The sequence below is a fragment of the Trachypithecus francoisi genome, unplaced genomic scaffold (genome assembly GCF_009764315.1).
Source record: "Trachypithecus francoisi isolate TF-2019V2 unplaced genomic scaffold, Tfra_2.0 Lachesis_group18, whole genome shotgun sequence".
Lineage (NCBI taxonomy): Eukaryota > Metazoa > Chordata > Mammalia > Primates > Cercopithecidae > Trachypithecus > Trachypithecus francoisi.
The window spans coordinates 12,357,830-12,408,685 of NW_022681463.1; the positions used below are offsets into that span (position 1 = coordinate 12,357,830).

General features: G+C 39.0%; 1 protein-coding gene across 1 annotated transcript; it reads right to left on the minus strand.

The window, feature by feature from the left end:
* Positions 1–31,912: 31,912 nt before the first annotated feature.
* LOC117063530 lies at positions 31,913–47,993 on the minus strand. Its single transcript, XM_033177304.1, has 5 exons — positions 47,905–47,993; positions 47,234–47,313; positions 36,927–37,093; positions 35,426–35,543; positions 31,913–32,880 (listed from the first exon to the last, which is right to left on the minus strand). Exons 2-5 carry the CDS (start codon positions 47,298–47,300, stop codon positions 32,477–32,479), a joined length of 756 nt encoding a protein of 251 aa, XP_033033195.1. The 5' UTR covers positions 47,301–47,313; positions 47,905–47,993; the 3' UTR covers positions 31,913–32,476.
* Positions 47,994–50,856: the final 2,863 nt, after the last annotated feature.

Here is a 50,856-nt window from a genome sequence, read left to right on the forward strand (position 1 = left end):
CTTCCCTAAGGTTCAATCTCAAAGGCTTACATACAAATGTCTTTACATCTCTTGTGTCCAACTAGGAAGGTATCCACAAAAATAATTTATTTCAGACTTTTAAGATCTACTACTATTTTCAGTAGATTCCAGCTTTCTGGTTAATGTGTTCTGTTAGCATATTACCCATGTGAAAAGTATTTCCTGTTTCTCTGGAAAGGGTCTCTTACCATAGACTTGTGGAATTCACTGAGAATCTTGCTGTTTAGAATTTTCTTAATGAGCCCCCCAACAAAAATTTTATTTATACTACTGTTTTTTTATTTTTTAAACACTTTCTTACTCAAACACTTATACTTCAATAGCCCATAGTACAAAATACTGTCCAGAACTTTTTGAAAAGTCTAAACATTATCCCCTAGCACCTACACTTCTTCACAATCCTCTAATAAATTACTCAGACACGAAGTTTCTTGATCAAATCCAGGAAGTATTCCTTCCACAGAGCTCACACAATACAACCAAGATGACTTTCAATTTATGGTACAGATGTTGAATCAATAGCAACTCTTTTATTGGAAGAAAACCCACATTTAAAAAAAAGCAAGATATGAGTCTATGTGGAGCATAGGCACTGTCATCCAAAAACCTTACAAATTATTACCCATATCAACACTTTTATAGAAGCCTTTCAAAAGATTCCTGAGTCTTCAGTTTAAGTTCACAGTTAATCAGGACTAGTCAAAAGCACCATTCACCCAGACGCCTCTGACCTAGCCTGTCCACCTGCTACTGGTCCCCTGCTGCCTGTCCCCTCTCTCCAGCTCACTGCAGTACTTCCTCTGTCTTCCACCATTGCTCACCCCCCATCCACTTCCAGCACAGCAGCCAGAGGAAGCCTTTGAAATAGCTGAGCCAAGTTATATTCCTCCTCTGCTCAGAACCCTCCAGTGGCTTCCTTCTTCCCTCAGAGAAAGAAGCCAAATTCCTTACAATGGCCTAAAAGACTGAATTGGTCTGTTTTCATGCTGCTAATAAAGACATACCCAAGATTGGGTAATTTGTAAAGAAAAAGAGGTGTAATGAACTGAAAGTTCCACGTGGCAAGGGAGGCCTCACAATCATGGCAGAAGGCAAAAGGTATGGCTCACACGGTGGCAGACAAGACAGAATATGAGAATCAAGAAAAAGGAGTTTCCCGTTATAAAACCATCAGATCTCATGAGACTTATTCACTACCATGAGAATAGTAGAGAGGAAACTGCCCCCATGATTCAATTATCTCCCACCTGGTCCCTCCCACAACACGTGGGAATTATAGGAGCTACAGTTCAAGATGAGATGTGGGTGAAGACACAGGCAAACTATCAAAGGCCCTCACTACCTCCTTCTAATCCCTCCCCCTTCCTCCCTCCCTCACCCTTGTCCACCCTGCTCCAGCCCCAGCAGCTGCTGTAGGGCCTGTGCCTTGACTATTCCTGTGCAGGGAATGCTGTTCTCCCAGATGTCTTCATGGACAACTCACCCCACATCTTCCCTCAAGACTCGCTTTCTCAGAGGGGCCTCTCCTGCCCACTCTATTTTAAATGAAAGCACCCCACTATCACCCAGACACCCCAAAGCCTCTGACCCAGCTCGATTTTTTTCTATAACACATCAATGTTAACATATTTCACTTCTTGTATTGATGGATAATTTTTGATCTCCTTACACTAGACTGTAAACTCAATGAGAAGACAGATGTTTCTTCTCAGTTTTGTTCTTGAATTTTAGTGCCTAAAATAGTGTCTAGAACCTAACAGGCACGCAATAAATTTTGTGGAATGAATGTGAGTGAATAGCAAGTGGAAATTCTTCATTGCTAACAAGAGTTTTCTGTGCTCAGGTCTTACCCAGAATGAAAAATGTCCAGCCAGAGGCAGAGCAGCGAGGTAGACTAGTGGGAACTGTTTTTCTGAACTGTTAATAGAGAGAACATGTTGGGATTCCCAATCAATATCTGCACAATCTGATCTCTAGCATGCCAAATCTATAGTTCATTTTTCTTTCCCTCATTCATGCATTTTTATGCGTGCATTTTCAAAAATATTTGAGAGAAAATTTTGGTCCAACTTTTCTTTTAGGTTCAGAAGGTACATGCACAGATTTGTTAAATGGGTGAATTGCGTGTTGCTGGTATTTGGTGTACAAAGGATTTCATCACTCAGGCAGTGAACATAGTACCCAATACATCGTTTTTCAATCCCCACCTACCTCCCACCCTCCACCCTCAAGTAAGTCTTGGTGTCTGTTCCCTTCTTCATGTCCACGTGTACTCAATGTTGAGCACCCATTTATAAGTGAGAATGTGTTGGATTCGGTTTCCTTTTTCTCTTTACGTGGCATTGCGAGGGGAGGGGAGGGAAGGGAAGTGCAAGCCTGTATTTGGTTTTCTGTCCCTGTGTTAATTCATTTAGGATAATGGTCTCCAGTTGCATTCATGTTGCTGCAAAGGGCATGATTTCATTCTTTTTTGTGGCTACATAGTATTCCATGGTGTATACTTACACATTTTCTTTATTCAGTTCACTGTTGATGGACATCTAGATTGATTCTATGTCTTTGCTACCTACTGTGAAAGTGCTGTGATGACCATATACCTACCTGCATGTGTCTTTATTGTAGAATGATTTCTATTCCTTTGGGTATATACCCAGTGATGGGATTGCTGGGTCAAATGGTAGTTCTAAGTTCTCCAAACTGCTTTCCACAGTGGCTGAACTATTTGCATTCCCACTAACAGTGTATAAGTGTTCCCCTTTTTCAATAACCTCACCAACATCTGCTATTTTTGAATTTTTAATAATAGTCATTCTGACTGGTGTGAGGTGGTATCTCATTGTGGTTTTGATTTGATTTTTCTAACAATTAGTGATGTTGAATATTTTCTTCATATGCTTGTTGGCTACATGTATGGCCTCAAAAAGACTTTTAAGAATTACACACTTTACTGCTAATATTTACTCACACCAAATATGAAAATATAAAATATGTATAAATTTCCTTTTATGTGAGACATTATGCTCGGTGCTAGAGAAGATTTTTTTTTTTTTGAAGACAAAAGACCCGTTCTTTTGTGCTCAAGGAGCACACAATCTAGAGAGGAAGACTAGAAAGTGATTACATCAGACTAGGGGTGAGTTAAGAGCTACCTTCCCAAAGGAGGGACATTAGCTCATTCTTGAGAATGAGAATGAGTTTGGCAAGTGAAAGATGAGGAGAGAAAATTTCAAATGAAAGAAGAGGAAGAATTAAGACCTATAGGCATAAAGAGGCTGAAAGCCAAGTCTTCTCAGCAATTCATCCATGTTAATTCCAATGAAGGCAAGTGACTTTTCCAAAGTATGCAGAAATGAACAAATGTAAGGACTAGTATAATTACTTCTGTCCTTTGGAAGCTGCATTTGTATAATATAGATTTCATTCCAGAGATATCAAAAATAGTATAGGGTATTAGGGGCATTTTCCTTTAGCTTAACCGTAGAGAAACTTAGTACCTAGGTATTGTTTGTTCCCAAATAAAAAGGTTGGAAACTTCCCCCGTCTCCTTCTGCTGTGTCATCAAGTCATATATAACTCTAACTGGACTACAATCCCTAGAGAGAAAAACGGAGAAATGCAATGGAGAGTGAAATGCAAAAGAGAAATCTAATGATTGCTTAAAGCATGTCTTCCCGTTACTATCCATTCTCTTTCTTCAGTGGTTCTGGAGTCTTCTGAGAATCGATGAAAGTTGTCGAGTTTTTCTTTAAAAAATATCACATAGGCCGGGCGCGGTGGCTCAAGCCTGTAATCCCAGCACTTTGGGAGGCTGAGACGGGCGGATCACGAGGTCAGGAGATCGAGACCATCCTGGCTAACATGGTGAAACCCCGTTTCTACTAAAAAAATACAAAAAACTAGCCGGGCGAGGTGGCGGGCGCCTATAGTCCCAGCTACGCGGGAGGCTGAGGCGGGAGAATGGGGTGAACCTGAAAGGCGGAGCTTGCAGTGAGCTGAGATCCGGCCACTGCACTCCAGTTTGGGCGACAGAGCGAGACTCCGTCTCAAAAAAAAAAAAAAAAAAAAAAAAAATATATATATATATATATCACATAGGCACTCTTGGTCAGGATTCAGTGTAGAGAACAGAATCCCCCCAGAAACTGTAGCTTTCATCTTTCCACCCATTATGGCATGGGAAGGCTCACTGGAAGGAGGAAAGGAGGTTTGAGGTATTTTTTGTTTTGTTTTGTTTTGTTTGTTTTTTTAAGGCATAAAAAAGGAATGAATAAAAACATACGCAAAAATCTCTGCACACATGTAAACTTATCCACAAGCTCCAGGATCAAAACGTCTGAGAAGAGGTCAGCCATCATGGCTCACGCCTGCAATCCCAATACTTTGGGAGGCCAAGGTGGGCAGATCACTTGAGGTCAGGAGTTTGAGACCAGCCTGGCCAAGGTGGCAAAACCTCATCTCTACTAAAAATACAAAAATCAGCCAGACATGGTGGCACATATCTGTGATCCCAGCTCCTTTGGAAACTGAGGCAGGAGAATTGCTTGAACTCGGGAGGTGGAAGTTGTAGTAAGCAGAGATCATGCCACTGCACCCCAGCCTGGGCGACAGAGCATGACTCTTTCTAAAAAAAAAAAAAAAAAAAAAAAAAAAAAAATAGCCACCTGAGAAATAAAGACCTTAAAACAGCAACCCGGGGCAAGAGATAAGATGGGGAGCAAAGCACTCCAAATTAAGCAGCAAAGAAAGACAGAAGTGGCTATTTTTTTTCATTTCAACCTCTTCAGCCTATAACCATCTTGGAAAGTCTAAATTATAAAACCAACAGGATTTGAACGTCAGAGAATACACCTGTGTGATTTTATCTTCAATTTCCTCATCTGCAAAATGGGTATAATAATATATATCCTATTCTATCTACCTCCTGGCATCGCTGTGAAAATAATAATAACATACGTGGAAGAGCTTGACAATACTTACAAATGATAGCTTATTATTATTATTATCTGTTTCATGTTATAGATCAGCTTTAAGGAATCAATAGTTACTTCTAAAACCCACTTGAAAGGAAAAGCTCTTACCTACTTAAGAGCCCTAATCAATTAATAATAAATAGTGCATAATAAAATTAGCTGTTCCAACATTAGCCCCCTAAGTATTACCTGATTGATCAAGTAGCATTTCCACTAAGAGTTATCTATTAAATATGGATGAATCAGCAATATTATTTTTGAACACGCATATATGGAAAGCCAGAGAAAACTACTCAAATGGAATAGCCTGGTGAGCTGATGTTCAGCTTTCTCCATCAAACGCACTTTCAACTCAAAAGATCACCCCTGAACTCATCCTCCCCTCTGCCCAAACTTCCTCCTCAATCCTTTTTGTTCTCACCGTTTACAGCATCACAATCCAGGTGGCTGGCCTTAATAATTTTCCATTCCACCTTTTCCCTCCTCAACTCCCATATTCAGTACATAGCCAATCCTATTACTTTTCCAGTTCTTTGCTTTTAACTCATTATGGTTGTTTTGGTCGAGGCTCACTTCATCTCTTGAAAAAATTATGGCAGAATCCTCCTAAATGTGTATTCTTTCTGTTGGGAGCAGGTTCCGTACAAGTAAACTAATTGTGTTGCTCAAATCTACTACAGCCTGACCAATTTTTATTTTGCATCATTTATTGATCACTGACAGATGTATTAAAAATCTCTCACTACAACAGGGATTTGTCCATTTTACCTTGTGATGATGACAATTTGGGCTGTTTAAATACAAACTGCATTATTAGGTGATTAAAAGTTCAGACTTCTTAATTCTTACATTTTCCTCCAGAATTATTCCTCTGGAATTATTCCTTTTAATCCAAATGTAGTAACCCTCATCAGCCTTAACAGTGCTTTTTGCCTTAAGGATGTGTTGCTATGAACATGGTTAGACTAGCTTTCTTTGGTTAGTATTTAGCTGGTATATCTTTTTCTTCCCTTTACTTTTCAATCTTTTTTAGATTTACTCCTTGCAAATTACATTCAGCTGGCTTTGTGTTTTAGTTTTTGCCTTTGACTGTAAAGAATTTCTAATCTATTCTGATAATCTCTGCATAATAAGTGGTAAGTTTAACATAATTGTTATTTATTGTGCTTATTCTGCTATTTTATTTTGCACTTTCTCTTCATTTTTTCTATGCTTTTTTCCTCCTTTTTGCTTTCTATTGATTTCACCAATTTCACCACGTTTTATTTATTCCTTTTCTTTCCTCTACTTATTTGCAAGCTACAGATCCTACCTCTATTCTTTTAGTGTTTAGTGTTTTAGTATTTGGACAAGCTGTCCCTATTTCTAGTTACACAAAAGCAGGGCAATGAGTTCGGGATGATAGGAATGGCACCTGGCAAAGGATGAGGCCACACCTGATGTCTGCACTTCTAAGCCTAGCTGCACATGTCCTCTGCAATCTTCCACTCTCTCCACTGTTAGCAGTATGCATAGCAGCTGTGGGTGCATCAAAGACAGTGGCCTTACTAAGTGGAAGGAGCCTGGATTGCTAAGTCATCCTTTAAACAAAGTCACCCTGAAATTCAGATTTTCTTGATTACCTCGGCATAGTCAAAAACATACTTAAAGTCTGAAGATTGTCAATGTCTCTAACCTTAGATGACTTTAGAGTGATTTAAGTACAGAGATCCTCTTCCCATGTGATATATTATGTTGTGCAGCGATCGAGTTCCATCTTGACTTTGCCACCCTTCATAGTCACCACCTCCATGGTTTTACATGGATGATGCTTATACACATGGAGCCGCACATTCACCTTCATTCTCACAGCTCACCCGTTCCTTCTGAGTTCAGGTTCCTTCTTCCTGAAGCACCTCTTACATGGGATGTTTTGAATCAAGAGCTTTGTTGGTGGCAAACGAACTCAGTCTTTATCTTTAAGTGTCTTTTTTTTATTTTGCCTCTTGAAATATAGTTTAACTAAGTATAGAATATTTATTAACCATGATTTTCCCTCAACACTTTGAAAATATTATTCTATTATATTCTAACATCTATTTTGGCTGATGAGGCTTCTTTTGGTTTAATGGTTATTCTTTTGCAGGAGAGCTACATCTTTTTCTCTGGTTGCTTATAAGATCTGTTTGCCTGTGGCATTCTGGAGTTCCATCAAGATGTGTTTAGGTGTGGATTCATTTATTCAGCTCAGGACACATTGCATTTTTAATCTGATTTATGAAATTTAGTCAATTTATGCAATATGATTCTACACCTAGAAAACCCTATAGTCTCTATCCAAAAGCTCCTTGACTTGATAAACAACTTCAACAAAATCTCAGGATACAAAATCAATGTAAAAATATCAGTAGGATTCCTATACACCAATAACATTCAAGCTGAGAGCCATATCAAGAGCACAATCCCATTCACAATAGCCATAAAAAAAATACCTAGGAGTACAACTAATCAGGGAAGTGAAAGGATCTTTACAATGAGAAGTACAAAACCCTGCTCAAAGAAATCAGAGATGGCACAAACAATGGAAAAACATTCCATGCTCATGGATAGGAATAATCAATATTGTTAAAAGGGCCATACTGCCGAAGCAATTTACAGATTCAATGCTATTCCTATCAAACCACCAATGGCATTCTTCACAGAAGTAGAAAAAAACTATCTTAAAATTCATATGGAACCAAAAAAGAGCTCAAATAGCCAAAGTAATCCTAAGCAAAAAGAACAAAGCTGGAGGTATCATATTACCCAACTTCAAACTATATTGCAAGGCTACACAATCAAAATAGCATGATACTTGTACAAAAACAAACACATAGACCAATGGAACAGAGTAGAAAGCCCAGAAATAATGCTGCACACCTACAACCATCTGATTTTTGACAAAGGTGACAAAAACAAGCAATGGAGAAAGGACTCCCTATTCAATAAATGGTGCTGGAATAAATGGTTAGCTATATGCAAAAGATTGAAACTAGACCCCTTCCTCATACCATATACAAAAATCAACTCCAGATGGATTAAAGACTTAAATAAAAAAATTAAAACTATAAAAACTCTGGACTTTGAGAGGCCAAGGCGGGCAGACCACAAAGTCAGGAGATTGAGACCATCCTGGCTAACATGGTGAAACCCCATCTCTACTAAAAATACAAAAAAATTAGCCAGGGTTGGTGGTGGGCGCCTGTAGTCCAGCTACTCAGGAGGAGGCTGAGGCAGGAGAATGGCATGAACCCAGGAGGCGGAGCTTGCAGCGAGCTGAGATTGCACCACTACACTCCAGCCTGGAGAACAGAGCAAGACTCTATCTAAAAAAAAAAAAAAAAAAAACTCTGGAAGATAATCTAGGAAATACTATTCTGGACATAAGCTCTGGCAAAGATTTCATGATGAAGACTCCAAAAGTAATTGCAAAACAAACACAAAAATTGAAACTGGGACTTAATTATACTAAAGAGCTTCTACACAGCAAAAGAAACTATCAGGCTAGTACACAGACAACCTACAGAATGGGAGAAATTTGTTGCAATCTACCCATCTGACAAAGGCCTGATATCCAGCATCTACAAGGAACTTAAACAAAATTACAAGAAAAGAACCCCATTAAAAAGTGGGCAAAGGACATGAACAGATACTTCTCAAAAGAAGACATACACAGCCAACAAGCATATGAAAAAATACTCAGTGTCACTATTAGAGAAATGCACATCAAAACCACAATGAGATACCATGTCACACCAGTCATAATGGCTATTATTAAAAAGTCAAAAGATAACAGATGCTAGTGGGGTTGCGGCGAAAAGGGAATGCTCTATACTGCTGGTGGGAGTGCAAATTAGTTCAGCCACTGTGCAAAGCAGTTTGATGATTTCTCAAAGAACTCAAAGCAGAATTACCACTTGACCCAGCAATCCCATTATTGATTATATACCCAAAGGAATATAAATCATTCTACCATAAAGACACATGCATGCAAATTCATCACAGCACTTATCACAATAGCAAAGGTGTGGAATCATCCTAAATGCCCATCAATGGTAGACTAGATACAGAAAATGTGGTACATATACACTATGGAAGACTATGTCGCCATAGAAAAGAATGAGATCATGTCCTTTGCAGCAACATGAATGGAGTTAGAGGTCATTATCCTAAGCAAACTATCACAGGAACAGAAAATAAAATACTGCATATTTGTTGTAAGTGGGAGCTAAACATTGAGTACATAGAGACACAAAGCAGGCAACAGCACACCCCAGGGCTTACTTGAGGGTAGAGTGTGGGAGGAAGGTGAGGATCGAAAAACTACCTATCAGGTGCTACGCTTATTACATAGGTGATGAAATATTTGTACACCAAACCCTCACAATATGCAATTTACCTATATAACAAACCTGTGCATGTACCTTGAACCTAAAATAGAATCTTTTTTAAAAGAAAGAAATTTAGTCAATTTATGGCTTTAATCAATTTTCTGAAAGTTTTAGCCATCAACTCCTTAAATATTGGCCTTTCCTTTCTTTCTCTTCTTTCACCTAGAATTTCTACTAGAAATATGTTGAGCCTTCTAATTCTGTTGTCCACATCTCTAAACTTCTCTTTAATATATTTCCATCACTTAGTCTTTCTGTGCTCTAATCTTGATAATTTCCTTAGATCAATCGTCTACTTCACGAATTCGCTCTTCATCTGTTTACTACTCTCTTTAAATCTAGCTAGACTTTATCTTATCCACTGAGATTTGTATTTCAATTACTATTTTGTTCTTCCTAGAAATTGTATGTGGTTCATTGTTAGATATATCTGGACTATTCTGGTAGTCTTGTTCACATTTTGGTAACTTGTTTTATGTCTTTAATCATGCTGTTATCTCTGCCTGATACTTCTATTGCCAGACATGCTTGGAGTCTAGTCCTATTGTTTGTTGATTCCTTCAGGATGGACTGTGTCATATGAGGTTGAGTCCCTGTTCCATAATGCAACAGTCATATTATCTTGGGTATATTACTTATCTTGAGTAAATTTGTTTATTACTCCGTAAAATGAAATTAGAGATTAAAGCACTTGTTTCAGAATATTGTTGTAAGTACTAAATGAGATAATATGTAAAAGCCTTGGTGTAGAGCCTGAGCTCTCAGAACATAACTTTTCTTGCTAGCGTTCAGTGCTGGATTATCTCTAGTGCCCCTCACAATGCCTGGCACTTAGTTACTGTTCAGTAACTGTTCGGCAAATGAAAAAATTTAACTAATTTATGATCAATTTTACCATTACAAATTATCCAAATGCTAGTAATCTGTGGATGTACCATACTTGTACTATAAATGCTTAACTTACAAATATCTCAAATATCCATTTATTCATTCTCTATACAAGAACAGCCATGGTCCTGATGATGAGATAAATAACAACGAATTTTTTTTTTAAATACTGCTCTCATGGTGTTTACATTCCGGTGGAGATAAACTGATAATACATAGATCATATATTAAATGAGTAAATAGGAAGATGGAAGAAAGGAAGGAAAGAAGGAAGGAAGGAAGGAAGGAAGGAAGGAAGGAAGGAAGGAAGGAAGGAAGGGAGGGAGGGAGGGAGGGAGGGGAGAGAAAAAAGAAAGAGAGGAAGAGAAAGGAAGGAAGGGAGGGAGGGAGGAAAGGAAAAAAGAAAAAAGGAAAAGAGAAAAGAAAGGGAAAAAAGTAAGGGAAGGAAGAAAGAAATCACTATTAAGGCTTAGTGAGAAAACTAAAGTGATAGATTGGAGAGCAGCTGAGTTAATGCTTTAGATTGGACAGCTTTACTCTACATGGATGTTGAGTTGAGGGCTGAAGGATAAGACCTGAGCCATTTGGTGATATGAATAAGAGCATCTCAGGCAAAAGAGATAATTAATGCACAAGCTCTGAAGGAGCTTTGCTCCTTCAAGAAACACAAAAAGGTTCTGCACATGTATCCCAGAACTTAAAGTAAAATAAATAAATAAATAAATAGAAATACAAAAAGGTTGTGTGGCTGGAGTAAGATTAAGGGGGGGACAGCCAGGCACAGTGGCTCACGCCTGTCATCCCAGCACTTTAGGAGGCTAAGTTAGGCGGATCACCTGAGGTCAGGAATTCCAGACCAGCCTGGTCAACATGGTGAAACCCTGTCTCCACTAAAAATACAAAAATTAGTCGGGTGCGGAGGCACATGCCTGCAGTCCCAGCTACTCGGGAGGCTGAAGCAGGAGAATCGCTTGAGCCTGGGAGGTGGAGGTTGCAGTGGGCCGAGACCGCGCCATTGCACTTCAGCCTGGTGACAGAGCGAGACTCCATCTCAAAAAAAGATTAGAGGAAGGGTGGGCCGCAATAAGGTCAGAACAATAGCTATGTACCAGATCATGTAGGGCTTTGTGAACCAGGGTAAGGAGTCTGGAGTTTATTCTACACATACTGAGAAACCATTCGAGAGTTTTGAGCAAGAAAATGTGATCATCCAAGTTCCATTTTTAAAATGTCACACTAGCTGGTTAATGTCTGAGATGGAGAACTGTTGGAGGAGATGTAGCCAACTGTGAAGACTGGGCGGTTGCTGCTTTCTGCCTGATTCCCAACCCATCCTGAAACTACGGTTGCTGCCACCACCACTGCTACTACTACCGCCAGCATCTACACGAAAAAATCTGGTCTCATAAGGCCATCTGGTGGCCATAGTAGGAACTGTTTGATCCCATAGGCTCTGGAAACACCCAAGTCTTTTCAGACTACCAGGATCTGTCTCTAATCAAATTATTTTAAGTTCCACTTTCAAAAGTATCTGTTATTCAATTTATTCATTTTCTCTTGTTTTCATGAATATGATAACAATAGGATATTTTGTTACTTTTCATTATAAGTAAAAAGAAGTCTGGACTACACTCTAATGGACTAGGTTACAACATTGTGAGTGAAATTTACTATTTGTCATAAGAGGTTTCATGGAAAACATGAGGATCAAATTCTCGCTCCCCTTAAAAACTACTTACGAACACTTCTAGAACATAACAAAGGGACAAATAAGATAATTTATGATGTTACTTTAGTGAAGAAGTTGGAAGTCAAGCTCATGTATATATTTTTAGTTCCGAACGTGGCCCTAGATGTGGAATCGTAACATCTGGAACAGCTGGCGAGTGCTGAAAGAATCTCAGGGTTTTTTTTTTTTTTTTCCTTAAGAAAGTAGCAATTTGAAAGATGAGGCTTTGTTTCAGAAAGGAAAGCTGTTTATAACTGGTAGCTGGCAATTGTTGAAGCTAGCTCTGGCTACTTTAGATATGAAATGAACTACCTTTTTCAAGAGTACGGTGGTCAAATCAGAAAACTCTCAACTTTTTCCTGGCTAATGCAAAGCGCCTCTCTTATATTAATTTAACTGTGTGACGCCAGGACCACTGATTCCCCTTGGAGAGGATTTTCCAGGTGCAATAATGTGGCTAATTGCAATAAACAGTCCTACTTTTCTCTACATGGATATTTTCTTGTCCATCACATTGAAAGATCTTAAAAGCCATGCTTACTCGCTCAACTTTATTCAGGAAACTTTGACACATTATAGCAAGTCTGTTAAAAATTTATTTCACTGGGCATAAAGATCTCTGGCTGCTTTGCTAGGCAGAAATGAAGCAGTGAATTTTCACTCCAGATATAATTAGATTGACTCTTACTTTGGGGATACTTTTGGATCCTTCCACATCAAAGTAAGATCTGGAGAAGCAATGGCAAAATTCCTCTTTCTGGAAAAAATAATTGTGGCTTTCAGTAGCTGTCAGTGGACTGTAGCAAGACAGGCCTGTGCTCTCGCCAATGATCTTTCTTCCCCGCCCATCCACACTGTTGTACTATCCCAAAGTACCTGGTCTCTTGGGCATGCTCTACATGAAATGAGTTAGGGGTCAGCCCTGTTCTCAGCAGAGACTTGTCACAGAATCTTTCACCACCATCGGCAGCAATTAGCACTAATTGGTACCCTGGGCACCCGCAGAACAGCAAGGTCAGTGATGGAGTGAACAGGCAGGACAAATTACCCTTTCGCCTCTGGGAAGTGAACTTATTGGTTCTGTGCAAAGCTGCTCTGTTCCCACTACCTCAGCTGGGCCTAGGAGGTGGATTAAGGAGGAATTTATTCTCCGCGGCTGTCAAACAAGAGGATTGAAGAAGGTCAGTTCACTGAGTGGGCAAAACAAAGCAGTTGAGTTACGACCACGAAACAGCCATAAATAGGTCTCCCCGTCCTCACTCCGTATTGCCTCACCCCTTCCTATCTCTCCCTCTTGCTTTCCATTTCTCCCAATAATATTATAAATTCAATCAAAGCAAGCGCTCTGTCAGCATTTTTCTCTCCTTAGCCTCAGAGTGCCCGCTGTTTATACTCATTACCGTGCAACCCGGGTCACCCCGTGGCTGGGAAGGGATGTGGTCGTTTGTCTTCGCTTTGCTTTGCTGTCAATTCATCCTATCCACTTCACAGAGATACGGGAGTGACGTGAAAACAAGTAAAATGGGACCTGTGCAAAACTTTGGTCTTGGCAGAATATTAATTCTACTACGTGCCCTTGGGTTTGTCATTCTAATATCTCTACCATAGCTACTTTAAGTCAAGGGGTTGAAGAATCCTTGAGAGAATTAACAGGGGACAATTAATAATCCTTTCCTCTACTACAAGTAGCCACCAGACGACTTGGCATCACTCACAAGACAACAGAAGGCAAAGGAATGTTGGCATTCTGCCACCTTAGAAAACTCGCCCCTCCCTTTCACTTAAGTCAGATGCCAGCACTCTTCTGAAGGCTGAGCAGAGAGGAATAGAAAAGGGAGTGGGCGTTTGATTAGCAAATTCACAACAAATAAACGACAGCACCGGGATATCATCAGTGCTCTTCTGTCTTCCTAAGATGAGGAATCGGTTTGAAACTAAACAAAAGCCATTCACTTTCCACCTTGCATTACTTAAAAAAATACTTCTTATGTGAGTTTTTAACCATTCATTTGGGAGGAAGGAACCTCAAAATGGTTGACCTAGAAATAATTCAGCCTTGCAGAGATGTCTGAGCCCAGACATTACCAAAGCCAGGAAGGACCTTTCAGAAGCGTTTATAACTAGATTGATATGTCAACTGGTCCTGCCCTCAGCTCACTCCAGTTTTTGCTGAAACTGAAAGATAAGCCTGGAAACGAACTGCCAGAAGGCTCACAGTTGCCACAGATTGTGTAAGGAGGTAAATCTGGTTTTTGTAGCTCCTTTCCCTTCCTAGAAGGGCTCCAAGACAAGCTGATGTGATATCTGGCCTAGATATCTTTTCATTCTCAATGGTTAGTAAAACACCTGATGGAAAATGCTCAACAACTGTGGGTTATACGAAAGAATGGATAAATGAATCATCACTGAAAGGCTAGAAGAGGTATAGACTTTATAGCAACTAATTGAGTTCATTCCATTCAGCTCAAGGGATGCTCTTTGCTGGAGGCCTAGAGCAAAATGAAAAACATATGACATTAGCCAGAAAAGTGACACACTTTCATTTATGCAATCGACAAACATCTGTTGACACCTGTGATGTGCCAGGCCCAATGCAAGGCAGTTGTATACAAAATAAAAAACATACACTGCCTCATAAAGTTCAGTTTAGTTGAACAGGCAGAGATCAGAACACATAAAGAAAGACAAAGAGATGTGAAATAGCCATCCTAGACTACATCATGGAGAGTACAGAGCATGAGGTTGCCCGCTCTGGGAATTTATAGAGGAGCTGGGTCTTTGTAAAGTAAGCAGGGAACCGAAATGGGAAAGAGATGAGTATTCCAGGCTCAGAGAGCGATGGCAAAGCAGAGAATGGCTGTGATGAAGAAGGATGGGCTTGAGGGACAGGAAGTAACTGAGCATCAAGTTGACAGGGAAATGGGATGGGGTGGAGAAGAAAGGAGGCAGAGAGGGTGGAAGGAGAAGGAAAGAAAAGGATGGAAACTCAGAGAGCTTGACCTGTCATCATTTGGCCAGGGGCCTGTGTTCTACCTAGAATACAGGTTTGGACTCTAACCTGAGGCAACAAGGTATCACAAACAAGTTTTAACCAGGACAGTGGCAAGATCAGATTGTTTAGGAAGACAATGTAATTAACCTGGTCCACAAAGCAGTGTCCCTTTCATTCCCCCATTCATTCTTTGAATGTGCTTCTGGAAGCTTTGCATAAAAGAATGTTTCCAAATGATACTAAAAGACTTTAAAAAATTAAAAAGACAGTGTATGGAAGTTGTTGGTCAAAGAATGAAAAATTTCAGTTAGATAGGAGGAATAAGTTCAAAAGATCTATTGTACAACATGGTGACTGTAGCTAATAGTGTATCATATCCTTGAAAATTGCTGAGAGAGTAGATTTTAAGTGTTCTCATCACAATAACTTGATAAGTATGTGAGGGAATACATATGTCAATATCTTGATTTAGCTATTCCACAAGTATACATATCTCAAAACATGTTATACATGATAAATATATACTTTGTCAATTAAACATATGTATATATATAATTTTTAATAACACTGTGGGAAATAGGCTGGAGCAGAAGAAAAATAAAGTCAGGAGACTATTTGATAGCTATTTTAAGGGCAAAGTTTAGGAGGTAAAATTGATAAGCCTTGATGATGAAATAATTCAAAAGCTAAAAGGAAAAGTGGACTTGATAATAATGGAGGTGTTTACAGCCAGGACAACTGAATGGCTGAAATGCTTCTTGAAAGACTAGAACCTCTACTTTTCTTGAAAGACTAGAAAAGAGACACTTGGGCGTCAAAATAGCCTAAAATTGTCATCACTACGTTGAACTATTATATGCTTAAAGACAAGAACAAATGGCATGTTTCCAATCTGTATCAGAAAATAGCAAAAAATACTTTAAGACAGAGGAGCCTCGCAGAGATCAAGGATACTATTACCTTAAAATATTATCGTTTCTCAAAGGTCTAGTTTGTGTTTTTGGTGCCTTTAGTGAATGAGAAAGCAAAGGCTACCTTGGAAGTAAGGATGAAAGATCATTTCAGTGATAAAGCTCTACATTCATTCACCCCTGACTTCCAGATTTTAAATGCAATCTTGATTTTATCTCACCTAAGAACAAGAGTGTGCATTTGGTTTTCTTATTAAAGTTTGACTCAAAAACCTGTGCAACTACTCAAGGTCCAGAGACAATGAACAATGATAGAAAGGTGAAGCACATTTCACAGGAATGTGGGACGGCAGGTCTGAGCCAGCAGCGGCCCCTCCCTCCGTCTTGGCCTTGCAGACATTTGCCTCCTCTGCCGCAGGCCTCAGGGATCCAGGCCCGTACATTATTCATTTTGCCTTTGGCATCCGGAGCACACCTTTCAACCGCATGGGCAGATGGATGGACATAGCTATGCTAGCAGTCACTTCCCCATTGCAAAATGTACCTGAAAACCACATCTTCCCAAGCTTTCCCTCAGGCCTTTTAAAAACTCAAAACCAGGTAAATTTTTCAGTTTTACACCGAAGTTAACAAGTACCCTATTGTGTAGGAGTTTTACTCAATTCCAAAAGGAGAAAGTATTTTTCAAAAGTTATAAGCAGCTTAAATATGGTTTTGCACAATAAGCTGTTCCATTTGGTTTTTAATCTGTATCAAAACTAGACAGTAAAATGTTTACTACTTCCTAACTAGATCTGGCAAAGGTTTTATTCTATGTCCTTACTTTGTATTTTCTCTCAGAAATCTCAGGAAATTAAGGATAAAATGAGTATTAACAATGTTTATGTTACAAATGTAAACACAGGAAAGTCAAGAAGCCTTTTAAACATTCCTGGATTTTTTTTTTTTTTGAGACAGGGTCCTATTCTGTTGTCCAGGCTGCTATGCAGCTGCATAATCATAGCTCACTGCTGCCTCAACCTCCTGGGCTCAAACCATCCTCCTACCTCAGGCTCCCAAGTAATTGGGACTACAGGCATGCACCACTACATGCAACTAATATTTTTAAATTTTTTGTAAAGACAGGGTCTCACTGTGTTGCCCAGGCTGGTCTTGAAGCTCCTCAGCTCAGGTGATCCTCCCACGTTGACCTCCTAGATTGCTGGGATTACAGACGTGAGCTACCATGCTGGACTAGGAAGCATTTTAATAAGGAAACATTTAATAGTCATTTTAATTCATCTATGCTGTTCTCAAGCAAAAACTGTATATTCTTGTCCTGTTTGCCAAATATTCCTCTACTGAAGAATTGATATGTCAGAATAAACCCACTTACAAAAGAATATTTTTGCTTTTGTTGACTTGAGTTTGTAACTCAAATAAACGGAATTGCTCAATTGTTTCACATGTATCATACCCACAGTGAAGCGTTTAATTTTTCTTACTGTATTTCTTGGTAATACCTGTCAAGTCAGCTAATCAAATAGATATCATGATCTACTCTGCTATGTTCTTTTTTCTCTTCTGCTTATTATCTGAAACACACCAAAGGCAATGGGAGGCATGAGCAAATTTAAATCCCTTATGGATTTTCCCTGGCAATGGTATTTTGCCTTTACCTTCAAGAAGGGCTTTTTATAATGAACTCCCTTACAGAGACTTTGAAGAAAACAGAAGAGAGGCACGAAACTGAGCACCCTGCAGAGAGCCTTTCTAAACAGAAGGCCAGGCCATCTTCCCGCTCAATTCTGCCTGGACAGCATTTGTTAGGGGTAAACACTTTTCTCTTCTTCCTGAGCCCTGCACAAAACATTTTCAGGATCTAACTCCCAACGCAACAGACTTCTTGACATCTAATCACAGCCGCCTGGTTTTATTGCTAATAATGGTCTATTAAAATTCCACATCAGCTTATTAGTATCTTTATGTATTTCTTTAGTGAATAAAACAAGAATTCCAACAGAATTCTCTTTTTAAGTCAGTAAGAAAGCTGGAAACCATCAAAGTGATAAGGCACAAAAAAACAGAGAATTCATCTTTAAATTGCTATCAAGGGAAAGGAAAACAAAAAAAAATATGGGGGTCATTCACTGTAGTAACAACCTCTCTCCTAATAAAAAATAAAATGCCATGCATGCAGATATTGGCCAAGACAAAGGAGAGAAGCTATTTCTATTAAAGATCATTCACCTAAGTGGCCATTTTCATTTGACGATATTTAGCACTGTGAGAAAATTAAGTAAATTAAAGGTTTAACATTAGCATGCACCTATTTACACAAAAGACTTGAGTTTAAAACAAGATAATACGGTAAGATGATGTAGAAAAAGAAATAATTTCTCTAAAAGGAATTAAAGTTAAAAAATAAGAATCTTAGGCCGGGCACGGTGGCTCACACCTGTATTCCCAGCACTTTGGGAGGCCGAGGTGGGCGGATCACCTGAGTGAGAAGTTTGAAACCAGCCTGGCCAATATGGCGAAACCCCGTCTCTACTAAAAATACAAAAATTAGCTGGGCATGGTGGTGAGCGCTTGTAATCCCAGATACTTGGGAGGCTGAAGCAGGAGAATTGCTTGAACCCAGGAGGCGGAAGTTGCAGTGAGCCAAGATCGCACCATTGCACTCCAGCCTGGGGGACACAGCGAGACTCCATCTCAAAGAAATAAATAAGAATCTTTTTTAAAAATAAAAAATCTTTTTCTAGAGATATGGGAGCCTATGCTCTGCTTGGAAACTACGCTGTCAGTAGAAATAAAGCTATGATCAGTAACTACAAGGGGCTAGGCACTGAACACAGGCCCTGTGAACATGGGTGAGGGCGCCTGTCGTTCCCAACCACAGTGGGTGATCTCTGTTGCCCACAGGGAGAATCAGTGCCCTACATATAGCCAAAGAGCACTGCCTGAATGAGAGTAACAGTATCAACTGCCCTGGATGAAGACTCCTCCATCATTTTTTTTTCAAGATCAAGCAAGCCTCTAAAGTTCTTGAACGATTCGAAGAGTGGAGCCCTAATAAGACCAACGTAATATTCTTCTGCTAACCAGGGAGACTGGAGCATACCAATTTTTTCTTAATCTTTTAAAAAATGTGAGAAGTGTAATATTATTACCCCAGTATTATAGTTTATGTATGTTTCAATAGCGAAATGTAAACAGACCTAGGAAATTCAACTCAAATAAAAAAGTGGACATAAATATGCCAACTCTAAAGGTCAATATGGTTGTCTTTGGCTCTGTGCTATTTTGAAATGATCAGTCTGTCGAATGGCAAGATCTTTTTAAAAGGAAAGTTCCAAAGCACATTTATTGTTATGACTTAACTTGAGCTTTCTGAAGAAAACATAATGGTTTTAACAAAATATTGAATGTGGTTTTCAAAATTCCTAAATGAATCTACATATACAGAAAAAAATGCCTAATGCCACATATGAAGGTCATATACCTTCTTGACCCCAGCTACTGGTAGATGACCACTCCCTCTTACCTGTTACTCAGACTGTGCATAGATTTGAGTAAGTTCATCAGTTACCAAAAGTGAAGCATTGGACTCTGACCTTACAAAGCAAATAACTCTTTGGGTTTACAAAGGGCAAAAATTTCCATGGGAAATCCCACATATTATAATCACCCTGGGTGGATCCACATTGGTACACCAATGTGTTCCAATACTATATTTCCTATGAACCAACTAAAGTCAGATTCCTGGAAGGAACATTTCTTGGTTCCTACCATATCTATGAAATGCCTACATTCCATTACTGAGGTATTAAGAATGTTCAGAAAGCATGCTTCCTGTCTTGGTCGGATCATGTCTACACCATTGCCTTGAACTTTGGAGACCACAATTTAAGAGGTAATATTGAGTAATTGGAGTATGTCCAAAGAGTGTAATCAAGATTGTGAAAGTAACTTCAAATGACAAATGATTGAAAAAGAACTGGCGATGTTTAGCCTGGAAAAAAAAAAAAAAACACTGTCTTAGACTGTCTTACACTCTTCTCATTGCAATTTCATAGAAAAGGTTAGTTTTGCATGGAAAAAGACTTATTTTTTGTTGGTTATAAGAAGTAAGCAGATTTCAGCTCCATAGAAGGAAGTACTTTCTCGTAATTAGAATACACTGTTTTGTCAAAGATAATGGTCACTTTCCTGAAAGAATTCCCATTCACCATCTGCTACCAATACTTTTGCACCAAATAAGAGATTAGACTCCTAAGCTTTAAGGTAGCTTTAAATTCTAGGTTCCTAATAGTCTGTATATTTGGTTAACTCATAACATATTATACTTAAACACATTTTTTTGCATGAGAATTTTGAGTCATTCTGGAACCAAGAGTTTCTTCTAAAGCAACTGGTTAAGTCAAAAAAATTTGACTTGATGCCAGTAGATATGATCCCCATTACCTTACAGATTGCTAAAACTGTGAAAGCATAAACTTCAATATTAGGCTTAGGTTCAAATCCCTCTTCTAACATGTAAAACCTGATGTGACCTAGGCAAGTCCCTTAACCTCAATAAGCTTTAATTTCTTCATCAGTAAAATGGGATAATAGTGTTTAGCTCACAAGACTGTTGTAAGGATTTTTTCTCACGTTCATACAAGCCATGTAATTAAAGTGTACAATTCAGTGGTTTTCAGTATATTCATAGCAGTGCACAACCAATACTACTAATTCCAGAACATTTCTATCATCCCCCCCTAAAACCTCTGTACCCAGCCACAGTCATTCCCCATTTCTCCCCAATCCCTATCCTCGGGATAATAAACATAAAGAACTCAGCAAAGTTCCTGGCTCAAAGAAATCCCTTAATATAGGGCAGTTGTTATCAGACATCATGCCTACCACATCCCGACAACATGAGGTTGGAATGTGCTTTCTCCCTGTACCGTTTGAATACTTTCTACATGCCCCAAGACGTACTAGACATATACACATAGAGGAAGACGGATGAGGAAAGGGAGGGACACAAAAGATTTTTTATGCACAGTCCATAAGCAAATACGTAAATACATCTGAACACACAACTCTTTTTTTAAATGTTTCATTTTGAGAGAGTCATAGATTCACGTGCTGTTATGAGAAATGATACAGAGAGACACGTGTACTCTTTACACATACCTATGTAATCTAGTTATTTTTATGTAATCTATTTTCTTATGTTGTGAGACTTTGTTGTTAGTGTTCTGTCCTCCATCCAATTTACCAATGCAGACAAAGAGGGGAAATAATTAATGTTGCTGAGTGGACCCAGCCATGAAAGTGCTGAGAACCTGGGAGTATTCTCCCTGGAGATCTGTGCAGTCACTCTCAGCTTTTCACTTTAGCTTGAGACACTGTCACTCCCTACTGAGTCTTCCTTTCTCCAGAACCCCTGACCACTTCTGGGTGAAAAGCAGAGCCTTTTTCTGTGAGGCTGAACTACTCAGGTTCTTGGAAAATGGCGGTGTTGTGGCTCATTGGGCAAAGGGTGTAGTTTGTGTTTAACATTGGAATATTCCAATTTCTATTGATTAGATCAATTAATATTCTAGTGCTGAGGTGAGGTAGTATGTTTTCTTTCTTCCAAAAACAATTACTCTGTATTGACTGAGCTCTAGGGGAAATGTTTCCTAGGATATAGCTGAGGTTGGTTTCAATGCAGTTGGAGTCTTTCATGTGGAAAATTCTCTACTTAGCAATTACATGCAATGAGAAAACTTGAATTCATAAGTGGTTCAGTAAATCACAAGCCATGAAGAGTATAGGAAGAGCCAAAGAGAGAAAGTCTGGGCATTTAGCCAAATTCACATCACCAATATTTCCCAAAAAATGGCCAATAAAATCTTGTGGAGAGCATTTTAAAAACACAGATTTCTGAACCAAAATACACCCATCCCCACTCTTGGTGGCTCTAAATCCAATGGATTAAGGCAGACCAGAGAAAAAGGATTTCCATAAAGTTTCCCACGGGGTTCCGCTCGGGAGCCAAGGTTGAGAACTACTGCTTCAGGCTGGTATATTTCACTGTGATGACTGTCTCCTCAGTGGGAAAGAGAAAATGAACACCTCCCTTTACCTCCACTGTCAAAATTCTTAAATTTCTTTTATTTTGAAATTATTTTTTACAATGATAATGATGAATTTCAGTTTTTCAAATTACTTAATGGAGATTATCTAGTTGGAGGTATTATGATACCAGTCTCATGGAAGAATATGCCCTGAATTCATCACAAATTTGAAAAGGAAAAAAATACTATACTCCACTGCTGCCAGAATATTTCACTTGTGACCAAAAAAAAAAACAAAACTCACCAAGCAAGGCTGAGCACAGTGGACCATGTCTGTAATTCCAGTACTTTGGGAGGCCAAGGTGGGTGGGTTGCTTGAACCCAGGAGTTTGAGACCAGCCTGGACAACATGGTGAAACTCCATCTCTACAAAAAAATACAAAAAATTAGCCAGGTGTAGTGCACACACCTATAGTCCCAGCTACTGGGGTGGCTGAGGTGGAAGGATCGCTTGAGTCTGGGAGGTCAAGGCTGTAGGAGCGAGACCATATCTCAAAAAAAAAAAAAAAACTCACCAATACCAACCACCTTCTAGCTTATCCAGCAAGTGGTGAAGGTGGGTGAAAACAAGGTGCATGTCCAGGTACACGCCTACACTGATGAAATCAAGAACTCTGACTGAGCTTCCCCCACTATGCTCCCCCATCCCTTACAAACCCCTCTGTACCCCACAGATCCCACGCTCAACATTGTCACTGTTCGTGTATATCAGAATCATACCTCTGAAGACTATATAAAGGTTGGGAATCCAATCTCTGGGACTAGGAGCACATTTTTAATTAAGAGCCTGTCTGAATTTGGAGCTATTACACACTGTAGCAATAAAATTAAACACTGTCACTCTCTGTTCTTTAATAGCTTACACACATCTCATATCCAAAGTCCCCAAACTAGAATTTTAAGAAATATCCCCTTAGTCTCTGGCTGTCAAATAATCTCTGCACAATTTTTCTCACTTCGTCTTCACTTCATAGACTGTAACTATGCTTAAAGTGTTAGACTCAAATGGGCATATGTGGCCCATAAACATAAAAGAATATTTAGTGCATGCAAAAACGATAGCCTGTATTGTGCAATCTTGCAAGAACCTGGAAAGGATGGAGCCTAGAGGAATTGACCCATAGGAAGGCCTCTTGGGAAGGTGTTCTTTCCAGAAAGAGGTGCCTTTAGAGATATGAATCATCAGACACAGCCAATGGAGTGAGTGGAGGATACAGTGGAGCAGGTAGGTGGAAGCATCTCCCTTTTGTACCAACATGCCCCAGCCTCAAAGGATGATCTCTGAAGATGGAGATGTAGTGTACGGCCACACAGTGGGTCTCAAAGTCTTGTTCCCAGACCAGCAGCATCAGCATCACCAGGAACTTAGAAACCCAAATCTTCGGGCCCCATTCCAAATCACTGAATCAGAAACTCTGGGGTTGGGGTTCAGCAACCTGTGTTTTGACAAAACCTCCAGGTGATTCGGATGCACCCTCAGGTTTGAGAACCACTAGGTTACAAGAAATGGAAATCTGACAAGTCCGATCAGACATTTCTTCTCAGGCTGTAAGAATCAAAATCTCCCTTCCTACCCCAGTGTCCTCTCTGGTTGCTCCCTGTCTTCATTCCCTTACACTCGCCTCCTCTTCCATCTCCTCCCTCATCACCCCTTCCGCCTCATCACACACCAGCGAACACCTGTACAGCATTCAAAGAACTAGAAACCAGCCCCCATTTCTCCTTTTCTTGCAGAATGTATTTCATAACGTGTGCAAAGTGCACAGGCAAGAGGCGGAATTTAAACAATACCTAATTAAAGAAGACAACACCACACGTTTATCACATTACACTGTTGTGTATTTACCCCTTGCCACTTTTGATGCATTTGCATATCATCTTTTATAATTCAATTCACTTGCTTAAATGATTTCTTTTATTTTTACTTATTTATTCAGAAGGAAAAGTTCATTTTGCAGATCACCGGGTCCTCCCAGTGGTGATCATCTGTAATTTCATACTCAAATTTTATTCTCGGAGCTCTAGGGTAATGGTATCTAAATCCTTAGAATATCACCTACTTGGTAGGAGCGTGAAATAGAAGCAAAGCAAGCATTTTATTTAAGAGAGACTGCATCAACATCCCAGCTGAAATTTCTTCAGATGTTGGCTTTGACTTCTTGCATTTATCAAACTCCGTATTCAGTCATCTGCTTCGTAGAGATGACAATCAGCAGGCTTCAGGCTCTGCTGGTCAGCTCAAAAATCAGCCAGGAATAAGCACAATAAAGAGACTATCAGAGAGAAACATCTTGTGATTCCTTTCCTCAATAACCTTGGGGTCTCTCCCTCGGGTTTCCATTTCTACCATGCTGCTTTTGAAGTTGTGCCTGTGCCGGGTAACCATTTCCCACAAGAAGTTTTAAATACAACGTTTTCCCTTCTCTCCATTCTGGAACATACAGTGGCTGTCTTGCCTCTGCTCTCCTGTGGCAGTCAGCACCGTCCTCTTCACCTCATGCTCACAGGACAGCCTCTGACATCGTGGCAGCTCTCCGAGCCACCCCTCTTTCCCCCCCTCACCCACCACCCTGCTCCTGCATCAGCTTACATCCTGTCACCTGTCGGAGGGCTCCAGCCAGGGCTTGCAGCTTACTCTGCAATATCGCCCTCCAGGGACAGAGGTGCCTGGTCAACCTCAGGCTAACGGGCACCAAAGGCCATTTCCACTTAGACAAGCACTTTGCTGCCAAAGATACTGGTGTCCTTCCAGTCTCCCACTCGGTCCCTTTGGCCTGGTCTTTGGCATTGGAAGGCTGTGCTGCCTGAGTCAATGCGGGCCCTCCCGTTGAAAGATTGCTGAAAGGTGGTTTCCAAGAACTGGTGTTCTCACATCACCCCATGGCTTAACTCTGCTGATTCAGGGAGAGTTCCCGCCTAGTAACAGACCTATAAACATCAGCACCGTTCACAGAATATGGCCACAAACAGATCAGATGAGGTTTTAAAGTTCATCCCCACCCCCTTGGCCTTCTCTGCTGAAAAGTCAGCAGAGGGCAGCCCCCATTTCATTCATTTCGTTCTTCCTGAGCCATTGCCCAAGCAAAAGAACAGCGTTTGCTTCCACCTCGGCACCTCCTTTATATATTAGGGTCTTTTTCGCTTCCCACATTGGTTGTTTTAAGATCAACATACACCTTTAAATTAATTGCTCTAATATGTGCTCAATATTCCTTGCAAAGAGAAACTTAGTGAAGTCTTTGCTGGGTATATATGTGGATTCATAAAATTCTACTCTTGGAGACATACTGTGAAAAGGAGTACGTTTCTGCAGGCTCATCTCAAGAGCAGCCACTTAAACTAATCTGTGCTCAGGTAGCAAATGAAGACAAGGTTTATGAAACCGGATAGCTCCAAATTAGCTAGGGAATAAAATTAAAATTTGGGATTTCCTTGCAGGGCTCAGAGTGGAAAACTTACACAAGGCCATACTCTGTAAACAGCACAAGCTTTGGTGCCATAGAGACAGAGGTGCCCATCCCAACAACTGCCACCCATGTGTAACCTGGGAGGAGGCTTATTTCTGCTGAGCCATAATATCTTCACATATAAATTGGGGTAATGCCACTAGGGTTGTCAGGATGATTCAGTGAGATGCTATACTGGAAATCTCTAAAACAGTCCTGAAAGCAGTGAGTATTCCACTAATAATGGATATTACTTCAGCAAAGGTTCGTAGAAGCTACAATCTTTCCAGCGAGTCATCGCAACAAGTCACTCCTATTTGCCCCCAAAGCTTAGCACACACACTTCCTTCTGCCTAGAGCATGTCCCATCTCTCCTCTCTGCCCTCACCTCCATCTCCTTCACCCAGCTATACCTTCCCCCAGAAGTCCTCACTATGCCCTGGTTGTGCATAAAGTTCCCACTGCCAGGACACCTAGAACTGATTGTTTTTCATGTATTTCCCCTACCAGGCCATCCCCAGTTCTGCCTCTGCCCATCTGCACTGGACTCATGGTCTCCATGAGGACTGGCCCTGACTACCTGTTCACTATTGTGTCTGCAGCCTCTGCTTGGCACATTGTGGGTTTTCAGTAAATACTGAATAAATAAATGAATGAATGACAACCATTAGAGTCTTCCAAAAGAAGAAAAACTAAAATTCAAGGAAAGTAAAAGGGAATTGCGTTAATTATTCTTTATTCAACTATTTATTATGCATTAATTAATAGTTGCATTCTTATAATTCCCTTTCATCCTCCTTGAATTACTTCTTCAAAAAAATACGAAATCTGTTCCCAAGAGTTCTAGCACTTTGTTCCCCTGACCCGTTGAATGTTGCACAAAATGTTACCTTAATTTCTTTCCAATATGTGATTACAAAATGTGTTTATTATGCTTTACATCTTCTAATTCTTAAATTGACTATCTATTAATCACAGAGATACCAAGGAATGAGGAAGTCCTTGGTAGAAAAGTGTTAATAATTTACCAGTTGCCAACTGTACTTTTACCTCTGCATGCCAGGTAGGTAGAAGCATTACTCATGTTTTTTAATCTAAGAATTTCTTACATTTTTATGGCCTGTCCTTTGGGCTTATTTATGATGGTTTGTGACAAAGAGACAACCTTTGCCATTAAGATTTATACTCTACTAACAAAGAAAACGCAGAAGTAGATAAGAAGCCCAAATTAAACCATAGCACTAGATAAGAACACCCAAATTAAATAATGACACTAAAAATTTAAAAAAAAAAAAAAATTCCAGTGAAGGTAATTTAAAATTAAAGCAAACAGTATAGACATTGCAGACTATGGACAATGAGAATATAGAAATTTTCAAAACCTAAACTACAAAATCTAGCATTTGCCAAATAAGTCACTTTAAAAATTTTATACTTATATTTGTAGTGTCATGAAATAATACCCAGCTATTAAAATATTTTTAATGGCATGTTTTAATCTCATTCTTTTGTGCCTTTGTTTGAAAAACCAAGCAATATTTTTTGGTTTGGTAAAGTGTTCTTGGTTGGCAGAAGATATTCAGTATTTTTCTGTTTTTCCCATTAATACCATTTATCACAAAACTGACCTAGATATCTGTTATTGTTTTTAATAATCCCTTGAAATTCCTTGATGGTAAATGCCAATTGTAAAACTTGATTGGATTTCAGGAAAAGACAATTGCCTTAGAAACAAAGAAACAAACAAAGAACACAGAGGAAAAAAATCCTGCCTTTGAGCAGGATTTTTGAGAGTGAAAGCACTGTTCATGATAGAGACCAAAGGTTAGTTCAGTAGAATAAGCAGTCAACAGTGTATGCCCAGCAATCTAAATACTACGCAGCCATATGCGACCTGAGTAAACACAAATGTCCAGCTCAGGAATCCTTCAAAAAGGAGTTAATATGACCTCACAACTAATTGATGCTAACCAAGGCACCTAAGACACAACTATCCCGTTAATACTACAGTATAATTATACAGAACGCTCTCTTTGATTTTGTGTGGAACTTCAAAGCAAAGCAAATACTGACACTGGACTTGCAGGTAATATCCTAGACTTAATTTCACATCACAGACTCAAACATGGTGATACCTGGGTATGGAACTCATTCGCAAACCACTTCCAGGCTTCATAAAGAAGATAGAAGGAACTGGGTCCACACACATACACACTAACACAAATGCCTATAATTTTCTAATTTTGCTGTGCCTGTATTCCTACTAACACTTTTGCAAATCATTTACTTGCTCCATTCCCAACTGTATTTCCTGTTATCGCCTTATAATTTATATGTGCCTTGAAAGTACATATTGTTGACCATTTTTATTTTCTTCACCTACAGATTCCCATGAAAACTAAATTAAAATGAAGTAGGAAGAAGCACAGTCTATTAAATTTCTTTTAGTCTTATCAATAAGCTTACTTGTCTGATTTACTTATGGTTGACTTTAATTCTTTCATATCTACAACCCAAGGTCCCCAGCTTGTTTTCAAAGTTAATACCTGCAAATCTCTTCTTGTAGCAAAATTCCACTCAGTGGATGTGTTTTATTTCCAAATGATACTTAGAAATTATGTGTCTGTTCATGTGCAATGGTGCTACCTAAACAAATGAGACATGGTCTCTGTCTATAAAGACCAGGCATCCACTGAGAACACCAAGCTCCTATACTCTGAGGCCTTAACGAAAAAAATGGAACACTCCATTCTGTTATTGCTTCCTCAGCTTTTTTCTTCCACAATAGTGAGCTTCCTATTTGGCTGCAGATATGTCAGGAAGTTACCCAATGTCACCAATTCTTTATCCAAAAGAAAGGGAACAGGGTATGAATACGGAATGAAAAAAACTTTTTTTCTAAATTCTGGTAGACAAAAATTGGTACAAATCAAAGAGGATATATCATTACATTCCAAGATAGAAGGTTTTAGTGCAGTACTTAGTTTCCAAAGACAGTTGATACGGTCTAGGGAACAGAACTCTCATGGTTACCTATGTGTAATTTTAAGCTGCAGCGAATCTCCTGCAGGTTGGGGTAACTTCTATGAAGTGATAGGTATTCTGTAATAACCTATATTAAAACTTTGACAATCAGTAAGTTCATTCTATTGGAAATCCAGAAAGTTACTGAAAGAATTGGACCAAGGTTTTTAATAACATAGTCTAGCATGTCAAAAAGCCAGATAAAAAGGTGCGAAAATTCACAGTATAAACCCCTTAGACTGAAGTTAACAAATCAATTCCCAGTCGTTAAAAAAAAAAAAAAAAAGTAAGGTAGAAAAGGCCTACTCCAATTACATCTTTTGAAATTAAATTATTGCAAAATTGGATCTAAAAAGTATGGAGAAACTGCAGCAAAAAGACAAAAGAATAAAAGAATGAAGTGGGTAACAGAATGAAGTGGAAAAGAGGGGCACGGTATGTGTGGGTGGGTGTTAAAACAGAATGAAGTGGAAAAGAGGGGCATGGTGTGTGGGTGGGTGTTAAACTTTGGGAGTGAATGCTATGAACAGAATAAAACAATGAATCCGGAACACTGCGTTTGACAGATTGGCACATGGAGAAAGATGAACTTTACAAAACTGTATGTTTAGTTTGGTCCTAATGCTGTCTTTGAAAGGACACCTTATGTATTCTACCTAAAAATAACTTAGTAATGATATTCAAATATTTTCTTAGCAGAGGAGCCATTTTTTCATTTGTTACCCCAAGGTTCCTGCTGCATTTCCAACTCTCAGGCTCCTAGAAACCTCTAGAGGCAGCTTTCTGGAACCTTGGAACTCTACTGACCAGTTCAAAAACCACTGTGGTATTAAATTCATGTTGTTCAAAGTCAACAGATACGCACATAACTGGAGTAGGGGAGAGTGTGTAGAACCTTCAAAATCATCTCAGTATACACACCCATATGTGATCTCTTAATGACTTGGGGCCTAGTCCTTGTTTTACCCTCGGTCTAGTCTTTTTGTTCCCTGAGGGAGCTTCACAAACTATCTCTAAGCTATTGACTATAAATTTATGCCCAGTGACTCAGCACTGACTCTTTCTCCCATACACTCTACACTCTGCATGGTGGGAAGGTCTGTTGACTCTGACAGCCAAACACATCTAGAACTGGCCACTTCTCGCCACCCCAATGCAGGCTGCCACATCAGATTGTGGCAGCCTCTCCCTGGTCTCATCTCTCCCCATTCTAGTCTCAAAATGACAGCCAGAGTGGTCCTTACATGAGGAAAGTTTCTTCCACTCCTCTACTCACAAAACCATTCACAGATTCTCCATTCTACCAGAAGAAAAGCCAGAGCTCTTTCTGAGGCCTGAAGGTCATGCTGGACCCTGTGATAAGCCACCCAGATCCTCTTCAGGGTGACCTAACCCGTGCTGCTGGAGCTGGTCAATGTCTTCAGGACTGCCTCAGCTGAAGTCACCTCACCCAAGGTCACAGAGTCTTCCCAGGGCAGCCCATATCCAATGACTGGGCCACACGGGGTCATCAAGGCCCAGACACATCTTCCCAGTCAGGCCAGTGCTCTGTGTGGGGGTCATCTCAGACTGTTACTGGGCCTGTATTGCAGTTCGACCTGTTTCTGTCCTACTTCCTTCCACTCCCTTCCATAGGTCTTCATTTCAACAGCACTCCCTAAAAAATGATCTCCTCACCCAATTCCCTCTCAGAGTCTGTTTCTAGAGAACCCAGCCTGCAACACAGTCCTACGCGATCTAGCTCCCTGTAGCCTCTCTGAACACTTGCTCACTCTGCACGAACCTCTCCTGCTTGCTCTGTGCCAAGCACACTGGCCTTTGATATTTCCAGAGGATTGACTGACTCCTTCCTCCATGGTTGTTCCTTTTGCCTGCAACATCCTTCCCCAGACACCTGCACTGCTACCTCCTGTCAGCTTCACCTAAATATCGCCTTCAAAACAAGCCCACCCTGACCTACTCACATAGGAAATAAAAGTTTTAAAATGGAACAGGTCTCATTTTTTTTTCTCATGTATTTGCTTATCTTTCTGGATATTTATTTCATTTTTGAAGAAATGACTTCACCTGCTTTTAAAAGCTTGAAAATTCTTGTTTTAAATATATAGACAGTGCAGTGGTTAATACAGGATTTGGGCTTGCAGAGACCTGGACTTGAATGTCCTAGCACTACCACTCTGCAGCTGTGTAGCCTGGGGACATCTCAGCCTCAGTTTCTTTATCCGTGAAGTAGGGATAGCATCGCTTCTACCTCTTAGAATGGTTATGAGGATTAAGTGACTTTATGTAAGTAACAGACTGTGAAAATGACAGAGATCCATGTAAATATTGGGAATTATTGAGAGATTTTCCTATGAACCACATGTACTAAAAAAATAAAATAGGCCGGGCGCGGTGGCTCAAGCCTGTAATCCCAGCACTTTGGGAGGCCGAGACGGGCGGATCATGAGGTCAGGAGATCGAGACCACCCTGGCTAACATGGTGAAACCCCGTCTCTACTAAAAAATACAAAAAACTAGCCGGGCGAGGTGGCGGCGCCTGTAGTCCCAGCTACTGGGGAGGCTGAGGCAGGAGAATGGCAGGAACCCGGGAGGCGGAGCTTGCAGTGAGCTGAGATCCGGCCACTGCACTCCAGCCTGGGCGACAGAGCAAGACTCTGTCTCAAAAAAAAAAAAAAAAAAATTAAAAAATTAAAAAAGTAAAATAAAATAAAATACACTGGAGTATATTTGTAGCCTGACTTACTGATCAGAGTCCTAGAAGATATTCTTTTCAACTATACTCAACCTGGAGTGGACAGAAAACTTTCAGCAAAGCAGAAAGGACTAATTCTAGAAAGGAAAGTATCACCCCGAGGGCACAGTAACAGCCCAAAAAATGTTACTGGGGACATGGCAGAGTAATTACCAACCAGTGTCATCTAGGCAGTTACACAGTACAAAATCCTAATTCTTTGCTCTTTTTGCACTGACTTTAATTACTACAGACTTTATTCTACTCTAAGGAAATTCTACTCTAAGGAAAGCTTATGTGAAAAAAAAATCATATCGTATTTCAAGTATCTAGATGTATATATGTTCATCAGAAGAGCTTTAAACTTTAAAACCAGCTATATGTCTGATTATCTGAGATCAGAGACCCAAATCTTTTCATACATATTTTTAACCCAAAGTGTTTATACTTATTTCTGTTTTTGTGATACAAAATAATGATCGTTGGCTTAAAACAAAACAATAACTTCTCCAAAATCTCAACAATTTTTGCTTGTGTTCACTCATTTTTCATTGTACAGAATAAAATGTCCTCATCCATGACCTCAAATCCACAAGCTTGACTGATTTCAGAGGTTACATCAGACGTCCACTCTGCCAGGCAGAGATGATAGACCACCTATAAGACAGTACTAATGGAAACCACAAAAGTCTGAGATTTACCGTTACATTATGTATCTGCCTGTTCAGATTTATTTGCAGATCCCATTGTAGTCGATTTCCTTATTTCTAAAGAGAGAATCATAAGCTTATGTTTAAAAGAATTAATAACAAGTTTCACTGAAGAGATATCATTAAAAACTATCATTTTGTGATTATACGTTAAAAATAATAATTGCACCATTGATTAAAACAATAATAAATGGTGATGTAAGGAATAAGGACAGAAGACAATGACAGCACAGTGTGACTTTGCCAAGAGTTTCTATTACTGCATGAGTAGAAGGCAGGCCTGCGTGCTGATGGAGACAAACTAGGAACAAGTCACCCCCAATCCTACAGACTCACGTGCAGTATCTGGAAAAATTACTGCCTGGGGTGAGGCAAATTTGGGAAACTATCTTCTATTCTCATAGTGAGGTGTGTGTGTGTATGTGTGTGTGTATCTGTGTGTGTATTTGCCTTTGGGAAACTCAATGGCACATAAGGTTATTCAGGGGTTTTTTTCAAGTGATTATTTGCTAACAATTGCCTCAACCTTTCCACGTCCTCACTGAGGATGTCATACACTCCTCCGGTTTTTCTTCACAGCTTTATACAACTTAATATTCAGGCTAGGGAAACTGGAAATTTCCTCCAGGTCAAACAACTCCTTAAATCTATCTATAAATTTATTTTCCTTCTCCAACCTGAATTTCATGGCCCAGAGGATGATGGTGGTTTCTTTGCACAGATGGTCAAAGGTAATGAGGAGCTCTTCCAAGAAAGGATGAGCGTAGACCACATCTGCTGCCAAAATATAGTCAAAATTATTAGAAGACCTGGGGAAGTTTGTATCTAAAGCTACTCCCCAGGAGAGTTCTTTAACCTGAGGCAAATGCTTGCTTTTCATTTTGGTGTTTCGGGAAATATTATATTGCAGGTTTCCAAGTAATTCGGGTAAATCTGTGGCCGTCACATGAGCACCTGTGAAGCAAAGGACAGTAGAGAAAGTAACCCTCATGAGATAAGGTAGAACAATCAAGAGTTTCAAGCCCACATGCACTTTGCAATTCTGCAAAATTGTTCATCCCCCCACACAACAAGACTCATCAGTACCTATACACACAAAGGGAATCCCATTCAAATGGATGCTAAAGCAGCTATATGCCTCTGCTTAAAGAGAAAAAAAAGACAGAGAGAGACCCATGGTACTTTTGCACACCATTGCATTTTTTATGTTCTGGTTTTTTGTCCTGGTATGTTTTGCTGTTCCTATTGTTTTTGTTTGCTATTTATCTACTACATACCAGGAGAAAAATAATCAAGAGAAAGAAAAAGTCAAAATATTTGGCACCCTCATTGGAACAATGAGAAGTCATTGATGGAAGAATAGGTACCTCCCTAAAAGAATTCTGAGCCTCAGTCGTGTGAGACCAAGTGAGTGTATGTAACATCGGACATCCTAGAGTTGAACAGAAAGTGCTCAAGTGAGAAGTGGAGGGAGGAAAGAAGACCTTTCCATGGCATTCCCTGAAAAGTATGATGGCATCCATGCTATGCCCAGGTTTTCAACTTGGCCCAACACAAGTGTAAATCTTCCCATCAAAAGATGCTAAAAACCTAGTCACAGCATGTGTATCGCGCTCATAAAGGTACCACTCACAGAAGAAGATGTAAATAATTTCCAAGATAGAAGTGAATAGTGATGGGTTTTTGAGGAAGAAATATGGCAGGAGCAAATTTGTAGAAATTTGGTCACTAAAGTAAACTTTGAGCAGTAGCAAAGGCTGAAAATAATCTGCAAATAAATCTAAGATTGTCCAACTCTGCAGCATCAGAAAAGCACAGACCAGGTAAAGAAGAAGAAAGCAGAAATGGAAGAGAAGTCTAGTTCAGCTCAGACAAACAAGAAGCTACTCCCCAGCAGCAATATCATGAGTCTCTTGGCATCAATTGTATTTTGTGAAAACATTAAAATGGGAGAGGAATATGCCTATCATTGGTACACTCACGGAGATACAAGCCTTTACATTCTACTATGGGTGGGTCTATCATTTTCAACAAATCTTTTTTAAATCTCAGGGTAGGGAATACACCTTTGCCCATATTGAATGTAAACTCTCCCTTATACTTAATATCTTTGTGCCTAGAGAGATAAACAATACCACTTTCAGCATACTGACTAAACAAAGTTTCTATTTTTTAATATTTGTTTCAAGTTAGACAAGCGGACTCAAGGGACAAGTTCTTTTTAATAAAATCAATGACTCCCCGAGGCACAAATTCTGCTCCTAAGTCAGGATTTCAGGTATAAATCGAATAGTGACTCTGACCTATCCTTACTAAATGGAATAGTGACTTTGGCAAACAATATCAGGATACAGCAACTTTTGAAAAAATATATTTGGGAAGACTCCAAGAGACTTATAAATACTCTTATAAAAACAAATTTGAAAGTTGTAAATTGCTAAATGTTCAATTCCTCTAAAGATTTTAAAGTGGCAGGTGTGCACTTCTGAAGATCAAGAAAATCAGGATGGATCTGGGTAGTGCACATCAGAGAAGGAGCTAAACTAAGGCAATGAGATAGATAACAATAGCAAAAAGACTGAACTGAAATAGGCTCAGGCATGTATTAAAAACTATCACATGCTTAGTTGGAAAAGATGCTCGTGAGAGAACTCAGGGTAACAATAAAAAAGAACGGAGGTGGGTCAGGCACAGTGGCTCACACCTGTAATCCCAGCACTTTGGGAGGCCGAGGCGGGTGGATCACCTGTGGTCAGGGGTTCGAAACCAGCCTGGCCAACATGGCAAAACCCTCTCTCTACTAAAAATACAAAAAATTAGCTGGGTGTGGTGGTGCGTGTCTGTAGTCCCGGCTACTCGGGGAGGCTGAGGCAGGAGAACCGCTTGAACCCAGGAGGCGGAGGTTGCAGGGAGTCGAGATCGCACCACCACACTCCAGCTTGGGCAACAGAGAGAAAAAAAAAAAAAAGAATGGAGATGAACTGAGAAAACAAATTCAAGGACAAACACCTAAAAACAGAAGCAGACGTGTGATTTTTATGTGATTTCTAATACTCTCTCCCTATTCTAACAGGTGCTTTTTCATAAAAGCATAGCACTTCAAAACTCAAAAAGAATCTAGAGCTACGTGGGAACACTGAAATGGTGCTAAAATTTAAAGTGCGTCTGAATCAGCAGCAATAGGATCTGCCTCTGCCTCATATTTCACATTTCTCCTCTTGCAACCAGAATGCTTCCGTGCACCACTTAGTCAGAACGCCTCATCTGAGGCTTGTGACGGTATTCCACAAGAAGAATTAACACAACTTAATGCAGAAAACTATGAAAGAAACCAGTAAGGAGACTTTACAATCTGTAGTTTCTAGATGAAGCCCATTCAAACAATTAAAGAGTCACATATAGGTGCAGGTCATAGTACACTGGATAGTAAAACAACTAATGATATTCGATCATCAAATTCTCTGACACTCCCTCTATTCAATCAGAAATATCTACTTACCAAGTAAACTTGCCACAATGGAGACTAGTCCTGTTCCAGCTCCAATTTCAATCACGTTTTTGTCAACCATATTATACTGCTTTGCATTTGTTTCCAGGAAATAGCATAGAACAAGGGCCTATGAAAGTTAGAAAAAAGAAAACAGGGATGCTTGGCAAGTAATAACAGAAAGTAAAATTAAACTTTATTGGATAAATATGTTGCTAATGCTAGGATATGTATGTGTGCACATATGAGTATGTGAGAGTACTCATGTGTGTACCTGTACATCACTCCGAGAAATGTCAACAAAAGTGCATCCTCTGAGAGGTTCAACATTTCTGCTAGAAAAATTCCTTAGGGATTACCGAGAGGAAAAGAGAGAGAACTAAAACAGTGGAATTCAGTTGCTTAGGTTTGATCATTTTTAAAGGAAGCAACTTCTGATAATACTAGTCATTTCCAAGTAGTGTGTGGGATCGGGGCAGGTGGGGTGGTGGGTCCACTACTCTTCACGGGACAGTTGGTAAAGGATTGAGGGTCTTTGAGGACATTCTACATGTGAGACTCATAAAGATTTCATTGCAATTGTTTAACTCAAATGGAACTAATAAAAGGGGAAATGAAAGTGTTTACCACTCTAAACAGTAAAGAAGTAAACACCCTGTATTAATCCTACACATTTTAATAAAGTCAGAAATACAATTAATTGAGGCCCCGTGGCCAGGCACAGTGGCTCACACCTGTAATCCCAGCACTTTGGGAGGCCAAGGCAGGTGGATCATCTGAGGTCAGGAGTTCCAGACCAGCCTGGCCAGCATGGTGAAACCCTACCTCTACTAAAAATACAAAAATTAGCCGGGCATGGTGGCAGGCACCTGTAATCCCAGCTACTTGGGAGGCTGAGGCAAGAGAATCATTGGAACCTGGGAGGCGGAGGTTGCAGTGAGCCGAGATCATGCCATTGCACTCCAGCCTCAGGGACAAGAGTGAGACTTCGTCTCAAAAAAAAAAAATTGAGGTCCAGGGTGGTGGCTCATGCCTGTAATCCCAGTACCTTGGGAGGCGGAGGTGGATGAATTACTTGAGGCAAGGAGTTCGAAATCAGCCTGGCCAACATGGTGAAACCCCATTCCTACTAAAATTACAAAAATTAGCTTGGCGTGGTGGTGCACGACTATACTCCCAGCTACTCAGGAGGCTGCAGCAGAAGAATAGTTTAAACCCAGGAGGCAGAGGTTGCAGTGAGCTGAGACCATGCCACTGTACTCCAGGCTGGGTGACAGAGCAAGACTCTGTCTCAAAAAAAAAAAGAAAGAAAGAAAGAGAAAAGAAAAAACAGAATTATAGAGTTAATTGGGAGAAGTAATTTCCCAGTCACATGATTTCTAAAACATACTATTATTTGAGGTCACAAAGAAGGAATATAGAACCTGTTTTGTTCTTCCAAATAGAACATAATAATGAACAAAACTGACTGGAAAAATAATTGGAATGTAACAAAATCTGTATGAAATTATACCGATGGCCAAACAACAGCACCATAACAATCCATGGCCTCAGTAATTCGAATCTCATGACCAATAAAACGAAAACTTTCCCAGGAAGTAGTTGTTATCGAAGTCGGAATAAAACATCTTGCCATGATCTCTGTGACCACCTGCTTGTCATCATAGTCTTCTCTGGTCTCTGAAAGGAAAAGAAAAAGGTAATGGTTGTATAAGTAAATCTATGAAAAGAGAAAAGAATTTGACGGAAATACAGCATTTCTGCTTAGTCTAAGGAGCTTTGGAATTGACTTGAGGTGAGAAATAATAAGGTAAACTATTTGAAAATGACTCATAATGTAAGCTAATATTGCCATTCATCAGGGTGGCAACATCTTTATTATTTTTATGGGAGTTGAAATCACCACTATCTACTTCTGCAATGCTACATGCAACAAATAATAATTGATGCACTTTTTTAAAGCAATATATTTTAAGAGCCACCAATCAGTTCATATAGATTAAGAGAAAGATTGGTGATGGAATATAAGAACCCACCTCTTCATATTGGCCACCCAGTGCAGTCCTAGTTGTTCTATGTCCCAGGCACGGTGCTGAGTGATGGAGTACAGTAGCTAGCCAAAGAGACATGGTCCCTGTCCTTGGAAAAATTGGAAATCCACCGACACAAACATGTGGTATCTCATGGCATCCCTATGAAGAATTGTTGGATTGGATGAAAGTGCTTTTCCACAGTACTCCCAAGGCTCTTGGCTCTGGAGCCCACTTGGATAGACATTTCTAATAAATGGTGTGTTCTCAGCTTTGCCTTCATGAACAGTTTTGTCAATGGTTTGACTAACTGATGACATTACAAGTATTATAAAATTTTCAGAATATATACATGTGATGGCGACAACAAGTATAATAGAAAACTAAATGTGTTGGAAAATTTCTTGACTTATAACAATGAATTGGCCTTAACAATGTGAAATCCAACAAAGATAAGTCTAAAGACTGTATTCAGCCTGAGTTTAGCAGCACTGTGTAGGGGGTGGGGACAGATAGATACATTTACTTGGCCACAAGCACAATATGAGTCAAAAGTTTAATATGACCATCAAAAAATTGGTGCATCTAGCCCACATTAAAAATATAATTTCCAAAATCAGGGAGGCAGAGGCTTTATTTTACACCAGTCAGATTATACTTGTACATCCAGTTAGGGAAGGCCCACTTTAGAAGAACACTGAGAAATCGTAGCAACTGAGAGGTCAGAAATCTTGAAACTCACCTTATAAGGACAGTTTTGGGGAGTTCAACACGTTCATCAAAAAGAAAAAATCTGAGTGAACACAAGAGTTTTCAAAATTTGAAGGACTAGAAAATAGAGGGTTGGGGTGCATGCGTGTGTGTGTGTGTGTGTGTGTGTCCTGCTTAGAACACAAACAGAATCGTGTACTCCTCAAAACAACTCCAATTTAACCATACCCACAGGAAGGACCCAGCCTACCACCCACCTCTACCACTACTGCAAACATTGACCCTTGACAGAGATGCAGGGGAAACAAAGAAATAGAAATTTGGTATTTTTCAGCAAGAGCCGTCTCTTCTAATATTTTTCACTGTACTTCACCTTAAACAACTGTATGCATTCATATTCAGGAAGAGCTCTAAGAACCAAATAATATTGGTAATATGTTTTATTTGAACTTTAACTTCTATTTCACTATATGCACTTGCCTTGCTAAGACTGCGGGTGCAGGGGGAGGGCAACACTTGCTGTGGAACTTCTTTAGGGAAAAGTAGAGAACGTTAATTGCTTTCTTGACCTTTAACTGAATTTGTCCTCTTGGGCCTCCTTGCATACTACTTGTAAATGTAGCACTTCTATGACAAGTCACCTAAGGTATCAGGGATTAATAGATGTTACAGTACGCTAAGTCCCAGGAGCATCTTCAAAAGTCCCAGTCTTTAATATACAAACTTTGGCGGTTAATATTTACTGATACAACCTGACATCTTTGACTTTGCATGTTCTTTTAAAGGTTAGTTGGCCAGATTAGTGCTCCTGTCCTAACAACTACAGAGGAATAACAAGTGAATTCCTAGCTTTTGACTGCATCCTTCTGAATAGAGTTATTTCCTTCTAAGAATGACCCTATCTTTACCTTCATATGGAAATGAGATTTAAAAATATATGAATATATTATAATTGAAAATTACTTACACTCCTAAAACAAAGAACCTTCAAAGAGATTTCATGAAATGAATATAACCACTACTAATTGCATATACACTTTAAAAAGAGCACAACTATATCACTCATAAATGGTAATGCAAAATTAGTTATACACCTAAGATGGTCATGTATCACAGAAAACATTATCAGGTTGAATAAAATTTAATTGATAACACTTTATATGAATATTCTCTTTTGCATTTAAATATTATGTGAATACTACAAGCATCCAACAAGTAACCTTCATAAATTAGCATAATTTACAGCATGAAACCCAAATAAACTAAACTTGGCTGCCTAAAATAATTTCTCTAAAGGGGGACATGCTCTTTGTAAGTACCACGCTGATAAAATCATAAAAAATTCTTTTAGAGGAATGATGATCAAAATGAAATTTCTTTATGACAAGGAAAAAAATAATAATTTGTCTAAAAGTGCAAAATTTTAAAAGTAAACATATACACATAAACACACAATTATTTCCATGTTAAAACACTGGTTGCTGTTTTCCAATGTGAACTATTTAAAGATTTTGAGGTAATAGTTTTTTTTTATTTTTTTGTTGTTTTGTTTTTTGAGGGTTTTGTTTGTTTTGTTTTGTTTTGTTTTTTGTTTTGTTTTGACAGAGTCTGGCTCTGTCACCCAGACTGTTGTGGAGTGGCGCAATCCCAGCTCACTGCAACCTCCGCTTCCTGGGTTCAAGCGATTCTTGTGCCTCAGTCTCCTGAGTGGCTGGGTCAACAACCATACGCCACCATGCCTGGCTAATTTTTGTATTTTTTTAGTAGAGATGGGGTTTTACCATGTTGCCCAGGCTGGTCTCCAACTCCTGAGCTCAACTGATCCACCCACCTCAGCCTCCCAAAATGTTGGAATTACAGACGTGAGTCACAGCACCTGGCCTTGAGGTGATTGATAGTTTTAACGGTAATTCTTTATGTAAATCAAGACATGTTTAATATTAAGCTCTAACAATAACACCACCCATTCAAGGCTGATAATAAGAATCTCTAAACTAGAATCTAATGGAAAGAGCTGCCCTATGATAAAGGCATCCCTACAGCAGCCTTGTTGTCATAAAAAGGAAAAAAATCTATGCTGCAAATAATTTACAAAGAACAGGCCCCTTAAATTGCACGCATATTTAGTTGTTGAATATGAGTCAAATATTGAGAAGATTGGTGAATTAGTAGATAGGCTGGTTTTTAAGATTTGAAGAGTAATTCCTACAAAAATTAATAGCATTGTCATACAATGGAATTTTAATATACATTTCTGAAGAATAATTTGTCGACATATATTCTTTCCTCATTATCTAGCACTTTGCCCCCAGGACAAACAACAAAAACCAGATAATATTACACAAGATTCTGTACATCAGCTTCCCTATATGAAAAGCAGAAAACTTCTGATAATTGTACCTTCAGATAAAAGCTATCTACTATAGTTTTAGAACATTATTTGATTGGTGAATTGAATATTAAAACACAAATATTAAAATAGATTGTAAATAAAACATAGTCAAGACAGAGTATTGCAATTATGTTGCTATCTTGGGCTTATGTATTTTAATCCTTTTGATACAAAAAAAGTCTTAACATCATTTTCCTGCTATTCAGTCTTTGCTGATACTGAATAAAATCTACCAGGTGCTCTTGTTCTCCTGAGAATTAAAGGGGTTTCAAGTATAAAGTGAAAAGTAGCAAGATTCTGCTACATTATGAGGATGATTTTAAGAGGAAAATTCAACAACGAATTGACTTCAATTCTGGATTACAGCAAGCCTTCAAAAATAGAGGCTTTGTCTATATTCTTCTCTTCTATACTTTTAAGGTCAACAATAGCAATAATAAGTGGAAGGGCCAGATCACAGAAACGCATCCCCCCACCAAAAAAAAAAAAAAAAAAAAAAAAAAAAAAAACTCTTTAATAGCTATGACAAGTGAATTCAAGCTTCCCTTTGAGGGCTGTCATGAAAACCTGCCAGCAAAATTTAAAGTAAAATCCCCTCTACTAAATGAAAGAAACTGTCATTCAAATGAATCTTCTATTCAAAGATGAATGTCATGTGCGTCTTAGAAATGCCTACAGATTTAAAAAAAAGAAGTTAAAGATATTTTCAGATTAGTAAATAGTCACAGGCTTAACTTAAAAGGTACAATTCTGAAAACCTTAGCAATGCCAAGGTCTTGGACCCTTATGTTGAAACCAATTCCTGAGAAGATTCTACAAATATTCTCTGTCTGCTGGTCTTCTTAGTTTCAAGAATGTATAGAGGTTGTAACTCTAATCAAGTAGACCATACAATGCTACATTTTGTCCTTACAAAAGAAAGAAAGTGTATCTTTTATTGAGATTGCTCAGGATGCAAGTGGAAAAACAACATGAATTAGTTGTACTACAAGTTTGCTACTGGGATCATGGAAGGGACAGACAACGAAACAAATGTCAATAGCTTGATAAATGCTATACAACAAGTCTTTCTAAAATGCTATGGAAACATGAGTGGTTGGTTGAATCAGGAGAAGCATCATAAAAGAGGAGATATTTAAGCCCAGGAGCTGTTAGAAGATCTATGGAGCGAGGGTACAAGGCTAGGGGTTTGGGCCAGAATCCCAAAAGACACAATTTCTGACGCCATAATCCCCAGTGTTGAATCCTGAAAGATCAAAACCCCAAATACATAATTCTGATAAAAATAATTTTAAAAGTTCTTTAAAACATATTTACATTTTTAAAAGAGTTTAGAAACATAAAAATACAACAGAACACTTCGTGGGCTACTTTATACAATAAAATTGGCAATAATAACATACATAATTTGGCAATCATAAGCACTCAGGTGTGCTACCCACAGTTACATGGGTATAACAGTTATAAGCAGACAAACTGTATTCATAAATAAATCACTTATATAGTTTGGTCACTTGAAATATCCTGATGACCAACCTAAGTCTTTTGATGAAACTGATCCAAACCTACAATGGAGCTGGATGCGGTGGCTCACACCCATAGTCCCCGCTACTCAGGAAGCTGAGGTGGAAGGATTGTTAGAGCCCAGCCTGGGCAACATAGTGAGACCTCCTTGCTGAAAAAATTAAAATTAAATACCAATAATGGGTCACCACCACATATACAGTTGCCCAAAGAGCTGAGATCTTGAAAAATGTTACCGTTCACAAATGCAGATGCAGAAAAAGGACATCCCTTTATTTATTGAGGAAGTTTTAAGGTTTTTAAATATATACACAATGCTTGCACACAAAGTCAGTGTTGTTAAAATGAACTTTCAGGGAGTCAAATTTGCAACAAAAAAAAATGCATAAAACAAATTAGAACTCTCTAAAAGCTCATACAATTTATACTTCTAGTTTTGAAAATGTAAAGGTGAAACATATAGCATAATGAATTGTAAAAAATAATGCTGATGATTTAAAACGGTGAGAAAAAAACTTTAAAAAAGGAAAAAGAAAAACAAAACCTTCCCAAAGAAACTAAAAAGAAAATTCAACATAGGAAAAAGTGTATTACAGGGATATATTATGGGCAACTGCACGGAGGTAGCCAGTAAGAGCTGGCCGACTTCCACGATCGTTAACTCTATTCTGAAGTCTTGCATGGAGATGAGTAACTGTTTCTTTTCTTTTAGGTCATGGCTCTTCTTGAAGAATACATTCACATTGATTTTCTACATGAGGCTGCTCTTTTTGAAATTCTAATTTGATTCAATATACAGTGACATGAGCATTTCCTATTAAATTTCCCATCTTCTGTGTCATGCTTCTATGTTGTTTTGGGTACAGGAAAATTCATTGCTCATGCACTCATATACAGACCACATATTAGGCTGAAACAATACTGGTGATCAAACAGCAACATCACTGTGTGCTTTCTTATCCTACCATGCACATAGTTATTTTAGAGTCAGTAACTTTGCTGGCTTCATCAGGAAAATTCAGCTTTAATTCATTAAGAGCTCCTAGAATTTCATCAGCTGAAAGGAATGCCAATGCAGACAAATAATGCATTTTAAACTGAAGTATTCTGTGTTACCATATTCCACAGGCAATCTACTCACCTGAATTTTCCAGCAAATGTATTGGACTGAATGGAAAAAGACACTGTTGGTAACACCTTGAAATCCACCTTTAGAAGTTTTGATGGCACCTAATTCCAAATCTATGATTATGGTTTGGGAATTCAGTTAGATGTGAGGGAGTTTGTTCTTTATTCTTTGTATTTCAAGGGGATTTCAACATTCAGGATCATGGCATTCGGGATTGTGTCTTTAAGGATTATAATCAGCATTATGCAAGGTGTATGCTGGGGAACTATAGAAAATAAGCCTGAAGAAGTAGGTTGGGATTAAATTTATGTGCAACATTGACCTTTGTTCTATAAGGTGAGGAGGAGTCAATAAAGATTATTAGAACAGGAATTGACATGATCAGATTTGATATGTAAGAACTACATCTGACACCAGTAGCTGAAGAACTGGTGACCTTACAAGCTAATTGGAAGAATTGGAACAATCTAGATGAAAAATGACAAGTGTCTAAATGAAGGCAGTAACCTTGGGTCAAGGAGCCAAGTATGAACTTGTGTGCCTTCGAAGCGGTGGTATGCCTCTCCTAGGGGCGACAATTGACATTCAAACTTGACATTCAAATCTGAGTTTTGAAGACACCTGAAGTAGACTGGTATATTCAAGAGTTATTTTTATTCAACATGTAGAAATTTATTAGTCTTATCTGGAAGTTAATTATTCATGTTACTTGTAAAATGTTTAAAATGTGTTAATAAATTATTCTCACATTAGTAATTATATGTGCTATAGTACTCCAACTAGTATATTAAATATATTGCCTCAGACTGTAGTTTGATAGGTTTCTTAAAACAGTGATACAATTATATAAATTTCCATATATATTAATGCAATACTGTTTATAAAAGCCACATTACCCATTAATCCAATTCTGCAAAGATTTATGAAGATGCTCCTGAAAAATTTTAATATGATACCTTGAGTAAAACATTATATTAAGTCCTGAAGGGAGTCTACTGACTGATGATCAGAAATACAAGATCACTGCTAATGAGCAACTTTAAGTCAGCCAGTAGGGTTATGTTATAGCTAATTCATTCACCCATTCACTCATTTATTACGTATCTGGGCACTATGAATTAGAAGGCAGACCAAGTGCTGTATAACACAGGTTCAGTAAAAGTACTATAACAGAGGCTTCAGTAGGCAACTCAAAAATAGAAAGTTCCACCTCTCAGAGAGCTCAGGAAAGACTTATCTGAGACTTCCTAATTATGAGTTTGTTAAATAAGAGAAGGGAAGACCTGTCATACACAGGAAATGACATGTGCAAAAGCCCACTGGAAAAAAGTCTCCTGACCAGTTCTCGAACTTTGGAAACCCTGAGAACCAGAATATAGGATAAATGAGGATAGTAGCACAAGGTAAAACACGTTATGCCATGCTAAGAAGTCTTGATTTCATCCTATAAGAAACAACGAGGCACTGAAGAATTTTAAGCAGAAGACAAATGTGACAAGATGTGGATTTAAAAGATGACGCAGTGCAGGTTACAGCAGGAAAAAGAACTAAAGGGTAAGGAAAGGGAGTTGGCCCGGAGCAAGACAGACAATTACAAGGCGGTTAACAGCAGTCAGGAGCAGAGATAATGAAGACCTGAATCAAGGCAAGTGACAGTGGAAATGGAACAAGGGGAAGGGAAACATATCAGGAATGTAAACTCAATGAGATGTAATGATGAAGGGTGTGAAGGAAGGGGAGAAGATCAGGATGATTCCAGGTTTCTGGGTAGCCTGGGGAGTGATGTTGCCATCGACTGAGATCGAAAATATAGGTGGAGGGGCAAACTTGCAAAGGAAAATTATTTTAAATACATACTACTCTGGGTGTGCCAAGAGAACCTGCCACAAGGCGCAGAGTTGCCCAACACTGCCCACTGCTGCAGTTGTGGCTCCTGGGAGAGCATGCTCCTTCTGGGGCTGCCTACTCAAGCCAGCCGGTTCCTGTTCCATATACGACACCCCTCTAGTGGGCAACTCCTGCTCAGGGATTTTCATCAGCCCACCTGAGACTGTCTCAGAATTGTGTTGCAATTGGAGACTCTTCACCCAATCTGTCTTCTCTCTCTCCTCTCACGGGCACGGGACCCACGCTGGGCTCTGAAGATCCTCATTCCCTACTTCTGTTTCTTTTTTATCCTCCACAAACATTTCCCCAAGTAAATCCCTTACATGCTTAGCCCCATTTTGGCATCTATGTCTTGAAGGCCCTAAACTGACAGGAGGTAGTAAGTGGGATGTCAAGTAAGCAGCTGACGTGACAGACTTGAGGGTCATTGTGAGCCAGAATCATTGAGCCTTGGGCAAGGATGAATCTGCCCCAAGGCTGCAGGTCCTCGGGTGACCCTACTGTTCCATAACAGATTGCTACATGTACTAACAGCTGGCGAGAGGCTGTTGGCATGAGGCAGGCAACATAGGATATTTAGAATAGTTAATGTGGGTAAGGTTTTAGATACTTTAGATTATAATATAGCCTTAGAAACACATATAGAAGAATTATTAGCACCCACCATAGCCCTAATTTTAATCTGTGTATAAATAAGTGACATCTTATAATTCTTGGATCTTCATGCCAGTGTTGAAATACGAGCACTGACCTATGGGTTTGCTCCATCCTTTCCAAGCACAGGATTCTAAGTATAAAAGAGTTAGGGCAGGAAAAGTCCGTATCCTTCAGTACTTGAGAACTGAATGTTCCTCTACTTGGTGATGCCTTTCCAACCAAATGCCACCTGATCTGCTCCAAGGACACATCCTTAATCCCCTTAGCTCTGTGTGTGTGAACATATTTTTAAAGCTTTAATTGGCTATATAATTACAGAGTGTGTCTGTCTGTGTTGTAAAACATTGTAATGCTAGTTCCGTCTCAACCTTACCTTGAACTTCTTCCATTTCCTTTGTAATTTGCCAAATTATTTTCTACACAGTTGAAACCAAGAATTGTTACTAATGGTAATGATAATGATGTAACTGTATTTCACACAGAAATTGCATCTTCATTCAAATCATCTAAATTTCTCGGTTCTCTAAGTGATCAACTTAAATGGTTAGGTTTGCAAGAATCACTTGGTAAAACTATTTGTGTTTCAGCCAGGTAGGCTGCCAACACTGGGCATACACCCAACTCTCTTGGCCTAAAGATGTGCTCTCCTAGGTAGAAGCCACCTGGAATGGCCAAAAACAGAAAAACCAGGACTATACTGTTCGGCAAACATCTACAGTGTGTGCAGATAAGGAGAGAACAAAAGAAATCAAGACAGTTAGATTTGTATTACAACTGCTCTACAAAAATACGGTAATTTTTCTAGTCTGTCAAGAGTGTATGTCTGTACTTTTGATCTCAAGACAACAGGGATGGTTATATTACATAACTCATGCAAAGTCAAGCTTGCTATTTAAGACTATATAAAAATGATGGTTCAATTTCAAATAACCACACTGATAGGAGAATTCAAACTTAATCTCCTTACATCTAGAGGTCAAATTACATTATGTATTTGCCTCTAATTAATAGTTAGAGGAACCATAAACTCAGGCTATAGATGTTTGTATAGCCTAAACTCGCCTTTCATCCAAGCACTAGTAAAAACTTATAGTTTTTACATAAAACTATTTTTATCTTTCTTACAAGCTTCTTATCTGAAATAAAATTTGCTTAGAAATCACATCAAACATTTAGTGTACAGCTCTTGAGAAAAAAAGTATTCCTTATTTGAAGATCAAAAACTCTGTACATGCTTAGCAAGTCTATAAATCTAATATATTCTGTCAAAAGTATCTTTAACATATCAAGATCATGCTATAGTAATAGACATTAAACATTATTCAAGATGTTTGCAGGCTCACAAATATAAACCAAGACATAATACACCATTGATAAAAGTCCCAGCTCCCTTTAAGACATTAATGAATATTGCAAAGGTGACACTTTAGATTCTATTAGTTATTTGTCTTCTTAGAATTGGTAAGCTACATAAACATAAAATGATTTACCTTCTTGAGCTTCTGAATCCAACAAGTAATGAAATGATGGTTGATGATATATTGATGTTTTCTTCATTATTTCTTGAAAACTAGATAATACATTAAAATATCAAATGGTAATAATTAATTCAAAATGTGGAGTGCTTTTATATTTTCTTAATAAAGTTTAACTTCAAATACAGTAGACAAAATTATATTAAAATATCATATTAACAAAGTGTGATTTAAGAAAGACCATCTAAACACCATCTAGAACAAATTAAAATGAGAACAAAGGCTTCTGAGTCAGAAATTTTAAAAAGCTACTACAGAAAGAAAACATATTCTTCACCAGACTACCTCAGTTGTAACAAAGAAAGGCATCATCTTCATATTGATTAGTAAGATCGCAATCCTAAAATTTAAGAGGTGATTAAAACATTGAAAGTTCTCTTGTTACCATCAATGCATCATTAGCACGTATGCAATGTCAAACAGCCTCACTGCCAAATAATCTTTTGAGCAGCGTCTACCTTAAGGAGTCCATACTATCACAGCTTGATATAATAAAACTGAAGAAACTATTTACGCCTCTCGAATAGAGCAGATTATCTGAATAAATTTAACAGTTATTCAAACTTTGGAAAATAACAATTTGATATTTTACTTCTCAATCTGGGGTAAAATAACTATTGCAGTACCGTGAATTAATATAGCACTCCTTTCTTCCAAGAATCCCAAAGTACTTTTTACAGCCACCACATTTTCTTTTACAGCATACTGCAGCAAGTTAGAAGACATTGTTTTCCCTACAGTTTGCAAATCAGGAAAGCCAAGGTTAAATTATGTCATTGAGGCTACACAGCTAAAACGATAGCAAAAGTGGTCACATGTTTTGCTCCCAATTTAGATCTCTCTCATTAAAGAAAGACGTCTTCATTATACGTGTCTGCCTTAAAGCTGATATTTAAATGGAAAGCCTGGACATACCTAAAGGAGTTAGCTGAGTTTCTAGAAGCTTAAAACGTATCATCCACAATTTTTGTTTTTGCTGCTGAGACCTCTGGTAGTGACTGAAAGGCTAGCATCACAGCACACAGTTCACTACTGTACACACTGGTAACGAGTCCAAGCAGAAGGGATTAGGATTCTGACAGCTGCAGCTCCCATGCCTCTGGTTATACAGCAGTGAGGCTGGAATGCCCGTAACTAAGTGGGCAGAAGGCTAGGAATATCCCATGTGAGTGTCTCGTGAACAGAGCTAAAGGTGAATACAACCCACTCCCGGAAGTGAGCGAAGACTATTTGGAGGAGGTGATCCAGCTTTTAACTGGGATGCCAAGAGTTATTCTAAGACTCCATGGCTATAACATTCTAGGAAATGAAGGCCACATATTTTTCATGTCACCTATCTGCATGGGAACACTGTTTTTAGACTCCAACAACCATATCAGAATGTGTGTAGCATTGCTCTGCACCCAGGAATCAAACTACCATGATTCCTTTTTGTTCAGACTGAATGGGCAGGCTGAGAATATAGATCCACCTGTGCACCTGCCCAAGTGCAGGTAGGTGTGCCTCTCAGAGGACATACACATTTTCCATGCCACTGGAAAGATCCTTGATAGAAAGTTACAGAGTTAACGATACAAGCAATATTGGAAAGTTAAACTTACGAGCGTGACTACAAGTCCACGATGTATACACAGATGAATCAAGATCACTTTAATGTATTGGAAAGGGCTAGGAGTTGGGAAGTCTGATTTTAGTTATTCCTGCCTATAATTAGATTGTGATTTTAAGCCATTTACTTAGTATGTTTCTTGGTTTCATCATCTATAAAACAAGGATATATCAGAAGGGTGTCTTAGCCTTTGGGAGGCTAAGGCAGGAGGATCACTCAGCCCAGGAAATGGAGGCTGCAGTGAGCCGTGGTCACACCACCAAACTCCTGCCTGGGTAGCACAGCAAGACCCTGTCTCAAAAAAATATAAATATCTTTTAAAATTGATACAAAAGTCATACAACATATATTTATGGGGTGAATATTATAGGTAAAAACATTCTGGAAAGTTCAAAATCCTCAACAATGCAAACTATTATTCATAGGCAGTTAATTTGGGACAGAGGATCCTCTCTCTTTTGGGCTTTTTTAAAAACAAGAATAAATGATAAGTAAAAACCATTGTCTTTTTTAAGGACTTTCTGGAAAGATCATGCAATCCTCACTGTTAGATCTCATAAGAGACAGAGTCCCTAAATCAAGCATCTTAACCAACATGATGACAACGATCACTTCAGTTATACTGAACTGTTTAACAAGTACATAGAGACTTCTGCCTCCAGCTATAAGCAGCTTATAGCAAACCTCAGCTTCTATTAAGAATGAGAAAAGCAGATTTTTAAACACATACACATCTCACACAAACATGCCTCTCTTATAAAGTATCAGAGAGCTGTCAAGGCCGCCAAGAATTCCAGGCATTGCTGTTTCCCGAGGAAGTCAAAGAGAGGACCGCATGTAAGGATAAAAGCGGAGCGTCAGACAATCTCATAGAACTGTGGAGACAAAAGAAAAGTGTTTGTGGCTGCCAAGACAGCCAGAACTGTGGGCCCAAGATCCCAGAAAAAAGGGACAGAGAAGCCTGACACTTAGCGCCGATCATTCACTCGAAGAATTGACTGATTAAGCTGTTTAGGGCAAGAGGCGAATTTTTGAAGCATTCAGTGGCAAAAGCAGAACCAAGTGCAAAAGAAGAAACATCGGGGCACTCCTGGAAAGCGACTTTCCTGGAATGCGGGGGAAACCAGAAGCTGGAGTCTTACAGAAAAAAACTGCAAACCAGCCTTGAATCTACTTGGTCCTGGCTGGCTGCATTGAGGTGATCTTCCCCTCTGCTGCCTGTCAAAATACGCTCTGGAATCCTCTCTAGAGGAAGATACAGAGTACCTATAATTTTTCACATAGACTGTCCAACATTCAGTCAAAACTTACCCAAGCACGCCTGTAGTCCCAGCTACTCGGGAGGCTGACGCAGGAGAATGGCGTAAACCCGGTAGGCGGAGCTTGCAGTGAGCTGAGATCCGGCCACTGCACTCCAGCCTGGGCGACAGAGCCAGACTCCATCTCAAAAAAAACAAAAACAAAAACAAACAAACAAAAAAAAACTTACCCAAGCATACCAAGAAACAGACAACAGAAATAAACTCATGGGTGACTTGGATATTGGAGTTATTAGACAGACTTTAAATAACTGTGATTAAGATGCTCAAAAACAGATGACAAGGAGAAGCACACCAGAGAACTGGAATCTACAAAAATGAGTCAAATTGGAAAAAAAAAAAAGTCAAATAGAGCTGAAAAATAGCAATCAATGAAATAAAATACTGAATATATGGGTTTAACAGCAAGTATAAAGCTAAATAAAATATTAATGAGCTGGAAGATAATTGAAATAAGCTAAATAAGCTTTATACATATATATAAATATAAGCATATTTATTATGTACCTAAGTAAGCTCTAGGTACACCAACTTGATGTGAATAATAAAAAATTTGTCCAGCTGCTGATAATTTTAAATGGGCAACCTCTTTTATATAGGTAAAATAGCACCCTGGAATTTTGAGTTAGGAGATTTCGGTTCAGGTGAGA

Excerpts from the sequence above, each read along its gene's own strand:
- LOC117063530 (XM_033177304.1), bottom strand. The coding sequence starts at position 47,300 with ATGAAGAAAACATCAATATATCATCAACCATCATTTCATTACTTGTTG. Across the intron at positions 37,094-47,233 it reads GGATTCAGAAGCTCAAGAAG|AGACCAGAGAAGACTATGAT; the intron begins GTAAATCATTTT and ends TTTTCCTTTCAG. Across the intron at positions 32,881-35,425 it reads CATTGTGGCAAGTTTACTTG|GTGCTCATGTGACGGCCACA; the intron begins GTAAGTAGATAT and ends TTTGCTTCACAG.